Source organism: Sorex araneus, chromosome 2, assembly GCF_027595985.1.
Source record: "Sorex araneus isolate mSorAra2 chromosome 2, mSorAra2.pri, whole genome shotgun sequence".
Lineage (NCBI taxonomy): Eukaryota > Metazoa > Chordata > Mammalia > Eulipotyphla > Soricidae > Sorex > Sorex araneus.
Window position 1 is genome coordinate 5,135,182 of NC_073303.1, and position 64,504 is coordinate 5,199,685.

Sequence of the window (64,504 nt, forward strand, 5' to 3'; positions counted from 1 at the left end):
CTTTTCTTGGAGGGGGTGTTACACGCTGAGATGCACAGAGGTTACTCCTGGCTCTGCACTCAAAATCACTCCTGGATGTGCTCTGGGGACCATATGGATGATAGGAATCGAACCCGGGTCAGCCGCATGCAAGGCAAATGCCCTACCCACTGTGCTATCACTACAGGTTCTTCTAGAACTCTGGTTCTTGTATATGCAATGAAATACTGCTTTCTCTTTCTTTTATGTCCTTTGCATAGCTTACTTTAGAGCAATATTCCCTTTGTATAGTATAGACACAGGGAGACAGATAATGCTATGCTTTTGTAAATTGTGAATTAATTAACTCCCAGTAATGTTTACTCCTGGCTATCTGTCATATTTACTTGACTTAAGCCTCAGTTGTCCTTAGTTCTTAACACCTGGAAAGAAGGTTCCTGGGGCTGAAGCAACAGTACAGTTGGTAGGGTGTTTGCTGTGCACGCTCTGGACTTGAGTTCAATTCCGGCATGCCATATGGTCCCTTGAGCACCACCAGGAGTTATTCCTGAGTGCAGAGCCAGGAGCAACCTCTGACCATAGCTAGGTGTGCCCCAAAAAGCCAAAAAAAAAAAAGAAAAGCCCCCCCCAAAAAAATCCCTGAGGGATGGATTGGATGGACCCAGGGCAAGCTTTAAGCCACCCTGGCATCAAAAAGGGACAGGCCAAGTGCCATAGTCTTATGAGTTAAGAGCACAGATGTGGACAAACACTGTCATGACCCAAAAAGCAATGGACTGAATTAGGACCCTGATGGGGTTAGGAACGATTAATCTGGCCTAAGGACTATACTCTGGATATATAGCGAGATGACCCCATGTTCCCAGGAAAGCCATCCTTTAAGCTTAATATCTCTTAATATTTCCATACAAAATAACTAATATTAACTAAAAAGTAAATTAAGAGATGACTGTATAAGTGGATATGAACTAAGGAAAGGAGAAATATGCCCCTAGGTGGAATTCCACCCTTGGGCAGATCTTCTAGCAGGATGAGATCTTTGTCTTAGAAGAAGCTTCCCTGGAAGGAAGGATTTACATATGGGGATTGTGCGAGCTCACCTATGTGTAAATGCTACCTGAAACCTTGGATGTTTTGGCTCTTACCTAATGCTGGCAGACGGGAACTGGGGGCAGAGTTAAGACTGGCAGGGGGAGAGTGAAACTGGATGGACACAGTGAAACCAGGTGGAAAGAGTGAAACTGGATGGGAAGTGTGAGACTGGAATAAGGCATTGGTACATCTGGAATGGGACGAAGGTTGGAATAACAGCGACTGATCACCAACCACCCTGGTGGCCCTGTTCCCTCCTTCATGCATCCTGCCTGGGCAGCCACCTGAGGGGAGGAAGTGGCTCCTGACTACCAAACACACATGGCATGTGCTCACATTTTTAGAACACACAGTTGATGAAACCCTATTATATATGTGCAACCTGGAAAACTAAAGTAACCATACTTGGGGCTACAGAAAACAATTTGTGAATATTTTAATTATTATTCTATACAATCAGATGTGAAAATAATGCATATTTCTCTATGCTTAAGAAATCAACTGAAGTCTGTTTCCCAAATAATTTATGTAGTGATGATGGAAAACAGAACATTCACAGTTAATTTTCCTTATTTCACTGATTTTTGGACAACACCATATCCAGAATTGATGAGCTTGCTTTGATTGTAACACCACTAGTCATTCAGAGCTCCATAACTTTCTATCAATCCCCCTGGGATCCATTTCGACATGCAAAACTTTCCCTGAGAATGTCCCATACACCATTTGCTTTGCCTCTTCAGATGACTGGGTTACTCAGGATTTTCATAAGGAATAAATATTTAAATGACATATAATCTGGAAAGCCAGAGAGAAAGAGGATTTTATTTTATTAGTTTATTTTTTGGAGAACCAACGATTGTTGATAGTGTAGTCTCAGGCTTACAATGTTCCAGGTCCAATCTCTCAACCTGTGAAAAGTGCAACACTAAAATATTTGGTCATCTAGTAGAGGTTACCTGTGGAGGTATAGCCTGTAAGAGATAATTTTATTTTTCGATGAGTTGATATTCTGTTTAAATGTTTGATATTATGAAATGTGAGTACTTTGTCTTCTGAAGTACATTCTTGACTTTGTAGACTTAATATTAGACATTTATCCATATATTTAAATTTTTTAACTTTTTTCCCTTTCACAATGTGTTCTAATTTGTTTTATGTATATTATGATGTTACATGTGAATAGTGGTATTCTCTTTGCCTTCTTAACATTTTGATCTCAATGACTTATTTTTTTTGTCTAAATGTTGTGAAATGGATCTGAAAATATACTGATTGCAGACAAAGGAAACATTTTTGTTTTGTGCCTAATTTTAATCTTTCAATCTTTTGTAATTAACTATAATAAAAGAACATGGTATTAGAACAAAATTCATTAAATATCAATCAGATACATATATCCAATGCTGTCCAGCATATGGACCCCAAACACTCATCAATTATTCAAAAATGATAGCAAAAATAAGTAAAATAATCATAAATCAATGAACTACATCAAATTAAAAACGGTTTCAATGGCCAAAACACAGCACTGGTTAAAATTAAAAGACACCCTTTACTATATGAGAAAATATTTGCACAAATAATTCAGTTAAAGACTAATATCCATTGTGTTGTATTATGCTATCAAAATGCTAAAGATTAAAAGTAACAAAAATCTCATAAAAAAGGTGAAAAATATGAACAGACATTTCCCTGAAAACGTCATACAGATGACCCACAGACATGAAGAAGTGCTCATAGTCTTCTGATATCACGGAAATGCAAAAAAATTAAAAATAAATGACTAAATAAATAACAGTGAGATAACATGTCACCTGTGTGACAGTGCTATATATTTCAAAATTTTGGATTAACCGGTGTTGGAAAACAGGAACCCTCATTCACTGCTGCTTGGGTAGTTTCAGTGTCTATGGAAAGTATTATGAATATTTCTCAAAGGAGTAAATATAGACCTCCAATATGATTCAGCAATTCAGCTTCTCAACATCTACCCACCCCAACAACAAAAAACTCCCTATTAGCATAACAATGAAGCACAACTGTTTTATAGCAATGATTAGTGCAATAGCCAGGACTTAGAAACAACCCAAATGTCCAGTAACAGAAGAATGGATACAGAAGTTATTATATAGATAATGCAATACTGTGTAGATGTTAGAAAAAAATGAAATCACACAATTAGCTTCAATGCTGATATTATTGGAAAGTATATAAGAAATAAGTTAGAGGGTAAATGACAAAACAGATGATCTCACTTCTCTGTGGTATGCAGAAAGATAGGTCAAGATTGTAGAATAATATTGGGTGGGAAGGAACATAAGAAACACAAGGCCTTGATTTACAGAACTCAGATTATCAGGAAGTGGGGAAGAGATGGAGAAAAAAAAGGCAGATTACAGGTCACATAGGGACACTGGAGGATCTAGGATACTTCGATTTTGTACGTTGGTGAGGGGCAGTAAATTGGTACATAGTGCTTAAACTTTAATAGTACTATAACCATGTTACAAAATCTAAATATGAAATATAATAAAACCATAAAATATCCTTGTTTAATTGGCAAGAATTTATTCATATTTAATCTCATTTTTTAAAAGGAAAGTAAAAGCCTGACTATTGTCCCAAGATCCAATTATAAATTAAATTGTGATATAGTTAATAAAATTAATTAAAGAAATTAATTTGTCTTGTAGAATATTCTATAATCAAAACACAATCTATAACGTATTTATGATGTGATCAATAAGCACAAAGCTATGCTTCCAGTAACTACGTTTGATCATTAAAATCACTCCAAGAGAAAAAGTGTGTTACAAGAAAACCCAATAGAATTGCAAGTTTGGACCCCAGGGTGTTGCACAGAATTGCCAATACCCAGAGCACCCAGGGTCTCAGCTGCCGACAAAAGCACTTTCCACCTAACCCCAAATGGCCAAAAGACTCAAAGGGACGCGTGTTTGGCTTTCCACATACTGCATTTTATTGAAGGAACTGAGTGGCAGAGATAGGACTTTCAGCCAGGTGACAGCTTCTGGAACCGACAGGTTGTCCCTATGATGAGGTAAGACATTCCTAGCTGTGCTCTGGTGACTTTCCTTAGGTTGTAGACAGCAGGCTGTATTGTGAAATGGAACGCAAACAAGAGACAGATTTAAGGATATAAAAAGAGTCTTCTGTTTACTTGAGAATTTTAAGCAAAAATACATAAATATTTTAATTAAAATGGGAGGAGAAACTCCTTCCACTGCAGAAACATTTTGTGGAGTAAAATGATCACTTCCATCCTTATCAATAGGTGTTAATTCTACGGTGTGAGGGTGCAGTGTTTTTGGGTCCTCCATACCAGGGAGCAACTAAACCTTCCCCAAGAAGTGTTCATGGACCTCAGAATCAGCAATGCTTTTAGAGGAGGCATGTGGTACCCAGGATCTAATAATGACCTAATCTGGTCCTAATCTGGTCCATGAAGGACCTAACCAGGTCCATGAAGGCAAACTCTCAGCTCTATACCTACACAATATTTCCATGTGAATATTTGTGTTTTCATTGAGGAAGGGTAGAAACTACCGAAAATGTGTTCAGGCGACCCCTGGGTCAATCCCTTGATTTTCTGCTAAGCAAGCTGGCAGTTCAGAGCTCTGCCCAAGACTAAGGTGGCCCCAGGTTCCTGCCATGCTGAGGAGGAAGGGATTAGTATGCAGTGCTCAAGGACCTCCAGTGCTCACTAGTGATGCTCAGAAACTGCCTGATGCAAGGAATCAAACCATCTGGGGACAAGAGCATGCTTTGCATTCAGAATCCCACACTTTGAACTTTCACAGCTGATTCTGAGAAATCCAGAGACTGAACTGGGAATGGCCCCCAGCCTCACTGAGAGTGGTCTAAAACCAAACAAAAACAAAAACAAAAGTAGAAAACCATTATGGGTACTTGAAAGCATACACTTCACTGCTGTAATCTATAACTGACACTTTTATTCATTTTTTCTGTTTTTAATCAAAATAGAAATTTTAATATTAATAATCTTCATAGTCAGGGGCTGGAGTGATAGCACAGCGGGTAGAGTGTTTGACTTGCACGCGGCTAATCTGGGTTTGATTCCCAGCATCACATATGGTCCCCTGAGCACCGCCAGGGGTGATTCCTGAGTGCAGAGCCAGGAGTAACCTCTGTGCATTGCATAGTGTGACCCAAAAAACAAAAACAAATAAATAAATAATATTCATACTCAGTGTTCATTCCTCGCAAAGACAATGTAAATGTGTCAATTTCGTTATCACTACATAAAATGCCTATTTAGAATGAAGAAGTTTTTCACTACATATCCAGGTTCTTCATTGATGTTATTAAAAATGAATGTATTTGAGATTGTTTATTGTGTCTTACAGCCAGCTGCAGAAGTATGACAAATTTCACCAGGACTGGGTTTCTCCTCATGGGGTTTTCTGCCAATCCTGAGCTACAAATCTTCTATGCTTGTCTGTTCCTCGTTCTCTACTTGTTGGCTTTAGCTGGCAACATGCTCATCATCACCACCACGTCCCTGGATGACAGTCTCCAGTCCCCCATGTATTTCTTCCTGAAGCATCTCTCCCTTCTGGATCTCTGCTACATTTCTGTGACTGTGCCGAGATTCATTTACAACTCTTTCACGCACAGTGGGAATATTTCCCTCTGGGAATGCATCCTGCAGTGCTTTGCTTTGATTTCCTGTGGTTCCGCTGAGGTGTCCATGCTCACGGTGATGTCCTATGACCGCTATGTGGCCATCTGCCTTCCATTGCGCTATGATGACATCATGGATGTCAGAACCTGTGTCCATGGAGTCTCAGGTGTCTGGGTGAGTGGAGCCATCTCTGGAGTCATGCATACGGCAGCTACTTTCTCCATCCACTTCTGTGGTCCCCGTGTCATTCACCAGTTCTTCTGTGACATCCCCCAGCTCCTGAGACTCTCCTGCTCCATTGAGTATCTGGGTGAGGTCAGTGTCAGTGCTTTAGGGGCTTTTCTGGCACTGTTTTGTTTCCTGTTTATTGGGTTCTCCTACGTGCACATATTCTCTTCTGTGCTGAGGATGCCATCTGTGGAGGGCAGAGCCAAGGCCTTTTCCACCTGCCTCCCCCACCTCGCTGTCGTCATATTGTTTCTTTCTACATGTACCTTTGAATATTTCAAGCCTCATTCAGACTCTCCAACTGCTTCAGACATTTTTCTTACTATTCTGTACACAGTTGTTCCCCCAACGTTCAATCCAGTGATCTATAGCCTGCGAAATAAAGCTATCAAGTTGGCTATAAGCAAGGTTTTTCAAAGAAGAGCAGGATACCTCTTTTGTTGAGAGGTATTATTTCTATTCATTCTCGGTTGCGATACAAATTCAATATATACTGGGTTTTAATCTATCAAAAATTTAAATTGCAAATATTTTCTGATTTACTCAACTATTTTTTTGTGCTAGTTGAGTCATAAAATTACTTAGACCTAATACTACATATGTACTACTTAAAAATTATTTCTGTGAATATCTTAACTAAAATCTTAAGCCAGGTTGAAAAAAATGTCAGTTTCATAATGTTGAAGATGTCAACTTGATTTCTTTTCCTAATCATTTTGTGTGATGATGATGGAAATACCATATATATATATGATGAATTGCTCATTTGTTTATACCTAAGATACATTAGTGTCATTTGTCATGTCTATAAAATGACATACAATAATGTATGATGAAAGAATTAACAAACAACATGTCATAATTCTTAATATTTTTATCATTTGGAACTTCAGTTGTCTTCAATCAACAATGTTAGTCTCCAGTCAGATATGCTGCAGTCTTTGTGAAAGTTTCATTTTTCCACTTACTTGGCTTCTTCATATGAATGGATTAATTTGCAAGTCTGGTGGAAAATGTTAACACAACAATGTAATTTGTGAGAACCTCTATTATAAATGCTTATAAAAGTTTAAATGAATACATAATAATTAAGAGATATAAAATTATATAAACAGATATATTAATAGACATATATGCTGATAAAATGAAACGATAATTTTAATAACTAAATTACTATGGTGGGGTCTAGCAAGTTCACATATCAGTACCATACATTTCAACACTATTTTGACTTCCTAACTATAATAAATCAAAGCTATCTGCCTATCTAGGCAAATAAACCCTGATTGAAATTGAAAATTTAATTGCTTGATTCATTAGTGTTAAGAGAATGAAAGAAAAATAGTTGAACTTAGCGATTAAGTTTTCACATGCGGAAAAATGTAGTTATCCACAAAATGAGCAAATAAAGTTACAAAATAATCATGCAAAAGAGAATAAAGATCAGAAATAGTGTAAAAGGAGAGAGAAAAATATGCCCCTTCACAGGTAACAAAACATGTTTTATCTCATTTCTATGCTCTAAAGAATGGACGAGGCTGTTTATATTAAAATAAAAAATGGAAATAAATAACTTTAGGTACTTAGCAGGTTCATAAAATTAAAATTCAAAAGACTTAAAAATATAAAAAATATTGGCTTATGCCTTTAAAATAAATTCACAAGGAGAACATCTAAGAAAAAAATGTAAAATGATCAAAGGTAAAATTTTGACATTTGGAGTAGAAGATTGATTGTTCCTCAGTAAAGTAATTTTTCCATAGGTCTAAGAACAATGTAGTTCTCCCTTACTAGGACACAAAGACAACTGACTCAGTATCATTGCTTTTGTAATTTTGTTTGTAATTTTGTTTCTTCAGTGAAATTTTGAGACTTCTAGTCAGAAATCATACAGCAATATAGGCACGGGAGTTACTATTCTGGTCATTGGAACTGTTCATGCTGATGTCAAAATCTGCCAGTCCACTGCAGTTTAACAGCCCTTGTTTATTCTAGTATTCTGACTTTCCTAATTCTGCTCTTCTAGACTCTCTGGGCTACCCAGATTTTTCTACATACATGTAAGTTTTAGATACCTCCACTGGTGTTCCCAATGAACCCCCCCACTCCAGTCCTCACCCACCCCTGCCTGTCACTTGACAGGCACATTACAAAGTTTCAGGGGTTGTAGCTTAGATCTCATGTTCTCAGTTTTGTTGAGTCTGTGCCTTGGGCAAGTGACCATACCACTCCCTCATGTCACCTGATAACTGAAGCCCTGAGGCCTGTTCACCCATTAGTTCCATTTCTCTGCTTACGCCCTTGATTTATTTCCTTCTCTGTCCTTCTCCTCTCGAAACACTGGGGTGAATGATGCCTTAGGACCCCCTTTAGCTGCAGTACTTTTCCTCATTCTGTTTTCTGGATACCGTGGATAAGTGAGCCTCCCCTGTGTTTGTCTTCTGGCTTACTTCACTCAACATGATGAATTCCAGTTCAAACATGGGAAATTGAATGATTCCAACACTCCATGAAGCTGCATAGTATTCTACCACATCTTTATAATCCACTCACCTGTCTGTGGACACTAGGTTGATTCCATATCTTAGCTTTTGCACTGAGTGCAGCAATGACTAATGGTGTGTGTATGTCAGGATGGTCATTTTGGCAACTGACATTATGGAGAGACCAAATGAGAGCCCTGGGTTCACTGGTACCTCTAATATTAGAAACAGGAAGTAACTTCATGCTGATGCTGTTGTATTTACAGGACTTTGGGGTTGTAGACCAAAGGGAAACCAGGAGGGGTAGATTCAGGGGCAAAACTCTGAGGGTCCGGCCTTCCCTTTCAGTCCAGAGGCTGGAACTTCAGGCTTCGGGAGGGTAGAGAGCCCTCCCACAGTGCTCTCAGTGTCACAGAAGAACTGGTGAATGATGCGGGGACCACAGAAGTGGGTGGAGAAGGTAGCTGCCGTATGAATGACGCTTGTGAGTATCTAAACTTAAATCGTAGTACACAAAACCAGGTGTGAAAATAAAGTAAGTTTTGTAATGTTTAAGATGACAACTTGACTTCTCTTCCAAATCATTGTGTGATGATGGGTAATGTCATATATAGGATTAACTGCTCATCTGTTTATACCTAATATACATTGGTGCCATTGGTCAATTCTTTAAAATGACATACAAAAATGTATAATATAAGAATTGACAAAAAACGTTGTAATTCTTAGTATTTTTGACCATTCGGATCTTCAGCTGTCTTCAGTCAGCACTGCCAGTCTCCAGTCAGATATGCTGCAGTCTTTGTGAAAGTTTCATTTTTACACTCACTTACTCTTCAGATAAAATGGATTAATTTGCAAGTTTTGGGAAGAACTGTTTATATAACAATGTAATTCGTGAGAGCATCTGACATAACTGCATATAAGAGTTCAAATATACTGTATTTCATTATGTATAATGAATACATAATAATACTGTAGCACTGTCGTCCTATTGTTTATCGATTTGCTCTGTGTTTACCTTTATTTTCGGGGGGAGGGTTACAACCGGCGATGCACATGGGTTATTCCTGGCTCTGCACTCAGGAATCACTCCTGGAAGTGCTCAGGGGACCATATGGGATGCTAGGAATCAAACCCGGATCAGCCTCATGCAAGGAAAATGCTGTACACACTGTGATATCACTCCAGCCACTCTGTGTTTATCTTTAACTTCACCTTTGTGCCCAGCTTCCCCTATCTGTTAACCACTTATCTCAAAATTACACCCTGGAACTTGTAAAATCAGGTTCTTCTAGAACTCTGGGTCTTGTATATGCAATTGAAATATAGCTTTTCTCTTTCTTTTATGTCCTTTGCATAGTTTACTTTAGAGCTATATTTCCTTTCTATAGACACAGGAAGACAGCTAATGCTATGCCTTTGAAAACTGTGAATTAATTAACTCCCAGTAATGTTTACTCCTGGGTATCTGTCATATTTACTTGAGTTAAGTCTTAGTTGTCCTTAGTTTCTAGCACCTGAAAAGGAGGTACCTGGGGCTGGAGCAATAGTACAGCAGTAGGGCATTTGCCATGCACACAACCTACCCGAGTTTGATTCCCAGCATCCCATACGGGCCCTTGAGTATTGCCAGGAGTTATTCCTGAGTTCAGAGCCAGGAGAAACCTCTGAGCATAGCTAGGTGTGACCCTAAAAGCCAGGGAAAAAAAGGAGGGTCCTGATGGAAGGATTTAATGGACCTAGGGCAACTTATAAGCCACCCAGGTATCAAAAAGGGACAGGCAAGTACTCTAAAACTGCTGAGTTAAGAGCACAGATATAGACAAGCTCTGTCATGACCCAAAAAGAAATCAACTGAATAAGAGCCCTGCAGGGTGAGGAACGATTAATCTGGCCTAAGGACACTAGTCTGGAATATATAGCGAGATGACCCCAGATGTTCCCAGGAAAGCCACCCTTTAAGCCTAATATCTCTTAATGTTTCCATACAAAATGACTAATATTACTAAGAAGAAAATTTTAAATGACTGTTTAAGTGGATATAACTAAGGAAAGGAGAAATATGCCTCTAGGTGGAATTCTACCCTTGGGCAGATCTTCTAGCAAGATGAGATTTTTTTTACTTTTTAAAATTTTATTGAATCACAGTGACATACTTACAAGCTTTCATGTTTGTGTTACAATCTCACAATGATCAAACACCCATCCCTCCACCAGTGCACATTCCCTACCACCAATATACCAGGTACACCCCCCTTTCCCCACCCTCCTCTGCCTCTAAGGCAAACAATATTCCCCATACTCTCTCTCTCTCCTTTTGGGCATTATAGCTTGCAACACAGACACTGAGAGGTCATTATGTCTGGTCCATTATCTACTTTCGGCATGCATCTCCCATCCCAACTGGTTCCTTCAGGAATCATTTTCTAGTTATCCCTTCTCTATTCCATCTGCCTTCTCCCCTCCGTTCATGAAGCAGTGTTCCAGCTATGGGGTAATCCCCCTGGCCCTTGTATCTACTGTCCTTGGGTGTCAGCCTCATGTGATACTATCCAAACTCCACAAACGAGTGCAGTCTCTCTCTGTCTGTCCCTCTCTTTCTGACTCATTTCACTTAGCATGATACACTCCATATTTATCCATTTATAAGCCAATTTCATGACTTCATCTCTCCTAACAGCTGCATAGTATTCTACTGTGTAGATGTACCAAAGTTTCTTTAACCAGTCATCTGTTTTAGGGCATTCAGATGTGGGGAAAAAAAGGATGCTCCTTCACTTTTGGTGGGAATGGCAACTGGTCTAGCCTTTCTGGAAAACAATATGGACAGTCCTTCAAAAACTAGAAATTGAGCTTCCATATAACCCCGCAATACCACTTCTGGGAATATATACCGAGGATGCAAAAGAGCATAGTAAAAGGACATCTGTACCTATATATTCATTGCAGCACTGTTCACAATAGCCAAAATCTGCAAGATGAGATCTTTGTCTTAGAAGAAGCATCCCGTGAAGGAAGGATTTTACATATGTGGATTGTGTGAGCTCATCTATGTGTAACTGCTACTTGCAACCTTGAATGTTTTGGCTCTTACCTAATGCTGGCAGACAGGAACTGGGGGCGGAGTAAGACTGGAAGGGGGAGAGTGAAACTGGATGGACACAGTGAAACCAGAAGGAAAGAGTGAAACTGGATGGGAAGTGTGAGACTGCAACGAGAGGCATTGTACTTCTGGAATGGGGACAAAGGTTGGAATAAACAGCGACTCATCACCAACCAGCCTGGTGGCCCTGTTCCCTCCTTCATGCATCCAGCCGGGGTGGCCAGCCGAGGGGAGAAAGTGGCTCCTGACTACCAAAAACACGTGGCATGAGCCCACATTTTTAGAACACACAGTTGATGAAACCCTTTTATATATGTGCAACCTGGAAATCTAAAGTAACCATACTTGGGGCTACAGAAAACAATTTGTGAATATTTTAATTATTATTCTACAAAATCAATGTGAAAATAATGAATATTTCTCTATGCTTAAGAAATCAACTGAAGTCTGTTTCCCAAGTAATTTATGTACTGATGATGGAAAACAAATAGAACATTCATAGTTAATTTTCCTTATTTCACTGAAGTTTGGACACAAAATATCCAGAATTGATGAGCTCGCTTTGATTGTAACATCACTAGTCATTCAGAGCTCCATAACTTTCTATCAATCCCTCTGGGCTCCATTTCAACAGGCAAAACTTGCCCTGAGAATGTCCCATACACCATTTGCTTTGCCTCCTCAGATGACTGGGTTACTCAGGATATTCGTAAGGAATAAATATTTAAATAACAAAATAATCTGGAAAACCACAGAGTAACAGGATTTTATTTTATTAGTTTATTTTTTTGAGAACCATTATTTACAAATGTTTATAGTGTAGTCTCAGGCTTACAATGTTCCTGGTCCAATCTCTCCACCTGTAAAAAGTGTAGTACTGAAAAATTTTGCCTACTAGAAGAGGGCACGTGTGGAGGTATAGCATGAAAGAGAAAATTTGATCTTTGGATGATTAGATATTCTGTTTTAATTTTTTATAGTATGAAATGTTAGTACTTTGTCTTCTGAAATACATTCTCGACTTTGTAAACTTAATATTAGACATTTATCCATATATTTAAATTTTTTAACTTTTTCCCTTTCATGATGTGTTCCAATTTGTTTTATGTATACTATCATGTCATATGTGAATAGTGATATTCTCTTTGTCTTCTTACCATTTGGATCTCAATGACTTATATTTCTTGTCTAATTGTTGTGACAAGGATCTGAAAATATACTGATTGCAGACAAAGGAAACATTTTTGTTTGTGCCTGAATTTAATCTTTCAATCTTTTGAAATTTTTTAAAATGTATTTATTTTATTAACTCACCATGTGGAAAATTACAAAGTTTTTAGGCTTATGTCTCAGTTATACAATGCTAGAACACCCATCCCTTCACCAGAGCCCATATTCTACCACCAAGAACCCCAGTATACCTCCCACCCTCCCACCCCCCACCCCAGCCTGCATAGCTGATAAACTTCAATTCATTTTCTCTTTACCTTGATTACATCCCACATTTTAAAACAAAATTCACTATTGTTGTTGGAGTTTCCCCCAAAAGAAGAGCCCTGCTGGCAAGGGAGCATTTGATAATTGGTTTTCCATTGCTGAGAATGTAGAGATATGAAGACTCTTTAGATTTAGATTTAAGTTTTCTGTATTTTAGTATTTTAGTAATTAAGTCCAGGGAGATTTATATTAGAAATTGCATCATTTCCCTTCATGGGGCAGCATAGGGCTATGGCTTAGTTTACAGTCCAGAGACATTACTGGCATCGGTTGCAGGTACCAAAAGTAGTCTAGCTGGCCTACGGATCATGGTCGATCAGCAGCAGAGTGGCCGCACAATCATGTGACCACCCAGGTCGCATCTCTGCGGAGGTGCACAGGTATCACCCAGCCCAAGATTGCCACCTCAGTCTTTTGCAATTAAATATAATAAAAGAACATGGTATTAGAACAAAATTCATTAAATATGTATCAGATAAATATATCCAGAACTGTCCAGCATAGGGACCCCAAAAACTCATCAATTATTTGAAAATGATAGGAAAAGTAAGTAAAATAATCATACAAAAATGAACTACATCAAATTAAAACTGGTTTCTGTGGCCAAAAGAACCCATCACGGCTAAAATTAAAAGATACCCTATAAATATGAGAAAATATTTGCACAAATAATTCAGATAAAGGCTAATATCTATTATGTATCATGCTAGCAAAATGCTCAAGATTAAAAGTAACAAAAATCTCATTAAAAATGGTGGGGAAAATGAACAGGCACTTCACTGAAGACGTCATACAGATGACCCACAGACATGAAGAAGTGCTCATAGTCTTCTGATATCAGGGAAATTCAAAAAAATCAAAAATAAAAAAATACTTAACTGTGAGATAACATGTCACATGTGTGACAGTACTATATATTTCAAAATTTTGGAATAACCAGTGTTGTAAAACAGGAACCCTCATTTACTGCTGGTTGGAATTTTGTTAGTTTCAGTGTCTATGGAAAGTATTATGAACGTTTCTCAAAGAAGTAAACATAGACCTCCAATATGATTCAGCAGTTCAACTTCTCAACATCTACCCCACCCAACAACAATAATCGCATTCACATGATAATGAAGCACAGCTCTTTCATTGCAATGATTAGTGCAATAGCCAGGACTTAGAAACAACCCAAATGTCCAGTAACAGAAGAATGGATACAGAAGTTATTATATAGATAATGCAATACTGTGCAGATGTTAGAAAAAAATGAAATCACACACTTGGAAAGTATATAAGAGAAATAAGTTCGAGGGTAAATGACAAAACAGATGATCCCACTACTCTGTGGTATGCAGAAAGATAGGCCAAGATTGTAGACTAATATCGGATGGGAAGGAACATGAGAAACACAAGGCCTTGATTTACAGGACTCAGATTCCCAGGTAGTGGGGAAGAGATGGAGAAGGAAAAGGCAGATTACAGGTCACATAGGGACAATGGAGGATCTAGGACACTTTGATTGGATACTTTGGTGAGGGACAGTAAATTTGTACATAGTGCTTAAGATTTAATAGTACTATAACCATGTGACCAAATCCTTAATATAAAATGTTAAAATATAAAATAAAATATTCTTGTTTGATTGGCAAAAATTAGTTCACTATTATCTCAGTTTTTTAAGAAGGCAATTACAGGCCTGAGTATTGTCCCAAGAACCAATGATAAATTAAATTGTGATATAGTTAATAAAATTAATCAAAGAAATTAATTTGTCTTATAGAATATTCGATAATGAAAACACAATTTATAATGTATTTATGATGTGATTCAATAAACACAAACCTATGCTTCCAGTAACTACGTGTGATCATTAAAATCACTTCAAGATAAAAACTGTGTTACAAGAAAACCCAATAGAATTGCAAGTTTGGACCCCAGAGTGTTGCACAGAATTGCCAATACCCAGAGCACCCAGGATCTCTGCTGCCGACAAAGGCACTTTCCACCTAACCCCAAATGGCCAAAAGACGCAAAGGGACGCGTGTTTGACTTTCCAGACTACATTTTATTGAAAGGAACTGAGTGGCAGAGATAGGACTTTCAGCCAGGTGACAGCTTCTGAGACTGGCAGCTTGTCCCTATGATGAGGTAAGACATTTCTACCTGTGCATGGTGACTTTCCTTAGGTTGTAGACAGCAGGCTGTATTGTGAAATGGAATGCAAACAAAAGACAGGTTTTGAGGACATAAGAAGAGTCTTATGTATCCTTGAGAATTTAAGTAAAAATACATAAAGAAACATTATATTAATTAAAACTAGGAAAAGAAACTCCTTCCACTGCAGAAATATTTCTGGTGGCAAACATTCATTCCACCCTTATCATCGGTGTTAATTCTAGGGCATAGGGTGGAGTGTTATTGGATACTCTAATACTAGGGAGCAACTAAACCTCTCCCTAGAAGTGCTCATGGACCTCAGGACCAGCAATGCTTTTAGAGGAGGCATGTGATATCCAGGAACTAATAATGACCTAAACTGGTCCTAATCTGGTCCATGAAGGACCTAACCTGGTCCATGAAGGCAAACTCTCAGCTCTATACCTATACCGTATTTCGATGTGAATATTTGTGTTTTCATTGAGGAGGGGTAGAAACTACCAAATATGTGTTCAGGTGACCGCTGGGTCAATCCCTTGACATTCTGCTAAGCAAGCTGGCAGTTCAGAGCTCTGGCCCAAGAGTCAGGTGCCCCCAGCTTCCTGCCATTCTGAGGAGGAAGGGGTTAGTATGTAGTGCTCAAGGACCTCCAGGGATCTCTGGTGATGCTAAGAAACTCCCTGTTGCAAGGAATCAAATCAGCTGGGGGCAAGAGTATGCTTTGCATTCAGAATCCCACACCTTGTTTTATCACAGCTAATTCTCAGAAATCCTAAGAACTGAAATGGGAATGGCCCCCAGCCTCACTGAGAGTGGTCTAAAACCAAACAAAAACAAAAACAAAAGTATAAAACCATTATGGATACTTGAAAGCATACACTTCACTGCTATACTCTATAATTGACATTTTTATTCATTTTTTCTGTTATCAATTGAAATAGAAATTTTAACATTAATAATCTTCATAGTCAGTGTTCATTCCTTCACAAAGACATGTAAATTTGTTAGTATGGTTACCACTACATAACTTGCCTATTTAGAATGAAGTAGTTTTTCAATACATATTCAGCTTCTTCAATGATGTTATTTAAAGTGAATGTATTTAAGATTATCTATCGTGTCTTACAGTCAACAGCAAAAGTATGATGAATTTCACCAGGAGTGGGTTTCTCCTCATGGGGTTTTCTACCAAGCCTGAGCTAGAAATCTTCTATGCTTGTCTGTTCCTCGTTCTCTACATGTTGGCTTTATCTGGCAACATGCTCATCATCACCACCACGTCCCTGGATGACAGTCTCCAGTCCCCCATGTATTTCTTCCTGAAGCATCTCTCCTTTCTGGATCTCTGCTACATTTCCGTGACTGTGCCGAGATTCATTTACAACTCTTTCACGCACAGTGGGAATATTTCCCTCTGGGAATGCATCCTGCAGGTCTTTGCTTTCACCCTCTGTGCTGTTGCCGAGATGGCCATGCTCACGGTGATGTCCTATGACCGCTACGTGGCCATCTGCCTTCCCCTGCACTATGATGTCATCATGGATGTCAGAACCTGTGTCCATGGAGTCACCTGTGTCTGGGTCAGTGGGGCCGTGTCTGGAGTCATGAATACGGCAGCTACTTTCTCCATCCACTTCTGTGGTCCCCGTGTCATTCACCAGTTCTTCTGTGACATCCCCCAGCTCCTGAAACTCTCCTGCTCCAACGAGTATCTGGGTGAGGTCGGTGTCTCTGCCTTCGTGGCTTTCCTGTCACTCCTTTGTTTCCTGTTTATTGTGTTCTCCTACGTGCACATATTCTCCTCTGTGCTGAGGATGCCATCTGCGGAGGGCAGAGCCAAGGCCTTTTCCACCTGCCTCCCCCACCTCGCTGTCGTCATATTGTTTCTTTCTACATGTACCTTTGAGTATTTCAAGCCTCATTCTGGCTCTCCAACTCCTTTAGACATTTTTCTTACTATTCTTTATACAGTTATTCCCCCGACATTCAATCCAGTGATCTATAGCCTGCGAAATAATGCTATCAAGTTGGCTATAAGCAAGGTTTTTCAAAGAAAAGTAGCATACCTCTTTTGTTGAGACACTTAATTCTATTTCTTCTCAGTTGTGAGACAAATGCAAGATATACTGAGTTATAATCAAGCAAAAATTTAAATTGCAAATAGATTTTGATCTACGCAACTATTTATTTTTGCTACTTGAGTAATAAAATTACTTAGACCTAGAACTACATATGTACTACTTTAAAATTTCTTTTGTGAGTATCTTAACTTAAATCTTACTACACATGCCAGGTGTGAAAAAAATGTCAGTTTCATAATGTTTAAGATGTCAACTTGATTTCTTTTCCTAATCATTTTATGTGATGATGATGGAAATACCATATGTATAGGATAAATTGCTCATTTGTTTATACATTAGTGCCATTGGTCATTTCTTTAAAATGACATACAATATGTATAATATAAGAATTAACAAAAAACTTCATAATTCTTAGTATTTTTGGCAATTGAAACTTCACCTGTGTTCAGTCAGGACTGTCTGTCTCTAGTCAGATATACTGCAGTCTTTGTGAAAATTTTATTTTTCCACTCACTTTCCTCTTCAGATGAAATGGATTATTTTCAAGTTTGGGGAAGAAATGTTTATATAACAATGTAATTCATAAGAGCATCTGATATAACTGCCTATAAAATTTTCAAATATATTGTATTTCATTATGTAGAATAAATACATAATAATACTGTAGCATTGTCGTTCCATTGTTTATCGATTTTTTCTGTGTTTACCTTTTTTTGGAGGGGTATTGCACCCGGTGATGCACAGGGGTTACTCCTGGCTCTGCACTCAGGAATCACTCCTGGCGGTGCTCAGGGGACCATATGGGATGCTAGAAATCGAAGCCTGGTCAGCTGTATGCAAGGCAAATGCCCTACCCGCTGTGCTATCACTCCAGCCACTCTGTGTTTATCTTTAACTTCACCTTTGTGCCCGGCTTCCCCTATCTGTTAATCACTTATCTCAAAATTAGACCCTGGAACTTGTAAAATCAGGTTCTTATAGGACTCTGGATCTTGTATATGCAATTGAAATGTAGCTTTTCTCTTTCTTTTATATCCTTTGCATAGTTTACTTTAGAGAAATATTTCCTTTGTATAGACACAGGGAGACAGTCAATGTTATGCTTTTGTAAATTGTGAATTAATTAACTCCCATTAATATTTTCTCCTGGACATCTGTCATATTTACTCGACTTAAGCCTTAGTTTTCCTTATTTCCTAGCACCTGGAAAGGAGGTTCCTGGGGCTGGAGCAACAGTACAGCAGTAGGGCATTTGCTGTGCATGCGGGCTACCCGAGTTCGATTCCCAGCATCCCATATGGGCCCTTGAGCACCTCCAGGAGGTATTCGTGAGTTCAGAGCCAGGAGTATCCTCTGAGCATAGATAGGTGTGACCCTAAAAGCCAAAAAAATAAAAGGAGGGTCCTGATGTGTTGGGGACTGTTCAGGACCCTGAACAAAAGAGGGCCCTGCAACCTTTAGTCTGGACAAATCGGAAAATTCCATTACCACCGTTTGCATAACCTGAGGCACAGGTGCCCTTGTGACAAAGGAAATAGCTAACCTCTAGAAGTAAAAGTAGCCCACGGCAGTTAACCACGAGACCCCAAGGGCCCGCAGAGTAGAATACCTTCCTTTACACTAAAAGCCATACTTTAGCTTACGAAACCTTGTACATTCCTCCTGACAGATGTTCCTGCCAGATAAACTCTTGTTTTCCCCTCCCCACTATTTCTCAACGACTCTTACAGAATATTGTAGCCCACCAAAGAACACCCTGAACCTTTCCTTATTTGGTCTGAGAAGACACTTCCCTGATGATTGACAACTCATGTACCAACCCCCTGCTAAGAAAGGTATAAAACCAGCATGGCTGGTAATAAAGATGCTCTTGATCAGCATGTTTTGTCTTGAGCCTCTTTCATTCTAACCTCACCAGTTTTATTCTCAGGTCGGGACCGCTCACAGAACCTACGCAATTAGGAGCGCTTTCCACTGCTGTCTCTCCTCGGGCCGGAGATATTTCAGGGAAACGCGCACCGATGAAGGGATTGGATGAACCTAGGGCAACCTATAAGCCACCCAGGCATCAAAAAGGGACAGGCCAAGTGCCATAAAACTGATGAGTTAAGACCACAGATATAGACAAACTCTGTCATGACCCAAAAAGAAATCAACTGAATAAGTACCCTGCGGGGTTAAGAATGATTAATCTGGCCTAAGGTCTGTAGTCTGGAATACATAGTGAGATGATCCCACATGTTCCCAGGCAAGCCACCCTTAAAGTTTAATATCTCTGAATGTTTCCACACAAAATGACTAATATTACTAAGAAGCTAATTTAAGATGTCTGTTTAAGTGGATATGAACTGAGGAAAGGAGAAATATGCTTCTAGGTGGAATTCTACCATTGAGCAGATCTTCTAGCAAGATGAGATTTTTTTTAATTTTTAAAATTTTATTGAATCACAGTGAGATAGTTATAAGCTTTCATGTTTGGGTTACAATCTCACAATGATCAAATACCCATCCCTCCACCAGTGCACATTCTCCACCACCAATATACCGGGTATACACCCCATTTCCCACCCTTCCCTGCCTCTAAGGCAGACAATATTCCCCATACTCTCTTTCTACTTTTGGGCATTATGGCTTGCGACACAGATACTAAGAGGTCATTATGTTTGGTCCATTATCTACTTTCTGCATGCATCTCCCATCCCGACTGATTCCTTGAGGAATCATTTTCTAGTTATCCCTTCTCTATTCCATCTGCCTTCTCCCCTCTGCTCATGAAGCAGTCTTCCAGCTATGGGGCAATCCCCCTGGCCCTTGTATCTACTGTCCTTGGGTGTCAGCCTCATGTGATGCTATCCTATACTCCACAAAGGAGTGCAGTCCCTCTATGTCTGTCCCATTCTTTGTGACTCATTTAACTTAGCATGATACTCTCCATGTTTGTCCATTTATAAGCCAATTTCATGACTTCATCTCTCCTAACAGCTGCATAGTATTCCACTGTGTAGATGTACCAAGTTTCTTTAACCAGTCATCTGTTTTAGGGCATTCAGATGTGGGGAAAAAAGGACGCTCCTTCACTTTTGGTGGGAATGCCAACTGGTCTAGCCTTTCTGGAAAACAATATGGACAGTCCTTCAAAAACTAGAAATTGAGCTTCCATATGACCCCGCAACACCAATTCTGGGAATATATACCGAGGATGCAAAAGAGCACAGTAGAAGTGACATCTGTACCTATACATTCGTTGCAGCACTGTTCACAGTAGCCAAAATCTGCAAGATGAGATCTTTGTCTTAGAAGAAGCATCCCGTGAAGGAAGGATTTTACATATGTGGATTGTGCGAGCTCACCTATGTGTAAGAGCTACCCGAAACCTTGAATGTTTTGGCTCTTACCTAATGCTGGCAGACAGGAACTGGGGGCGGAGTAAGACTGGAAGGGGGAGAGTGAAACTGGATGGACACAGTGAAACCAGAAGGAAAGAGTGAAACTGGATGGGAAGTGTGAGACTGCAACGAGAGGCATTGTACTTCTGGATTGGGATGAAGGTTGGAATAAACAGCGACTCATCACCAACCACCCTGGTGGCCCTGTTCCCTCCTTCATGCATCCAGCCGGGGTGGCCGGCCGAGGGGAGAAAGTGGCTCCTGACTACCAAAAACACGTGGCATGAGCCCACATTTTTAGAACACACAGTTGATGAAACCCTTTTATATATGTGCAACCTGGAAAACTAAAGTAACCATACTTGGGGCTACAGAAAACAATTTGTGAATATTTTAATTATGATTCTACACAATCAGATGTGAAGATAATGCATATTTCTTTATGCTTAAGAAATCAACTGAAGTCTGTTTCCTAAGTAATTTATATAGTGATGTTGGAAAACAGTTAGATAGAACATTCATAGTTAATTTTCTTTCTTTCACTGAATTTTGGACAACACGATATCCAGAATTGATGAGCTCGCTTTGATTGTAACATCACTAGTCATTCAGAGCTCCATAACTTTCTATCAATCCCCCCGGACTCAATTTCAACAGGCAAAACTTGCCCTGAGAATATCCCATACACCATTTGCTTTGCCTCTTAAGATGACTGGGTTACTCAGGATATTTGTAAGGAATAAATATTTAAATAACAAATAATCTGGAAAGCCACAGAGAAACAGGATTTTATTTTATTAGTTTATTTTTTGGAGAACCATTATTTACACATGTTGATAGTGTAGTCTCAGGCTTACAATGTTCCCGGTCCATTCTCTCAACTGTAAAAATTGTAGCACTGAAAAATTTTGCCATCTAGAAGAGGGTACCTAGGATGTATAGCATATAAGAGAAAATTTGATTTTTGGATGATTAGATATTCTGTTTTAATTGTTTATATTATGAAATGTTTGGTACTTTGTCTTCTGAAATGCATTCTAGACTTTGTAAACTTAATATTAGACATTTATGGAGATATTAAAATTTTTTAACCTTTTTCCCTTTCATTATGTGTTCTAATTTGTTTTATATATATTATCATGTCATATGTGAATAGTGATATTCTCTTTGTCTTCTTACTATTTGGATCTCAATGACTTATTTTTCTTGCTTAATTGTTGTGACAAGGATTTGAGAGTATACTGATTACAGACAAAGGAAACATTTTTTTTTTTGGCCTGAATTTAATCTTTCAATCTTTTGCTATTTTTTAAAATGTATTTATTTTATTAACTCACCATTTGGAAAATTACAAAGTTTTTAGGCTTATGTCTCAGTTATACAATGCTAGAGAAACCTTCCCGCCACCAGAGCCGATATTCCACCACCAAGAACCCCAGTATACCTCCCACCCCCCGCCCCCCCAACCCCGCTTGCATAGCTGATAAATTTCAATTCATTTTCTCTTTACCTTGATTACATCCCATATTTCAAAACAAAATTCATTATTGTTGTTGAATTTTCCCCCAAAAGAAGAGGCATGCTAGCAAGGAAGCATTTGATAATTGGTTTTCCATTGCTGAGAATGAAGAGATATGAAGTCTCTTTAGGATTAGATTTAAGATTTCTGTATTTTAGTATTTTAGCAATTAAGTCCAGGGAGAATTATGTTAGAAATTGCATCATTTCCCTCCATCGGGCAGCATGGGGCTATGGATTAGTTTACAGTCTAGACATTACGGGAAGCGGTTGCGGGTACCAAAAGTAGTCTAGCTGGCCTCCGGATCATGGTTAATCAGCAGCAGAGCGGCCGCACAATCATGTGACCACCCAGGTCGCATCTCTGTGGAGGTGCACAGGTATCACCCCAGCCCAAGATTGCCACCTCAATCTTTTGCAATTAAATATAATAAAAGAACATGGTATTAGAACAAAATTCATTAAATATGTATCAGATAAATATGTCCAGACCTGTCCAGCATATGGACCCCAAAAACTCATCAATTATTTGAAAATGATAGGAAAAGTAAGTAAAATAATCATAAATAAATGAACTACATCAAATTAAAAACAGTTTCTGTGGCCAAAAATCCCAGCATGGCTAAAATTAAAGGATACCCTATACAATATGAGAAAATATTTGCACAAATAATTCAGATAAAGGCTAATATCTATTATGTATTATGCTAGCAAAATGCTCAAGATTAAAAGTAACAAAAATCTCATTAAAAATGGTGGGGAAAATGAATAAGCACTTCACTGAAGAGGTCATACAGATGACCCACAGACATGAAGAAGTGCTCATAGTCTTCTGATATCAGGGAAATGCAAAACAATCAAAAATAAATAAATAGATAACAGTGAGATAACATGTCACATGTGTGACACTGCTATATATTTCAAAATTTTGGAATAACCAGTGTTGTAAAACAGGAACCCTCATTCACTGCTGGTTGGAATGTTGTCAGTTTCAGTGTCTATGGAAAGTATTATAAATATTTCTCAAACAAGTAAACATAGACCTCCAATATGATTCAGCAGTTCAATTTCTCAATATCTACACCACCCAACAACAAAAAACCCATTAGCATAACAATTAAGCACAACTGTTTCATTGCAATGATTAGTGCAATAGCCAGGACTTAGAAACAACTCAAATGTTCAGTAACAGAAGAATGGATACAGAAGTTATTATATGGATAATGCAATACTGTGCAGATGTTAGAAAAAAAATGAAATCACACACTTGGCTTCAATGTTGGTGGGATTGGAAAGTATATAAGAGAAATAAGTTCGAGGGTAAATGACAAAACAGATGATCTCACTTCTCTGTGGTATGCAGAAAGAGAGGCCAAGATTGTAGACTAATATTGGATGGGAAGGAACATGAGAAACACAAGGCCCTGATTTACAGAACTCAGATTCCCAGGTAGTGTGGAAGAGATGGAGAAGGAGAAGGCAGATTACAGGTCACATAGGGACAATGGAGGGTCTAAGATACTTTGATTGGATACTTTGGTGAGGGACAGTAAATTTGTACATAATGCTTAAAATGTAATAGTACTATAACCATGTGACCAAATCCATAATATAAAATATTAAAATAAAACATAAAATATTCTTGTTTGATTGGAAAAATTAGTTCACTATTATCTCAGTTTTTTAAAAAAAGGCAAGTATAAGCCTGACTATTGTCCCAAGAACCAATTATAAATTAAATTGTGATATAGTTAATGAAATTAATTAAAGAAATTAATTTGTCTTATAGAATATTCGATAATCAAAACACAATTTATAATGTATTTATGATGTGATCAATAAACACAAAGCTATGCTTCCAGTAACTATGTGTGATCATTAAAATCACTTCAAGAGAAAAAGTGTGTTACAAGAAAACCCAATAGAATTGCGAGTTTGGACCCCAGAGTGTTGCACAGAATTGCCAATACCCAGAGCACCCAGGATCTCTGCTGCCGACAAAGGCACTTTCCACCTAACCCCAAATGGCCAAAAGACTCAAAGGGACGCGTGTTTGACTTTCCATAGACTACATTTTATTGAAGGAACTGAGAGGCAGAGATAGGACTTTCAGCCAGGTGACAGCTTCTGAGACTGGCAGCTTGTCTCTATGATGAGGTAAGACATTTCTAGCTGTGCATGGTGACTTTCCTTAGGTTGTAGACAGCAGGCTGTATTGTGAAATGGAATGCAAACAAAAGACAGATTTTGAGTACAATAAAAGTGTCTTATGTTTACTTGAGTATTTAAGTAAAAATACATAAATAAATATTATTTTAATTAAAATTAGGAAGAGAAACTCCTTCCACTGCAGAAAAATTTTGTGGAGGAAAACATTCACTTCCTTCCTTATCAATTGGTGTTAATTCTAGGGTGTGAGGGTACAGTGTTGCTGGGTACTCCAATACCAGGGAGCAAGTAAACGCCCCCCTGAAATGCTCATGGACCTCAGGACCAGCAATGCTTTTGGAGGAGGCATGTGGTACCCGGGTCCTATAAAAACCTAATCTGGTCCTAATCTGGTTCATGAAGGACCTAACCTGGTACATAAAGGCAAACTCTGAGCTCTATACCTACACCAATTTCCATGTGAATATTTCTGTTTTCATTGAGGAGGGGTAGAAACTCCCCAATAGGTGTTCAGGCGACCCCTGGGTGATTTTCTGCTAAGCAAGCTGGCAGTTCAGAGCTCGGCCCAAGATTCAGGTGCCCCCAGCTTCCTGCCATGCTATGGAGGAATAGATTAGTATGCAGTGTTCAAGGACCTCCAGGGCACACTGGTGATGCTCAGAAACTGCCTGATGCAAGGAATCAAATTATCAGGGGCAAGAGCATGCTTTGCATTCAGAATCCCGTGCTTTGAACTTTCACAGCTGATTCTCAGGAATCCCGAGACTGAACTGGGAATGGCCCCCAGCCTCACTGAGAGTGGTCTAAAACCAAACAAAAACAAAAGTATAAAACCTTTATGGGTTCTTGAAAGCATATACTTCACAGCGGTACTCTATAACTGACACTTTTATTCATTTTTTCTGTTTTCAATTGAAATAGAAATTTTAACTTTAATGATCTTCGTAGTCAGTGTTCATTCCTTCACAAAGACAATGTAAATTTGTCAGTATGGTTACCACTACGTAAAATGCATTTTTAGAATGAAGTTCTTCACTACATATTCAGGTTCTTCATTGATGTTATTTAAAGTGAATGTATTTAAGATTGTTTTTTGTGTCTGACAGCCAACTGCAGAAGTATGACAAATTTCACCATGAGTGGGTTTTTCCTCATGGGGTTTTCTACCAAGCCTGAGCTAGAAATCTTCTATGCTTGTCTGTTCCTCGTTCTCTACTTGTTGGCTTTAGCTGGCAACATGCTCATCATCACCACCACGTCCCTGGATGAGAGTCTCCAGTCCCCCATGTATTTCTTCCTGAAGCATCTCTCCTTTCTGGATCTCTGCTACATTTCTGTGACTGTGCCGAGATTCATTTACAACTCTTTCACGCACAGTGGGAATATTTCCCTCTGGGAATGCATCGTGCAGGTCTTTGCTTTCACCCTCTGTGCTGTTGCCGAGACGGCCATGCTCACAATGATGTCCTATGACCGCTATGTGGCCATCTGCCTTCCATTGCACTATGACGTCATCATGGATGTCAGAACCTGTGTCCATGGAGTGGCCGGTGTCTGGGTCAGTGGGACCATCTCTGGAGTCATGCATACGGCAGCTACTTTCTCCATCCACTTCTGTGGTCCCCGTGTCATTCACCAGTTCTTCTGTGACATCCCCCAGCTCCTGAGACTCTCCTGCTCCAATGAGTATCTGGGTGAGGTCGGTGTCACTGCCTTTGTGGCTTTCCTGGGACTCCTTTGTTTCCTGTTTATTGGGTTCTCCTACGTACACATATTCTCTTCAGTGCTGAGGATGCCATCTGCGGAGGGCAGAGCCAAGGCCTTTTCCACCTGCCTCCCCCACCTCGCTGTCGTCATATTGTTTCTTTCTACATGTGCCTTTGAGTATTTCAAGCCTCATTCTGGCTCTCCAACTGCTTCAGACATTTTTCTTACTATTCTTTACACAGTTGTTCCCCCAACATTCAATCCAATGATCTATAGTCTGCGAAATAAAGCTATCAAGTTGGCTATAAGTAAGGTTTTTCAAAGAAGAGTAGCATACCTCTTTTGTCGAGACACTTAATACTATTCATTCTCAGTTGTGAGACTAACTCCAAATATACTGTGTCTTAATCAATCAAAAATTAAAATTGCAAATCTTTCACAAAATATTTTGTGATTTACACAACTTTTTCTTTGTGCTGTTTGAGTAATAAAATTACTTAGATCTAGGACTACATATGTAATACTTAAAAGTTACTCTTGTGAATATCTTAACTTAAATCTTAGTACACAAAACCAGATGTGAAAATAATGTAAGTTTCACGATGTTTAATTTGTCAACTTGATTTCTTTTCCTAATCATTTATTGTGATGATGATGGAGAATACCATATATAGGATTAACTGCTCATTTGTTTATACCTAATATACATTAGTGCCATTGGTCATTTCCATAAAATGACACACTATAATGTAAAATATAAGAATTAACAAACAACATGTCATAATTCTTAGTATTTTTGGCCGTTCTTGACCTTCAGCTGCCTTAATTCAACACAGTCAGGCTCCAGTCAGATATACTGCAGTCTTTGCGAAAGTTTTATTTTTCCACTCACTTGCTTCTTCAGGTAAAATGGATTTATTTGCAGGTTTTGGGAGGAAAAATTTGCAACTGGTTTATATGACATTTGTAATATTAACAATTTTTAATAAAAACATTTGTAATAAAATTTATATGTAATTGGTGAGAGCATCTGATATAACTGCTTATAAAAGTTCAAACATTATGTATTTCATTATGTATAATGAATACATAATAATACTGGAGCACTGTCATCCCATTGTTTATCTATTTGCTCGAGCGGGTACCAGTAGTGTCTCCATTGTGAGACTTCTTGTTACTGTTTTTGGCATATCGAATATGCCACAGATAGCTTGCCAGGCTCTGCCGTGCAGGTTGGATACGCTCAGTAGCTTGCCGGGCTCTCCCAGAGGGCCAGAAGAATCAAACCGGCTCAAACGCCCTACCTGCTGTGCTATTGTTCCAGTATAATAATAAAGAGATTTAAAAAATAACATCAATATAGAGATATAGTAATATGTATACATGCTAATAAAGTGAAAGTATCATTTTAATGACTAAATTACTATGGTGGGTTCTAGCACTTCATATATTAGTAACATACATTTTAATACTATTTTTTCTTTCTAACTATAATAAATCAAAGCTATCTGCCTATCTAGACAAATACATTCTGATTGAAACTGAAAATATAATGGCTGGGTTCACCAGCATTAAGAGAATGGAAGAAAAATAGTTGAAATTAATGATTAAGTTTTTACATGGAAAAATATGGTTATCCACAAAATGAGCAAGTAAGGTGACAAAATAATCATGCAAAAGAGAATAAAAATCAGAAATTGTGTAAAGGGAGAGAGCAAAACATGCCCTTTCACAGATAACAAAGCATATATTTACCTCATTTCTATGCTCTGAAGAACAGACAACAGGCCATATATAATTAAAATAGAAAATGGAAATAAATAACTTTATGCACTTAACAGATACATACAATTAAAAAGCAACAGGCTTAAAAAACATAAATATTTCCTTATGCCTCTAAAATAAATTCACAACGAGAATATCTAAGAAAAATTCAAAATGATGAAGGAAAAAATTTGACATTTGGGTAGAAGATTCATTGTATCTCAGTAAAGTAATTTTTCCACAGATGTAATGACAATGTAGTTCAACCTTACAAAGACACGAAGACAAAGTGACCCAGTATCATTACTTATGTAACTTTATTTCTTTTCAGTGAACTTTAGGGACACCTTGTCAGAAATCAAACAGCAATATAGGTTTGGGAAGAACTAGTGTGTCAATTGAACAAATCCCTCTACTATATACTATATCACTATTTTCGTTTGGGGCCACTGCTGGCTGTGCCCAGGGGTCAGTCCTCGCAGTGGTCATATGTAGCGGACCATTTGTGCTCTTGGACACTGAGTGGTTGCACATAAGGTTAAAACGTTAACTTCTGTACTAGCTCCCCAGCCCGACCTTACTGTTTATCTTAATTTGTGAAATGACAATTCTGGTCTCTCTAATAACATAGCCAGTCCTTCAGACAGCTAACACTGCTATGAGATCATATATATTTAATAAATGAAATCATTTTGATGAATTAAACATTTTTATATTCCTTCTATTTGAATGTCTACCTCTGTCATGAGTTCAACAACCTTAAAATCTAAATGTTAATATCTCAATTCAAATATTCTCAGAGACGGATTTATTTCCTATTGTCTGATGCCACCAGAAACCTGTAGGTCTTTTTCATCATTTAACATAGGTTTACTGTCTAAATTCAAGGATACATAGGCATGCATCATTCTCAGTGGTATTTATTATAAACTAGCTGGAAGTAAATTTTTAAAAGAAAATGTTTACAAAGAGAGCATCTATATTATATCTCTGGCAAGTTTACTAACAAAATGACTCATACTTTGATATTATAACCCCTAATAAAGACATAACACATGACTTGGAGTAAATATAAGGTAATTATCCTAAATGATGACTATCTTTTGTTCAAAAAATTTTCCCTTTATTTAAATACTGATTTACAAAATTGTTCTTGATGCACTTGTTACAGGCCTTCAATATTCCAACACCAACCCCACTACCAGTGTGACCTTCCCCCTACCACAGTCCACCTCTTCCCAGCCACCCCCATGCATGCCCCCTTAAAAGCCACAACATAATTCATTTTATATTGCTTGGTACAAGTAATGGCAAATGGAATTATCAAAAAATACTTCAGTGAAAGAAAATTGTTATCTCTCATAATGAGGTCATTAAGTCAACAGACAGAAAACTGTCTGTTGCTAGTTGAGCCTTCTGTGTTAATGTTTTTGTTGTTGAGCTTAGTTGGCCTCTATGTTCCTTTTGCATCTACTGTGCTCCTTGTAGCATGTCAATGTTGTAGAAGTTGAAGAAGTTGTAAACCAAAAATATGGTCATGTGTTTCAGAAACTCCAAAACATTTAACTGAGCATCACATTTCCATGACATAGTTGTGAGATGTGGACATGACTGTCAGGCTCCCAGAATTACATGGTGCTGGGGAGGTTGTCTGCCCCACTCCTAGAATTCTAAGCCTGAAGATCGGTGTGCCAGGGATTCTCAGCAGTTTGGCATCTCGACAGAGACGAGGCAGTGGAGTTCTCCATTGGCAAGTGCAGCTGTTGGGCGTGGGCACAGCTGCCAGGGCTTCCACGGGGTGGAACTCAGCCTTGCGCTCCACCCAAGGGTGCCTCAGAGTGGGGAGACTAGTGACCCATGGTATACCACAGAATCATGCCTATTTGAGTTTATCAGCTTAACCATTTTTTGGTGTGCAGCCATTGACCAAATTCCCACATTCATTTTATATAAAAGCTAAGTCACTAACTTTGTGTGTGTATATAGGATGGAGCGATAGCACAGGTGGTAGGGCATTTGCCTTGCACGCGGCCGACCCAGGTTCGATTCCTCTACCTCTCTTCATAACTTACCAGACTCTATGATACTGGCAAGCTACCAAGAGTATCTCTCCCACATGGCAGAGCCTGGCAAGGTTCCCGTGGCATATTCAATATGCCAAAAACAGTAACAACAAGTCTCACAGTGGAGACGTTACTGGTGCCCACTGGAGCAAATCGATGAGCAACAGGATGATAGTGACAGTGACAGTGATATATACATATATACATATGTACATATATACATAGACATATATATGTGTGTGCAAACATACATGCTCCCATTTGGTCAAAGGGAAAAGAAAAAAAAGGAAAAGGGAAAAATAACCACAGACACAGGAGAGAATTCCGTCTTCTCCAGAGAGCGAGAAGAGAGCCCTACGGAGGAGAAGAAAGGGATTCCGCACCGAATGTAGCTGTGCGGGTGATTCCAAGATAGAATTTACAGGCTTTATTTTAAATAGTTATTAATTACTCCCCCATTCCGATTAAAACTATTGGGATATGGTGGTGTAATTCTGGGAAATATTCCTTTGGTACTTTCCCCTCTACATATAATAATATCACTAACTTGTCACACAAAATTTTGAATATTATCTATTTATTAAATCAATTAAGTCTCTATTGAATACTTGAATCTAAAATATAAATCATAATATTTTCCAGTAATTTTGTTTTAGAATCTTAAACCTCAAATAAGTGGGATCATTATATCAACACAATAAAAAAAAAAGCTTGTATATAATGGCAGGATTGGTCCCAGGTGTTTACAAAATTGGCCAAGAACACACAGACCCCAGGGGCTTTGCTGCTGCCAAAGGTTCTTTGGAGTCTAACCCCTAGTGGTCAAAGAAAGACTGAAATGGACTTCTTTTTTTTGCCCCACCAGACAGATTTTGTTCAGAGACTGATCGCGAAGGTCAATTGCTGACACTGACCATTTGTTCTTGTGTTGAAGGATGAAGTTCCTGAATGTGCTCTGGTGAGTTTTCTGAGATTCTAAAAAGCAAAATTCTAGAGATTGATACACTCTGATAAGTCACCAATACATACAATTTTAAAGGACATGTATGAATTCAGATCAATTTTATGGATATTAGGAATTTAGAAGGAAAATCTGTCAACTCCTGCCACTCCAGAAATATTTCCTGAAGTCACATTCTCCCCTCCCTGACAGTACCTTTCCTCGTATAACCACCATGGAGTAATCGGTCTGAATGTACGATAGAGTGACAATTAAAGTCTTTGCATTCGTAATATCGGTTCATTATTAGAAGGTTGACATACAAAATATATGAAATCATATCCATACCAATGATAACACAGGTAAATTGTTCAAGTATGGAAAAACACTTTTTAAAACTGAGAATATATCATATGTTTTGGAGAGAGGAAAATTATTACATCTTCTTTTGTTAATACTGTAAGCTTTTAAAAATTTATTTATATTTAAATTTACTTTATTCACACACTATCCGTGGCATACTCAATATGTCAAAAACAGTAACAAGTCTCACAGTAGAGACTTTACTGGTGCCCGCTTCGAGCAGATCAATGAACAACAGGACGACAGTGTTACTTGCAGTGCTACACACTATAGTTCACCAAATTGCTACTAGTATAGGCTTTTAACATCCATGAAACATCCTAGAAACATACCTGCCACCAGACAGTCTGCTTCACGGTTTATTCACAAGTTTAAAAAGACAAGAATTAAAAATGCAAGAACAAGTGAGAGACATTTTTCTTCATTTGTTGAACAGGACTTGCCAGCTTCCTAATTTCTTCATTTTATTAGGGAAATTATGATGGCGAAAGTAATCTAAGAAAATGCTGGAATGGACATTTGAAAGGGTTTAGATTGCTAAGACTATAGAAAAAGATATAGAACAGAATAACTCGTAGAAATTATTAATCATATAGAACATTTGTTATACTTTAAAATATCCATCTAAAACTATGACAGAAGTGTCACAATTTGATTACTATTTTGTCACAAGAAATCAATATGTTTGATACAACTTAAGCGTGAATTTAAGGAAGAAAAGCCAATATAAAATTCTGAAGCTACCTTGAAAGGACTAGAAGTATTGGGGGATTTTATTTAAGAATAAAAGTGATTATATTTAATCATCCTATTAAATGATATAACAAAGGACAGAACACATTACGTGATGTCTAAGGTGTTTCTCTACTTTTTTCTTGCTGTATCCTTGGTATCACACAGACACACACACATTCACACACACATACACACAGCAACAGGAGATTAAATAGTTGTTAGATAACTACTTATATGGCAATGCAACAAAGTTAATTTTAACACCCTAAAAATGGCTAAATATATAAATGTATACATATCTTATGAAATATTGCATAAGATATGTATACATTTATATTACATATGTACATATAAATATATATATACATATACATTACAAATGTTCTCAAGTGACAAAAAGACATATAAAGGAATGAAGGTAAAAATAAATTCTAGACATATTTATATTCATGTTTATGTTTTATTGATAATATGAATTAGCAAATAACCAAGCATAATTCTTTTTGTCCAAATGAGTAACATTTTCAATTATATAAATTCTTTGTGTCAGCTTCCATGTAAAAAAAAATAAGCAACATTTTCTGTAACACACAAACATGAAGTTCCTGAAGACTTCAGCTACTGACCTGGTGAGTTTCAGCTGGAAGAGAAAGTGTCTAAGGGAGTAAATTCATCTGTAAACCTAGAGCATCGCCCTTTAAGATTTTTTTAATTATATTTTAAGACTCTTATGGAGTATGTTCAATACACACAAATGCATATCATCCTAAACACAAACAGGCTCAAAGTGAGAGTAAATCAATTTGTGAATAGGTTTGACTAAATTTTTTCAGATGACTTCTAAACTATGTCATCTCCATCAAGAAAAGGCTTGAACAATTTTCTAGTACAATGATTTTAAACATGATATAGGGAGAAAAGTTTATCTGCTCCAAATCTCAATAAATTATTAGAGATTCATCTGTGGAATTAGTACTGAAAATTTGAAAAGAAGGATTCATTTTCTTAGGATGTTTTGTGGTCAATCTAATGAATTCTCAACAATAAACAACCATCTACTCTCTGTTCAGAAATAATTACTTGCTCTGTACCTTATATCTTCTTATTCCTTAGTCTTCTAATTTCATCGCTATGTATTTAAAATTTTTGATATCTTAAGTTATATATATTACTCGCTCGATGAGCAATAGGATGACAGTGACAGTGGTATATACTATATTCAATCTCAATAGTTTATTATATCATTTCTTAAAAAAAGTTTTTTGCATGTTAATTTTTTAATGCACTTTTAGGATTTATTCATGTTTTTTGCTTCTGTAATAACTCTAAATTAGCTTAGTTTTCCTCAGTTATGGTTTTTATTAGTTATATTTTAAAAATTACTTAGTGGATCAAGATAATAGTACAGTGAGTAAGGCTCTTGCCTTGCATCCAGTCAATCCCCAGATCCACATACGGTTCTCTAACAAATGAACAAAATTCCTACTGTTTTAAGTCTTCTGTTAAATAATTTGCTCTTGCCAGATGTACAAACAGAAAGATTATTAAAAAAGTCAAGGTAGCACAGACATTGTACTCAGAAATCTATAAGTTGTCCATGGCTAAGATGTATAGGTAACATCAATAAAAGTTCTAATGTTTCATAGTCCTGTCATAAAATTATATATTTTATAAATATAAATATAATATTTATATGGTATATAAATTTACATATTTTTAATTTCTAGGAGATGTATGCCTTTGAATTTGAGTTGATTTTAATGGACATTCTAAAACTTTTCATCTTGCTTTGCCAATATTTTTAAGTTAGAGAAATCATCAGAATCTCTGATGTCATTATCACTACACTCAACTGATCAGTCGCTCCATAATTTATAATGAGGAAATGTGATCCTGACGTCTCTTTACCACATTTTATTGAGTAGCATATACTGTACTTCACAACATTTTCTCTTGGAGAGTTCCTATCTTCCTCTGAGGCCAAGATCAGCTGAAAACTAAGAAGGACTATGGAGAATGTCACTGCCAGTGGGTTTCTTCTCATGGGCTTTTCTGCAAAGCCCGAGCTGGAAGTCTTCTATGCTTCTCTGTTCTTGGTCTTATACTTGTTGGCTTTAACTGGAAATATTCTCATAATCCTCTCGATTTCCATGGATCAGAGTCTCAAAAAGTCACCCATGTATTTTTTCCTGAAGCATCTCTCCTTTTTGGATCTCTGCTATATTTCTGTGACAGTCCCAAGATTCATTTGTAATTCTTTCATACATCGTGGAAATATTTCCCTCTGGGAATGCATGGCGCAATGTTTTACTCTCACTCTCTGTGCTATTGCAGAGATGGCCATGCTCACAGTGATGTCCTATGATCACTATGTGGCCATCTGCCTTCCCCTGCGCTATGATGTCATCATGAAGTCAGAACCTGTGTCCATGGGGTCACCAGTGTCTGGATCAGTGGAACCGTCTCTGGAGTCATGCATACGGCAGCTACTTTCTCCATCCACTTCTGTGGTCCCCGTGTCATTCATCAGTTCTTCTGTGATATCCCCCAGCTCCTGAAACTCTCCTGCTCTAATGACTACATCAGGGAGGTTGGGGTCTCAGTCTTCTTCACTCTGTTGTCATTTGGCTGTATCATCTTTATTGGTTGCTCCTACGTGCAAATTTTTTCTTCTGTGCTGAGGATGCCATCTGCAGAGGGCAGATCTAAGGCTTTTTCCACTTGCCTCCCCCACCTTGTTGTTGTCATCTTATTTGCTTCTACAGGTTTCTTTGAGTTTTTAAAACCTCATTCTGATAATCCAACTGCTCTCGACATTGTGCTCACTATTTTTTATACTATTGTGCCCCCAACATTCAATCCAATGATCTATAGCCTGAGAAATAAAGCAATGAAAACAGCTCTTAGAATGGTTTTTAAGAGAAGAAAAGCATACCTGTTTTTTTGACCTATGTCTATTTATTCTTGCATGTGAGGCAAGCCCAAAAATATATTGTGTAACATAGGACTCTGGACACTGCATTTAAGTATAGAACTGGTTATAGAGAAAATGGTATTGTGAGAAATATATTGCATGCATATAGCGTCTACAATAAAAATATTTTAAAATACCTCCTCAGACATTTATAGGTTTTGAATTTGTTTGTTTGGGGACCACACTCAGCTCTGCCCAGGGCTTATTCCTGGCTCTTGTTCAGGGATTATAGCTGGTGGTGCTTGGGAGACCATATGGGGTGCCAGGAATTGAGCTTGGGTTGACCATATGCAAAGGATGTGCCCCTCTCTGACTCCATATTTTTTCTATGACCTATTTTTTATGACTGTATCCCGTGCCTTGCTTTTGAGGTCACCGATTTAATTTTCTGCTTCTTTCATTCTGCCGGCTATTGGTCCTTTCACTATATTCTTTAGCTCCTTTGCTTCTCTTTGAATTCTCAGAAATTTTTATTAATACTTCTTTTGTTTATTGGATTTCTGTTTCAACTATTTCCTCAGTTCAGTAAACAGCAAGAAAATTGATGTAATCCTTGGGTTGCATCCAATGTTGTGATGTACTTGAAGATTTCCATCCCTGTACATTCAAGTAGATGCTCCCTCAACAGTTTTCTTTTAAAAATTATGACTAGTATTTTGTGGGCACTAAGAGTTAAGCTAACTCCCAGTGGTCTGGCCACCAACTCAATTCTTTTGTTTATAGTATCAGTCTAGTGTTTGACTTGTTGTCTCTGGCAGTCATATTTTTTTCTCACCAGAACTTGAGGGATGACACTAGGTCTCAAGCTCTAAGCCAGTAAGTTTAGGGTCTGACCAATGCTATAGTGGATCCTCAAAGTTTCACCTGGAGGAACTTGCAAGCTGAAGATGGACTTTTGGAGGGAAGGGGTTTGTATCACACACAGGGTGCTCCGGGCTTATTCCTGGCTGTGTTTAGAATGCATCTCTCCTCAGGCATTCCTACTGGCGGTACTTGTGGCATAATATGCAGTGCAAAGAATCAAAATGGGGTTGGCCGCATGCAGGACAAATGCATTGTCCCCTGTTCTATTTGTCTCTGGAGCTTGGCTTCAATATTATTGATGAGTCTAGTAAGCAGGGGGAGGTAGGAACCTGGGAGTGGGGAATGGTGTGTGTACGCAAAGGCCCTGATCCATATCTAACAGGTGAAAGGATGGACTGGCCCATGGCACAGGGTGTTGGAGTTGGAGAGTTGGGCAGGAAGTAGTGGATGCTGGTCGAAGGTTGATATTGCTGCAGTGATGTTTGAAAACATTAAAGAAGCACATTTAGTCTAATCAATATCTCTAAAGCCATTGTTGACCAGATACTAAAACGGATTGAGACAACACACAAAACACGTTTTAGGCCTTATCATTGAAAATATGACGCTTTTTTCTCAAAAATACATTAGTAAATCACACTCAGTATACAAAAGCAATTATAAAGCAAGACAAGTAGGATTTACTCCAAGGACAGAAGGATGGTTCAACATATGCAAAAATAGTAACGTACCGTATCAACAATAAGAATGATGTAAATCATATGATTGTATCAAGAGATAAAGAAATTGCTTTAAACAATATATGACCTCATTTTATAGTTTTTGAAAATATAAAAAAACTGGGTCATGTGAATTTTGATGCCTTGGCAAACTAGACAGTGTCCCTGAATTCTTGATCATCAATGGAGGTCGGAACTCCGGATTCCTTCTCTCACTTGAGTGAAATGTATACTCCAAGCATAGCTCTTTGGATTCCTCTTTGAGATACCTGAATAGCGTTCTTATCATGTTTGTATAGGGCCCTGGTCTCTGAGGTGTCTGTTCGTGTAGGAAGAACAGTGGAATCGAAAAGATGTGCCCAGAGCCGGAGGTTCTTCATCCTCTTAACCACTACCTCGATGCTCTTGAAGGAATTCCATGCTGCTCTCTTTCTCCTCGCAGTTCTGGTGCCAAGTCGTTCCTCATGTTGAGTTCTCGACCCAGGACACGTAATGCGATTCAGAAAAGGTTGCTGGACTAGAGCTCTTATCAACTGGATTCCACGGGACGTCAAAAGGCTGCATGGCTGTCCACCAACAAGATGGCAGGACTTCTTCGTCAAAACTCTGACTGAACAATTTGAGGCTCTTTCTGTTACTGGAGCGAGCAGATATCATTGGGCTACACTAGCATGCGACAGGGAAAATGGAGACGTTACTTGTGCCTGCTAGAGCAAATTGAAGATCAATGGGATAACAAGTGTTACAAGTGAAGTGATAAAAAAAAACTGATCAAATGTATGTAAGTCAGCATATTAAAAATCATATGCAACAAATGCTTAACTAACATTATATTCAATAATAAAAAGCTAAAACCTTTTCTATATCAGTCACAAAAAAAGATTCCAACCAGTATTACACAAAGTAACATTGCAAAGAAACTAAGCCAGAATTAAGCCATCAAAGAAATAGATGAGGTTCAAATTGGAAAAGAAGTTAAAAGAAGTTACAGTGCAATCACTGCAGGTAGCCTATAGTATTCATAGAGCTATAGACTAACAATAGTGAAACTACCTATTTTTTTTTTTTTTGCTTTTTGGGTTACACCTGGCGATGCACAGGGGTCACTCCTGGGTCTGCACTCAGGAATTACCCCTGGCGGTACTCAGGGGATCATATGGGATGCTGGGAATCGAACCCGGGTCGGCGGCGTGCAAGGCAAGCGCCCTACGCGCTGTGCTATCACTCCAGCCCCGAAACTACCTATTTTTTAATTCTCTTGTAGAGTTTGCCCTTTAATTTGACTTGATTAAAATGGAAATAATCTCGTCGAGGAGTGGTCTTACTCCTCTTTGTTGATTTGTTAATGTTCAACCCACCTTTGTGTTACTGCCCTATGTGATTGCTTTATAAACTAAGACTGTAACAGAAGTAGGTTGAAGACACAGAAGCGAGGCAGAAGAGGCAGAGGTAAGACAGAAGCAAGGAGAAGAGACAGAAGCGAAGAGAAGACGCAGAGGCGAGACAGAGGACACAGGAGAAGACACAGAAGTGGAGAGAGAGGACACAGAAGCAGAGAGAAGACACAGAAGCAGAGACAGAGAGATGTCGGAGGAGACCAGAGGAGAGACTATAGAGACAGAGACAGAGATAGAGAGACAGACAGAAGAGAGTACAGCGTCACACAAAGAAGCAGAGCACAAGAAAGAGCCAATCCGACCCAGTTCATACACAGCGGCTCGAGAGCACCGAAAGCGAGCAGAGAGAGAGAGAGAGAGAGAGAGAGAGAGAGCCGCCCTGACAACACCACATATATTATCGCCCTCTCCCACGCACGCGATTGCAATTTTTTACAGACACAATATTGACTGTAAGAAAATATTTCACACAATATTTTTATTCAGATAAAGGCAAAGATCCATTATATATAAGGCTATCAAAATGCTCAACAGTGAAAGTACCAAAATTCCTGTCCAAAATGGGGAAATAGGATAAACAGACACTTCCCTGAAGAATACATACAGATGACCCAAGGCCTGAAAAAGAGTTCATTGTCTTATGATGCCAGGGAAATGCTAGAAATAAAAATATTTTAAAAATGAGAGTGAGATGACATCAAAAGCAATGAGAGTGAAATATATAAAAAAGACTAAAATACCTAGTGCTGAGGTAAAGGAACCCTCATTCACTGTTGTTTGGAATGTTTCCTGTTTTAGTATCTATGAAAAGCATTTTGAATACTTCTCAAAAATGTATGAATAAATCCCCAATATGATCTAACAATTCAACTTCTGGACATCTATGCCCCAAACAAAGACATATTAACGTTAAAATTATGCACAGCTATGTTCATTGAAATGCTTAATATAATAGGCAGGATTTGGAAACAACCCAAATAAATATCCAGATGAATGGATACAGAAGTTAATATATAGATAATGCAATCCTGTGCAGTTATAAGAACTCGTGAAATCATAGAGTTGGCTGTAATGTCCAGGGTCGGAATGTATGTTATGTAAAATACAGAAGATAAGCCAAGTGTGTTGAATAATATTGGATAGGGTTGAACAATGACAAAGCTTGACCTTTCATTATAAAACTTAGCCTACCAGAAAATGGGGAGAAGAGTCAGAGAAGGAAAAGGAAGATGACAGGTTACAGAGAGAGAGTGGTGGAGAATCTTGAATACCTTGATTGGGTTCCTTGGTGGGGTGCAGTAAGTTTGCAATTTAATGCACTGAACATTAATACTATTATAACCATGTTACCTAATAACCTAAGTATAAAGTATAAAAATTAACAAAAACTGGGAGACTTCCTTGCTTAATTGGCAGTATACCATTCATACTTAGCCCTATTTAAGATAAAGGCAATTCCAAGCTTAGACATTCTCCTAAAGTCAAATTATAAATTAAATTATGATCCAGTCAACAAAATTAAAGAAAATAATTTGCCTTGTAGCACATTCTGCAATCAAAACACAACTTACAGTGCATTTATGATATGATTCTATGAACAGAAATAAAGCTATACTTCCAGTAGGTAGGTGTGATCATTAAAATCACTTCAAGAGAAAAAGTGTGTTGCAAGAAAACTTAATAGAATTGCAAGTTTGGACCCCAGGGTGTTGCACAGAATTGCCAATACACAGAGCACCCAGAATCGCTGATGCTGACAAAGGCACTTTCCACCTAATCCCAAATGGCCAAAGAATTGAAATAGACTCGTGTTTTCCCCTCTACAGACTCTGTTTTATTGAAAGGAACCAAAGGGCAGAGATGTGACTTTCATTTAAGTGTCGGCTCCGGAAACTGACAACTTGTCCCTATGATGAGGTAAGAAATTTCTAGCTGTGCTCTGGTGACTTTCCTCAGATTGTCGAAAACAGGCTCTGTTGTAAAAGGGAATAAAATAAAAGACAGACTTGGTGGGGGGCGCTAAAAACAATCATATCTTTACTTGAGAATTTTAAGCAAAAATACATAAGTTCACATTGTTAATTAAAAATGGGAAGAGAAACTCCTTCCACTGCAAAGACATTGAGTAGAGTAAAATGGTTACTTTCTTCCCTATCAATCCCTCTTAACAGGGCTGGGGTGTGGTGCTGCTGGGTCCTCCAGTGCCAGGGAGAAACTATGTCCCCCAGGGGTGCTCATGGACCTCAGCACAAGCAACACTTGGTGTGGGGGGGAGGTTGGGGGGAGCGAGGCGTGGTACCAGGGACCTAATAAGGATCTGGTACACAAAGGCAAGCTCTCAGTTCTGTACTATATGTTTGTTTCTATGTGAATATTTGTGTTTTCACTGAGGGAGTGCAGAAACTATCCAACACGTGTCCAGGCGACCTCTGGGCAAATCCCTTGATATTCTGCTAACCAGGCTGGCAGTCCAGAGCTCGGGCCCAAGAGTGAGGTGCCCCCAGGTTCCTGTCATGCTGCAGAAGCGCAGATCCAGTCTGGAAGTGCTCAAGAGCCTCCAGGGCTCATGGGCAATGCTCAGAAACTGGTGCAAGGGATCAAGTTTAGTTAGGGGCAAGAGTGTGCTTTGCATGCAGAAGCCTCAAGTTTTGCTCCTGCAGAGCTGGTTCTCAGAATACCCTGAGAAGAGAGCAGGAAATGCCCCCCCAGCATCACCGGGAGTGTCAAAAACCAAACAAAACCACAGCTTAAAACCAGTTGGGGTACTTGAAAAACATATGACCTAACCTTTGTACTCTGACCCTTTTATTATTTTTTTCTGCTTTAAACTGAAATGGAAATTTTAACATGCATGATCTTTATAGTGAATGTTCTATCGATCACGAAGACAGTGCAAATTTGTCACCATGGTTCACTGCATCATATACTATAAGGTATCACTGTACCACTGTCATCACTGTCATCCTGTTGGTCATCGACTTTCTCAAGTGGGCACCAGTGACGTCTCCATTTATCCTAACCCTGAGATTTTAGCAGCCTCTCTTCACTTGTTCCTCCCAGCAGTGCCATACTGGAGGCTCTTTCAGGGTAAGGGGAATGAGACCCATTATTGTTACTGTATTTGGTATATCGAATACACCATGGAGAGCTTGCCAGGCTCTGCCTTGTGGGCAGGATGCTCTCGCTACCTTGCCAGGTTCTCTGAAAGGGAGAACTAGGTTATAAGAGATCTTCCCAAGAGCATTTTTTAATAGTCTCTGGATATTGGCCATTGATGGGATTACTCGAAACTGGGGGCAGTTTGTGGATGTGGCTGCAATACTACTGGAAAATGGGGGACATGGGTGGAGGAGGCTTAGTCCCAATCTGAGAAGGCTTGGAGATCTCAGCCCTGGATCCCACACACCTGGATTCCTCTGCCGGTTGCTTCATGCATGAGGCTCATCTGAACATGTGGAGAGTGGACCTTGAGCATGGCTGTGGCTGGGTTCTGGAGGTCTTCAGCTGCCGGGGCTCTGCTCATGGGGAGGGAAATTTAACCCACCCTGCTCCGCGGAGCCCCAGTGAAGACAGCCAGGCTCAGGGGTCTGGCTAATATGACCATCCTAATACTTGGGTAGGATGGTCACCATGGTTACCACTATATAAAACATCACCACAATTACAATGAAGAAGCAATTCATGACATATTCAGGTTCTTCATTGATGTTATTAAAAATATGTATTTAAGATTGTCTATCTTGTCTTGCAGCCAACAGCAAAACTATGACAAATTTCACCATGAGTGGGTTTCTTCTCCTGGGGTTTTCTGCAAAACCTGAACTAGAAATCTTCTATGCTTCACTGTTCCTCGTTCTGTACTTGTTGGCTTTATCTAGCAACATGCTCATCATCACCACCACGTCCCTGGATGACAGTCTCCAGTCCCCCATGTATTTCTTCCTGAAGCATCTCTCCTTTCTGGATCTCTGCTATATTTCCGTGACTGTGCCGAGATTCATTTACAACTCTTTCATGCACAGTGGGAATATTTCCCTCTGGGAATGCATCGTGCAGTGCTTTGTGTTCACCCTCTGTGCTGTTGCCGAGATGGCCATGCTCACGGTGATGTCCTATGACCGCTATGTGGCCATCTGTCTTCCCCTGCACTATGATGTCATCATGAATGTCAGAACCTGTGTCCAAGGAGTTGCCGGAGTCTGGGTCAGTGGGACCATCTCTGGAGTCATGCATGTGGCAGCTACATTCTCCATCCACTTCTGTGGTCCTCGTGTTATTCACCAGTTCTTCTGTGACATCCCCCAGCTCCTGAAACTCTCCTGCTCCAATGAGTATCTGGGTGAGGTTGGTGTCATTGCCTTCCTGGCTGTGCCGGCATTTCTTTGTGTCATCTTTATTGGGTTCTCCTATGTGCACATATTTTCTTTTGTTCTGAGGATGCCATCTGCTGAGGGCAGAGCCAAGGCCTTTTCCACTTGCCTCCCCCACCTTGTTGTTGTCTTATTATTTATTTCTACTAGTGTTTTTGAATATTTGAAACCTCATTCTGACTCTCCAACTGCTTCAGACTTTGCTCTTACTATTCTTTACACAGTTGTCCCCCCAACATTCAATCCAATAATCTATAGTCTGCGAAATAAAGCTATCAAGTTGGCTATAAGTAAGGTTTTTCAAAGAAGAATAACATACCTCTTTTGTTGAGACACAATTCTATTCATTCTCAGTTGTAAGAACAATTCAAAATAGAGTGCATCTTAACTAATCAATAAATTAAAATTGTAATATTTTGTGATTTACACAAATTTTTTGTGCTACTTAAAAAATAAAATTACTTATACCTAGGACTACATATATCTACTTTTAAAATTACTCCTGTGAATATCTTAAATCTTACTACACACTATGTGCTGTAAAAATAATGTAAATTTTATGATGATTAAGATGTTCACTTGATTTCTTTTCCTAATCATTTTGTGTGATGATAGAAAATACCACATATAGGATTAAGTGCTTATTGTTCTATAAGCAATATACATTAGTGTCATTCCTCATTTCTACAAAAAAGCATACAATAATATTTTATGATCTAAGAATTGAGAAAAACATGCCCTAACTCTCAGTATTTTTGGTCATTCAGAGCTTCAGTAGTGTTTGACAAACACTGTCTGTTGCCAGTCAGATATGTTGAAGTGATTGCAGAAGTTTCATTTTTCCACTTATTTTGCCTCTTCAGATACAATGGATTAATTTACAACTCTTGGGAAAGAAATATTTATATAACAATTTAATCTGTGAGTAATAGAGGGTAATGTACACATATATACATACATATATATGTTTATAACACGATCACAAAATCCCACAATCGTCGATTTCTCAAGTGGGCTCAGTAACTCCTCCATTTGTACTTTTCCTGAGATCTTAGAAGTCTCTCTCAACTCAGCCCTCCCAGAGATGTCACACTGGAGGCTCTTTCAGGGTCAGGAGAATGAGATCCAGCTTGTTACTGGCTTTAGCTTATGAAAACATCATGGGAAGTTTGCAAGGCTGTCCCATGTGGACATGTGTATATATACACATATATACATATATATCTTGGAGAACCCGGCAAGCTACCAAGAGTATCCCGCCTGCAGGGGCAGAGCCTGGCAAGCTACCCATGGCTTATTCCATATGCCAAAAACGGTAATGATAGGTCTCATTCCCCTGCCCCTAAAAGAGCCTCCTTTCGTTGGGAAAGATAAGGAGAGGTTGCTAATATCTCAGGGCTGGGAGGAATCGAGACGTTACTGGTGCCTGCTCGAGTAAATTCATGAGCAATGGGATGACAGTGATTCCAGTGATACAGTGAATCTTTAAGTGCCTCTGATATGAATGCTTTTTAATGACAAATGAATACATAACAACATAGAAATATAAAATAACATCAACATAGAGATATATGGTAATAAAAAGAAAGGATAAGTAAATTACTATGGTGGGTTGTAGTAGTTCATCTATCAATTCCACGCATTTTAACACTATTATAACTTCCTATCTTTTAGTAAATCAAAACTATATGCTTATATATACAAATATACTGTGATCAACATTAAAATTTAACTGGATTTTTTAGCATATGAGAATGAAAGACTAATTGAACATATGATTACCTTTTTAAAATTTATTCTTTTATTGAATCATCATGTGGAAAGTTACAAAGCTTTCAGGTTTAAGTCCCAGTTATACAGTGCTCGAACACCCATCCCTTCACCAGTGCATATATTCCACCACCAAGAATCACAGTATACCTCCCCTCCACCCCCCACCTCCCCAGCCCCCACCGCCTGTGTAACTGATAAATTTCACTTTACTTTCACTTTACTTTGATTATATTCAATATTTCAACAAAAAAAACTCACTATTATTATTTGGAGTTTCTCCCCCCTAACGTCGGACCTGCTGAAAAGGAAGCATTTGATAATTTGTTTTCCATTGCTGAGAATGAAGAGATATGAACATAATGATTGCATTTTCATATGTAAAAATATTACTATTCACAAAATAAGCAAATAAACAAAAATGAAAAAGTAATCATGCAAAAGAGAATAAAAATCAGAAATTGTGTAATGGAAGAGAACAAAGTATGCCACTTAACAGGTGACAAATCATGCATTTATCTCATATCTGGGCTCTGAAGAATGGACATTGATAATTAAAATAGAAATAAATAATTTTAGGTACTTAATAGATTCATAAAATTAAAACACATCTGATTTAAATATATAAGAAATATTGAATTATGCTTATAAATTTACAAGGAGAATATCTAGGAAGAATGCAAAGTGATAGAAGGTAAAATTTTGACATTCAGAGTAAAAGCTTTATCGTTCTTTTGTGAATTCTATAACCCACAGTGAAGTAATTTTTTCCAAAGTGTAAGGTAGAATGTAGTTCATTTTATTCACAAAGACAACTAACTCAGCATCACTGGTTATGTAATTATTTTTCTTCAGCAAATTTTCGGGACACCTTGTCGGAAATCATACAGCAATCAATATAGATATGGGAGTTACTAGTTTGTTCAACAGAACTGCTCATGCTGATGTCTAACTCTGTCGATCCACTGCAGTTTAACAGTCCTTTATTCTAGTGGTCTAATTTTCCTAGTTCTGTTCTTCTAGAATCTTTGGGCTGTTCAGATTTTCCTATATCCATGTAAGCTTTAGATAACTTCACCACTGGTCCCATATTCCCTCCCTACCCCCACCCACCCCACCCTATCAACTTGATAGGCAAATTACAAAGTTTCAGTGGTTGTAGCTTAGATCTCATGTTTTCAGTTTTGTTGAATCTGAGTTTGGAGAGGGGCATATGGCTATACCATTCCCTCATATTTCTGGTATAACTGAAGCTCTGATGCCTGTTCACCCATTGCATCCTGTTCTCATCTAATCCTCTTGAATTCTTTTCTTCTCTGTCCTTCTCCTCTCCAAACACTAGGGACAAGGATGATCTAAGTGCACCGCTTTTTGCTGTAGTACTTTTCTTCATTCAGTATTCTTTATACCACAGACAAGTGAGATTGCTCCTGTGTTTGTCTTTCTTCTTCTGTCTTACTTCACTCAACATGAGATCTTCCAGTTCCAACCACAGAAAATTGCATGATTTCAACACTTCTTATAGCTGCATAGTATTCTACAACATCTTTCTAATCCATTCATCTGTCATTAGACACCTAGGTTGATTCCGTATCTTAGCCATTAGACTGAGTGCAGCAATGAATAATAGTGTGCATGTGTCAGAACGGTCCTTTTGGCAACCTAAACAGTCCATAAACATGGAATATTTTTCTAATTCCTAGTATTTTCTTCTGCTTCATTCAATGGTGACTTATAGTGGGTGATATAGAAGTCTTTCCTATATGTTGTTGATTTTTTCGGTCTCTATGTTTGGGCACTATGAAAAGAGGATATTTTATATAAAAATGCAAGCAACTTTTGAGTATTAGTTTTATCACCTGCAACAGTGCAGTGTTGGTTTATATTTTTATTAAGAGTTTTTAGTGGAGCTTTAGGGTTTTCTATGCCTACTAACAAGTCAGATGCAAAGAATGCTATTTAACTTTGTCTTTTTCAAATTTGGATTTCTTTGATTTCTTTTTTATGCCTTATTCATGCCATGGCCTTCTAAGATTACTGATCACAAATGAAGAAAGGGAACATTCTTGCTTTGTGCCTTGATCTTAGAAGGAAAGCTTTCCATCTTTTTCCATTAAATATGATTAAAAGATAAGGTATTAGAAAGGAATTCATAAAATACATATCAAGAAAAAAATAAATATAACACTCTAGGATATAAACCTTTAAAGTATATAATTCAACATCAGTGTCATAACTGATGTCAATAACTTGACAACAGTGGCAGGAATGAGAAAAAAAAACTGAAGAAATGGACTATATCCAAATCAAATTGTTTTACATGGCCAGGGAAACCCAGGATAATATTCAAAGACACCCTGCAGAATGTGAGAGAATGTGTGTATACAATAAAGAGATAAAGGCTAATATACAAAATATATAAATATCTCACAATGATCAACAATAGAAATCTCAATATCCCATCAAAACTGGGAGTAAAGATAAACACTTTCCTGAAGAAGACTTTTGAAAAAGTGTTCATCATCTACTATTATCATGGAAATGCAAAACAAAATAATAGTGAGATGACATCTAATATCAATGAGAATAGTCTGTCTATCTATCTATCTATCTATCTATCTATCTATCTATCTATCTATCTCTCTATCTATCTAGATATCCAGGTATATATAGAAAAATCCAGTGATTTGGGGGTATGTTAATTAACCTTCTTATACTGTTGGTGGGAATGTGGTTTGGTTCAGTCTCTATGGAAAACATTATGGGTATTTCTCAAAAATTAAGCGTAGATTGGAGGCTGGTCTCTCATTCTGGGTAACTCGGAAGGGACCACCAAGTAAAATGTGGTTGGAGGTCATGTGGGGGAAGGGTGAGGCGGGCAGAATACAGACTAGAGACTGAACACAATGGCCACTCAACACCTTTATTGCAAGCCACAACACCTAATCAGAGAGAGAGAACAAAAGGGAATTCCCTGCCATAGTGGCAGGGTGGGGTGGGTAGAGACGGGACTGGGGAGGGGGAAAGGGATGTTGGGTTTATGTGTGGTGGAGAATGGGCACTGGTGAAGGGATGGGTTATCGAACTTTGTATGGGGGAAGCATGAGCACAAAGATGTATGGATCTATAACTGTACCCTCACGATGACTCTCTAATTAGAAATAAACTAATAAAAAAAATTAAGTGTAAAACTATATAAGGACGCAGTGATTCAACTTTGGGCTTCTACGTACCAAACAAAAACAAAACACAAAAAAACCCCAAAACATTAATACGCAAAAACTATGCATATCTATGTTAATCACAATGCTTAGAACAAGAGCCCAGATGTGGAGACAATCCAAATCACCAATGAACTGATGAATAAATACAGAATTTATTCTAGATACACAATGCAATCATATGCAGCTTTAGGAATTGATGAAATCATGTAGTGGACTACAATGTCAATGAAACTGGGAGGTGTCATGTTAAATGAAATATGTCAGAGAGAAAAAGACTAATACCAGATGATCTTACTTATCTGTGATATATATATATATATAGAAAAATCAAGAGTATTAAACAGAACTGAAGAGTATTGATCAATTACAGAGCAAAATCAAGATCACAAAACAGTGGAGGAACAGATGAGCAGAAGATAGAGGCAGACCACAGGTGACAAGGGACAGTGGTGGAGAATCTTGGGGTGTAGTAACTTTGTTTATTGAAATTATAAATTTTAATACAATTAGCCACGTTACCAAAACAAAAAATATAAAACATTATTTTTTTAAAGAGTAGGATATTACTTTGCTTCATTGTAGCAAACATCTGGTATTTTACCTTTTTTTAAACAAAAGGTAATGACAAGTTTGGGTATTATACCAAAATCAAATTATAAGTTGAATGAATATCCAGTCAATACAGTTGATTAAAATAAGTCATTGGGCTTGATAGTCTGAAATTAAAACATGTTATTATGTTTTTATTATATGATTCAGTGAATGCAAATAAAGCTATACTTCCAGTAACTAGGTCATTAAAATACCTCCACAGAAAAATGCGTTGCAAAAAATCCCAATAGAATTGCAAATTTGGACCCCAGGGTAATACAGAGAATTGCCAATACCCAGAGATCCCAGAATCTCTACTGCTGCCAATGGGACTTAAAACCCCGAAGCCCAAATGGCCAAAAGACTGAAATGAACTCATGGTATACAGACCACAGACTGCATTTTATTTTATTTTATTGTGTTTTTATTATTTTTTTATTGAATCATCATGAGAGCAGTTACAAAGCTTTCAGATTTAAGTCTCAGTCATACAATGATCAAACACCCATCCCTTCACCAGTGCACATGTTCCACCATCAAGAACCCCAGTATACCCCCCTCCCAGTCCCCACCCTGCCTATGTGGCAGATGATTTTCAATTTACTCTGTCTTTACTTTGATTGCATTCAATTTTTGACAAAAAAACCCACTATTATTATTTGGAATTTTCTCCCAACAATCAGACCTGCCAAAAAAGGCATCATTAGATAATTTGTTTTCTATTGCTGATAATGAAGAGCATATGATGTCGCACCGCCGTGACAGTGGCTTCACGGTTTTGGAATTCTGATATTTCAGTGACTATGTCCAGAGGTATTTCTGCCAGCATCCGCTGCATTTTGAGATTGGCTTGTGTGCCTCTGGGATCATGGCCGTTCAGGAGCGGAGGAGCCAATCTTGGGCAGCCACTGGGGGAGTCTCATCTGAGCAGGGAGCAGGACCGGTTCCATCCCAGCCCCCACTCCCATCCACTTGCCCCATCACTGTAAGCTCCTACCTCTCTGTCCAATTGGCTCTGAAAGGTGGCAATCATCATGCTGCTGCAACGGTAAAAAGGCCGAGGGACAAAATCCCTTCTTCTCCTGGGCGGCCTGGGGCCGTAGCTTGTTCACAGTTCAGGAGCATTTCTGCCAGCAGCTGCTGAGTTCCGAGATTGGTTTGTGTGCCTCTGGGATCATGGACATTCAGGAGCGGAGGAACCGTTCCTGAGAGTTTTTTTGTATATCAGGAAAGTCACGCAGCCACATGAGTGGTGGTGCAGTTTGCAGAAATAGTCCTGGTCCCCACATACCGCAGCCATGTTTGTAGAGGCTCATGGTCTCCGGGATTCTATCTAGAGAAGGAGGGGAGACTGCACCTGCCCCATCTGGGGCACCCTCATGATATCGGCTTGGTTTGGGGCCCGGAGCATTCTCCAGCACTGGCCAGAATTCTTCCCTACACAGACTGCATTTTAGTCAAAGGAACTAAAACATTTTCCAGAAATGTCTCATACATTTCTGAAAATGTATTCCATTCCAGAAACATTTTCTGGAGTAAAATGGTCAATCACTTTGGATTCGGTACCTTTCACTCAAATACACACAGTTCCACACCCACACGCATGCTCAAACACCATCCCCCCAGCAATGCCCAAATGTGCTGAGACGTTAGCTGTGATTTGAGCTGCAACCACCTCTTCTCAGGCAATTTCCCTCCCCCAATCTCAGACTCAAACAGTCTTCCAGTTCGGCAGCAGACGTAACCATACACTCACAGTGAGAAAGAATTACTTGTTATTGGTCTTATTTCCTCATCAATTCCTAAACCAATTCCATTCTTATCTAACTACATATAGATATAGATATAATATAATATAGTCTTAAGTATAATCATAATACCATTTTAGAAAAAAAGATTCTGAATTCTATTTTTAGAACCTTCTAAAATCTTTCCGTATAAGTAATTTTTCACCAGTTTTAGGATTTCTCAATAAATTTTGCTAGTGAACTAATTTTAAGTGGACATAATATTGAGTGTTTTTTTTTTTGCTTTTTGGGTCACACCTAGTGATGAGCAGGGGTTACTCCTCTTTCATGCATTCAGAGATTACTCCTGGCAGTGCTCAGGAGACCATATGGGAACCTGAGAATTGAACCCGGATTGGACACATGCAAGGCAAAAGCCCTACCCACTGTACTATAGTTCCAGTCCCTCAAATAGTGATAATATTCTAGTGTACTGATTAATTTGAGCCTTAATTTGTTATTTAGATACAAACTTGATTTAACTACAGACTGTGTTCCAGAGAGCACACAACACAAACTTCACTATTTGTATGTATATTTGTATGTTTAGGTGACATTCTCAATAATTAATAATATTCAGTATATAAATTTGAGATAGATTATTATAAACTATTTTATATGTTGGGTGAAAATGATATTCCATAACATATATTATTCAAGTAAAAGCTTGATAAATTTATTTTTAGGTTTCTTTCAGTAATATTTATATCTTTTAACAATAAACTAGATGTTATTCCATGGTTTCAGACTGGAAAGTTAGGTTTTCAGGACAAGTACATGACGCTTTATGTTTACACAGTGATTGTGAGCATATCATCCTGCCTATAGAGGTGTTATCAATACACACTGTTTTGAAATTGTGTTTTCTGGGCCAAGAGAAACAGTGCAGCAGGCTGAGTACAGTATTTGCAGCAGGAAACTGGGGATCCCCCAAGCACTGCCGAGATCAACCTCCGAGCACAGAGTTATGAGTCATCCCCGAGCACTGCACACCTACCACAAAATAAAAGCGGAGAGCAAAAGAAGACATGCTTCTGGAGAAGAACATACACTGTTTATTTTTGTTTGATGAAAGTTTGATTGTGCGCTGGTTTATCCACTCTAGAAATTCAGGGCTAGAGTTTCACACCCGTTAGCCTCGCCTCCTGCCTTCTTTTTCTTTCTCTCAGGTAATCACAGTTGCCCAGAGTCCAAGGTTAGTTTTGCTGTTTGGTTCTTGTCTCTACCTAAGAGGAAAACCAACTGGTAATTTTCTTTCAGTCCAAGGAAAAGTATTGAGTGAGAAGCAAAATCATCGGGAGCTTCTGCCCTTTGGCATGACAGATATAGAAACCTGCCCGAATAGCCGCCGTGTGGCTGTAGTGATGTGTAACCAGGAAGGTTGAGGACCGTGAATAGCGTTTAGAAGCTTGTTTACCAGCAGGGTGTTGGCTGAATACCACCATAGCTGGAGAGGAGGGTTCTGAGCCCGCAGCCGTTCTCAGTGACGGCCACACACAGGGCCAGCTGCTCCATTCTAGGGCCTGAGAGTAAGGAGCACTGGGCCCTCCAGTGCCTCAGAGCATCAATACCCGCCAGGAGTGCTCAGGGACCTCAGGACCAGCCACGCTGTGAAGCAAGGCATGTAGTACCAGGGAACCAACTGGTGTCTGGTACATGCAAGGTAAGCTCTGAGCACTTTCTTTGCAGCTTTGTTTTTATGTGCACATGTGCACGCCTATATATTTGGCCCAGTGTGGCATGAAAGAAGCCGAGCATGCTCAGGGGACCCCCTGGGCCACTCCTGCGATATTCTGCTACCCAGGGTTGAAGTTCAGAGCTTGGGCCCAAGAGTGAGGGGCCCAGGTTCCTGCCGTGCTGCGGATGCGCGGATCCCATCTGGCAGTCTCGAGGGCCTCCATGACTCACTTGGAAATGCTCAGGAACTGCCTGTTGCAAGGGATCCAATCCAGGAGGAGGCGCTGTGGAACTTTGTCTTCAGGAATTCCACACTCTGCTCCGGCACAGCTGATCCTCAGATACACCCGGGAACAGAGCTGAGGGTGGTTCCCAGGATCACTGGGAGAAGCCTAAAGGCAAAAGCACCCAAAATTCCAACAATTACAAGTGAAAAAGACTGCTGATTACGGGAGTATATGAAAGTATTTTGCTTTGTGCCAGATTTTAGAAATAGTTCAATCTTTTGAATTGACTTCTATAAAAACATGGCACTAGACCAGAATTCATGAACTGTATCAGGTAAATATAGTCAGAGCTCTCCAGCACATGGACACAAAAGAATCTTCAATTACTTGATATGGTATCAAAAATATGTAAATAAATAAACTGCATCATATTAAAACTGATTTCTATGGCCAAAAAAACCTCCCACTGGCTAAAATTAAAAGATATTCTGTTGAATGTGAGAAAGTACTTCAGATGCAATACAATAATTCAGATAAAGGCTAATATCCATTATATATATGGCTCTCAAAATGCTCAACAGTAAAAGTATCAAAAGTAGGGAAAATGATAAACACACACTTTCCTGAACAATACATACAGATGGCCGACAGCTGTGAAAAACTGCTCATTGTCTTCTGATATCATGGAAATGCAATAAATAGATAAATATATATAAATAAGTTTAAAAGTCAGTGGTAACATCTCACCCATGTAGGAATGGCATATATCAAAAAAGACTGGAATAATCAGTGCAGTGAAAAAGGAACCCTAATTCACTGTTGTTTGGAATGCTGTCTGTTCTAGTTTCTGTTGAAAGCATTATGAATATTTCTCAAAAAAGCAGAAATAGACCTAAAATATGATCAGCAATTCAACATCTGAGCATCTAGCTTTTACAAACAAAGAAACATTAATGCAAAAACTAAACACAACTATGTGCATTGTGATGCTTAATTCAGTCGCCAGAACTTGGGATGCCCAATGACAGATGGATGGATACTGAAGTTATTATATCGATAATGAAATGCCGTGCAAATATTAGGATATATAGAATCACAGTTGGCTGCAATGTGGATGGAATTAGAAGGTATGTTAAGTGAAATAAGCCAGAGAGTAAATGGCAGATATTACGTATCTATGGTATACAAAAAGAGAAGCCAAGAATGTTGAATAATATTGGATAGGATCAAACAACGGGAAACCCTTGGCCGTGCATTACAAAATTCAGGTTACCAGAAAGTGGGGGAGAGGTGAGGAAGAAGGAAAAGGCAAACTGCAAGCTATATAGGGACAGTGGTGGAGGAGCTTGGATACTTTGCTTGGATATGTTGTAGGATGCAGTAACTTTGCACGTCAATGCTCTAAAATTTAGTACTACTATAATCATGTTACCAAATCTATAATATAAAATATTATTTTTAAAAAACTAGCACATTATTCTTGGGGCTGGAGCAATGGCACAGTGGGTAGGTCGTTTGCCTACCACATGGCCAACCTGGGTTCAATTCCCAGCATCCCATATGATCCTCTGAGCACCACCAGGAGTAATTCCTGAGTGTGGAGCCAAGAGTAACCCCTGTGCATTGCCAGGTGTGACCCAAAAAGCAATGAATAAATAAGTAAATAAAAATTAAAAAATAAAAATAAATAAAAAACAAGCATATTCTTTGCTGAATTGGCAGTAAATTATACATATTTACCCCATTTTTAAATAAAGCATTACAAGCTTCAGACTCCAAGAAGCTTGAGGCTTGTTACCTGGAGTGATATCATAGCAGGCAGGGCGTTTGCCTTGCACGTGGCCGACCCAGGTTCGATTACTTCGTCCCTCTTGGAGAGCCCGGCAAGCTACACCTGACATATTCGATATGCCAAAATCAGTAACAACAAGTCTCACAATGGAGATGTTACTGGTACCCATTTGAGCAAATCTATAAGCAATGGGATGACAGTGATATAGTTATTACAAGCTTGGGCATTATCTGAAAATAAAATTATAAATTAAATTGTGATCCAGTCAATAAAATTAAAGAAATTAATTTGTATTGTAGCATATTTTATAATCAAAAGACAATTTATAATGTATTATTTACATGATAGAATGAACACAAAGCTATAATTCAGTAACTAGGTGAAATAATTAAGTCATTTCAACAGAAAAATGCATAGCAAGAAAACGTAATACATTTGCAAGTTTGGACCCCAGGGTGCTGCACAGAATTGCCAATACCCAGAGCACCCAGGAACTCTGTTGCTGCCAATGGGACTTCACCCCAAACCCCAAATGGCCAAAAGGTTGAAATGGACGCATGTTTCGATCTCCACAGACTACATTTTATTGACGTGAACCGAGTGGCCGAGATATGCCTTTCATCTAAGTCTCGGTCTTTGAGACTGACTGCTTGTCCCTATGATGAGGTAAGAAATTTCTGAAATTTCTGGGTGTGCTCTGGTGAGTTCCCTTCAGTTCTAGGAAGACAGGCTAGATTGTCAAATGGAATGCAAACACATGACAGATTTTGAGAGCATAAAGAGAATCATATCTTTACTTGACATTTGTAAGCTAAAACGCATAAATTCACATTATTTTAATGAGGAAGAGAAGATGCATCAACCAGAAACATTTGTGAAATAAAATGATCACTTCCCTATCAATACCTTTTGATTCAATATTTTCCACTCAGATATACACACCAATGCACTCCCACTCACATAGTCTCACACCATCACCCCTAGAATGAACAAAAGTGCCACAAGGGTAGCTTTGATTCATCCTGGAGACCACTTCTTTGGGGATAATTTCTCACCACCAATCTAAGACAAACTAGCAGTTCAGCTGGAGACAAAATCATATGCTCACAGTGAGAAATGATTATTTGTTGTCTTAGTTCTTATACTATATGCCAATTCCATTCCTATCTAGTTACATATTTTGAGATCCTAAGTTATATAAGAATATATCCTAGCTCTAAGAATTATCACGATTTTATTTCAGATAAAGTGATTCAGAATTCTATTTTTAGAGCCTTCTGACTTTTTTTCCTATAAGTAATTTTTCATCATTTTTTGGATTTCTCAGTGGATTTTGCAGTGAAATCATATTAAATTAACATAATTTCCTTAAGTACTGATTAGTCTGGGCCTTAATTGAAGTGTTTATTTAGATACAAACTTGATTTAACTACAGGCTCCTTTCCATAGATCACACATAAATTTTACTGTACTATGAGTATGTGTTCAGGTGACTTTTATGAATTTATTGCGTTTACTATAGAAATTTGAAATAAATCTTTATAAACTATATCTTAGAGTATAGTGATATTTTACAACATATACATTATTCAAGTAAAAAGCAATTAAGTTATTTTTCAACTTATTTCAGCAATATTCTTATATTTTTAACAATTCACCTTGGACAGAGTGTTTTTTCAAACTTTCAGACTAGGAAATGTGGTTTTCAGGACACTTGACATGACGCTTTATGCTACCTACAGTGATTGTGAACAAATCATTGTGCCTGTATAGGTTCTATCAATACAAATTATTTTAAAACTGTTTTTGTGGGGCGAGAGAGACAGCTCAGCAGGCTGAGCACAGGCTTTGCAGCCGGAAACTGGGGCTCCTCCCAGCACTGCCGAGATCAACCTCTGAGCACAGAGTATTAAGTCGTCCCCGAGCACTGCTGACCTGCCACAAAAATAAAACAAATAACCAAAGCAGACAATCTTCTGGAGAAAAGCTGTTTACTTTTATCGGTTGACACTTTGGGTGTTTGCTGGTTCATTAACTCTAGAAACTCAGGGTTAGAGCTTCACACCCTTTAGCCTCGCCTGCTCCCTTCCTCCCCTGTCTCTCAGGCAATCCCAGAGTTTTCCCAGAGTCTAAGGTTGGTTTTGCTGATTGGGAGTTTGTTTCTACCCAGCAGTCAAGCCAGCTAGTAATTTTCTTTCACTTCAAGGGAAAAATATCAATTAAGAAGAAAAAGCATCAGGTTCCTTTGCCATCATGGCAGTGGCCAGGGTCTCCTCTGCAATATCTGGGTTCCTCCTGCTCTCTCTATACCAAATAAATATAGATAATCATATGCATATATATGCACATAAAAATAAAACTAGAAAGAAGAAAATATTTTTCTTCTTAATCAATATTTTGATTAAGGATCCAATATTTTTATCAAAATATCAAATATTTTGATTAAGCATCAGGACCTTTTGCCGTCGTGCATAACAAGATGATAAACCTCTGGCAATAGACCCTGTGTGGTTGTAGTGATGTGTGATTAGGAAGGTTGACGACAGAGAATAGAGCTTAGACGCTTATTTCAAAGAGCTGAATAACACTTTGGATGGAGAGAGCGGTTCCCAGCAGCTCTCAAGGGAACTGCAGCCATTCACAGTGACTCTCACACAACAGGGGCAGGCTGCTCCATTCTAGGGTCTGAGGGTAAGGTGCTTGTCGGCCATCTAGTGCCAGGGATTGCCTCTGCTGCCCAGAAATGCTCAGGATCTGAAGGAACAGAAATGTTTGTGGAGGAGCATGGATGGAGTGCCAGGGACATACCTTGTGTCTGCTACATGCAAGGCAAGTTGCTAGAACTCTCTTTGAAGTTTTACTTTTATGTGCATATATATGCATATGATTGTCTATATATAATATTTCATATAGAGAGGGCAGGAGGAACCCAAATGTTGCAGAGGAGAGCCCGACCACTGCCATTATATTCTACAAAGCACGCTTTAAGTTCAGAGCTAGAGTGAGGAAGAGGCGCCCCTAGCAACCTGTCAGGCTGGAGGTGACCAGATCCAGCTGGAAATGCTCCAGGACCTCCAAAGCTCACTGGCAGTGCTCAGAAACTGCATGGTACAAGGGATGAAACCCAGGAGGATACTCAGTGCGTGCTTTGCATGCAGGAACCCCACAGCCTGTACCTGCACAGCTCGTTCCCGGAAAGCCCTGAGAACAGAGCTGGGAATGACCCTCAGCATCACTAGGAGTGGCCTAAAAGCAATAATCCCAAAATTCCAAAATGAACAAGTGAAAGAAAAATAGGAAACTAAGTCAGGTTGTGGGAAAACATGTGACCTAACCACCTTTTATACTCTGTCCAGGTCCTGAACGTGGATACCGTCTAACCTATGTCCTAAGATCCTATACAGTTATCATTTGTTAGATTGAACTAGCAATGTGAAAATGCATAATTTTATATAAGCAATATCCATTCCTGTAAAATAGACAAAGGAACTCAATTGCATGAGACAGTTGTCACTATACAATACCTCTTCATGTCAATAAAGAAGTGTTGATTCTGACTTCTTGCCCATAATTCACGGTTTAGACTAATGTTACCAAAAAAATGTTTCTATTCAACAGATTCCATCTTGTCTTGGAGTCAACCAAAATAAAAAATCAAGGACTATGGATAATTTCACGGAGAGTGGGTTTCTTCTCATGGGTTTTTCAGATACGCCTGAGACAGAAATCTTCTATGCTTGTCTGTTCTTAGTTCTGTACGTGTTGGCGTTAGCTGGCAACGTGCTCATCATCACCACCACGTCCCTGGATGACAGTCTCCAGTCCCCCATGTATTTCTTCCTGAAGCATCTCTCCTTGCTGGATCTCTGCTACATTTCAGTGACTGTGCCGAGATTCATTTACAACTCTTTCACTCATAGTGGAAATATTTCCCTCTGGGAATGCATCATGCAGTGCTTTGCTTTGGTTACCTGTAGTTCTGCCGAGATGGCCATGCTCACGGTGATGTCCTATGATCGCTACGTGGCCATCTGCCTTCCCCTGCGCTATGAAATCATCATGGACATCAGAACCTGTGTCCATGGAGTCACGGGCGTCTGGGGCAGTGGGACCCTGTCTGGAGTCATGCATACGGCAGCTACTTTCTCCATCCACTTCTGTGGTCCCCGAATCATTCACCAGTTCTTCTGTGACATCCCCCAGCTCCTGAAACTCTCCTGCTCTACTGAGTTTATGAGTGAGTTAGATGTCACTCTCTTTACAACCTTGCTGGCACTTCTTTGTTTCCTGTTTATTGGGTTCTCCTACGTGCACATATTCTCTTCTGTGCTGAGGATGCCATCTGCGGAGGGCAGAGCCAAGGCCTTTTCCACTTGCCTCCCCCACCTCGTTGTTGTCATATTGTTCCTTTCTACAGGTACTTTCGAGTATTTCAAGCCTCATTCTAACTCTCCAAGTGCTTTGGACATGTTGCTCACTATTATGTATTCAGTAGTTCCCCCAGCATTGAATCCAGTGATCTATAGCCTAAGAAATAGAACCATCAAGTTAGCTCTGAGAAAGGTGTTTCAAAGAAGGAAGGAAGCACTTACTTCCATTCACTTACTATTGCGTGAAAAGTTCAACATATAAATGGTAATATTTATTCGAATTTATAAGCTAAACTTTGTGTGTGTGTTTGTCCACACCTGGTGGTACTCCTGGCCCTCTTCAGGGATAATTCTGGTGAGCTATGGGGGCTCTCTGGGTTGCTGGAAATCAAACCAAATCAGCAGTATGCAAGGCAAGTGCCCTATCTTCTGTACTCTAACTCTGACCCCAATAGAGTAAAATTTATTTAAGTGATGTTCTATGGTTGATGAAACCCTTTTATGTATGTGCTAGCTGGAAAACTAAAATAATCACCCTATGGGCTATAAATACAAGACGTGTGGATAAAATAATATTACCCTAAAAATCAAATGTGAAAATAATGCAAACTTCACTATGTTTAAGACTTTACTATGTTTAAGACTATGCTTATTTTTTCCTATTAATTTATATGGTAATTATGAAAAAGTTAGATATAACAATCACAGTTCATTTTTTGGTTACACTGGAGTTTGGACAATGCTTGATATCAAAAAATTGATGGGATAGCTCTGATTCTAATATTACTAGCCATTCAGAGCTCTCCGTAACTGTCTACCAATCCTCCTAGGTGCCAATCAGACATTGTTAAATGTTCCCTGAAAATGTCCCATGCCCCATTTGCTTTGTCATTTCAAATTAGTGGATTAGTATGCATTCATTTGTAAGGAATAAATGTTTAAATAATGAAATCTGGGAGAGCCACAGAAACATGGGCTTTTATTTTATATACATATATTTTTTAGGCACCATTATTTACAAAATTGTTGACAATCTAATCTCAGGCCTACAATGTTAGCTCCAATCCCACCAGCTATAAAAGCATAATGCTAAAAAATTCTATTTTAGGAAATGGCCTGTGCAGAGGTATGTATGTGAGGGATAATTTAATGTTTGGATATTTGACATTATTTTTAAGTTTTATTATACTATTAAATATCAATATTATGTCTTCTGAAATAAGTTCTTCATGTTGTAAGCTTAATATGATATTAGACTTTTATTCCACATATTTAAATTTTTTAAGTTTTTTTCCATTTTTATGATGTGTTTTAATTTACTCATGGCATATGTAAATAGTGATATTTCACTTTTTCTTTTTCTAATTTGCATCTCAGTGATTTGTTTTTCTTGCCTAGTATTGTGGCAATGATTTCTAAGTCTAAACTGGTTACATATGGATAAAGAAAACAGTTTTGCTTTGTACCTAAACTTACAATTATTTCAATCTTTTGCAATTGTAGCACTGTAGCACTGTCATTTCATTGTTCATTGATTTGCTCGAGTGGGCACCAGTAACATCTTCATTGCGAAACTTGTTGTTACTGTTTTTGGCATATCAAATACGCCCCGGGTAGCTTGCCAGGCTCTGCCATGTGGGAGGAATATTCTCTGTAGCTTGCCGGGCTCACTGACAGGGATGGAGGAATCGATCCCGGGTCGGCCGTGTGCAAGGAAAATGCCCTATTTGCTGTGCTATCACTCCAGTCTTTTTGCAATTAACTATGATAAAAGAATGTGGTATTAGACCAAAATATTTGAAATGTATACCAGGTAAACATAGCTAGAGCTCTTCAGGATATGGACCTGAAAATTCTTCAATTATTTGATAATGGTGGCAGAAAAAAGTAAAATCAAGTTGAAGATATGAACTACATCAAGTTATAAATGGTTTCTATGGCCAAAAACGACCCCCATGGGCTCAAATTAAGAAAAAACACCCAATTGAATGGGAGAAAATATTTGTACAGATAAAGGCTAATATCCACTTTATATGAGGCTATTAAGATGTTCAACAGTTAAAGTACCAAAAATCCCTTCAAAAATGGGGGGGGATGATAGAGACTTTTCCTGAAAAAGACATACAGATGACGCACAGACATGAAAAAGCTATTATCTTCTGGTATCAGGGAAATGCAAAACATTTTTTAAAAATTTAAATGACAGATGACATCTGAGAGCAGTGAGAATGTCATATAAGACTGGAATAACCAGTGCAGTGAAAAAAGGAACTCTCATTCCTTTTTCCTTTTCATTCCTGTTGGTTGGAATGTTGTCTGTTTATGTCTGTGGATAACATTATGGATATTTCTTAAAAACTTAAGAATATATCTAATATGATCCAACAATTTAACTTTTAGGCATCTACATCTCCACCCACAAAAAAATTAACATAAAAAATAAGCCCAACTATGCTCATTGCAATGCTTAGTACAATAGCCAGGACTTGGAAACAACCCAAATGTCCAGTGACAGATGAATGGATATAGAAGTTATCATATAGATAATGCAATAAGCTATAAGAACAGAAGAAATCATGCAGTTGGCTCCAATGACAACAGAATGGGAAGGTATATTAAGTCAATTAAGTCAAAGGGTAAATTGCAAATACCAGATGATCTCACTTATCTGTGATATTCAGAAAGATTAGTCAAGAACATCAAATAATATTGGATAGGATCAAAGAATGACAAAACACTGGCCTTACTTTACAAAAGTCAGATTATCAGAAAGTGGGGGAGTGATAGAGAAGGAATAGGCAGATACCAGTTCATATATGGACAATGGTGGAGAATCTTGGGAACTTTGCTTGGATATTTTGGTGAGGTGCAGTAACTTTGTACTGTTTTGGGCATATCAAATACGCCACAGTTCGCTTGTCATGCTGTGTCAGGTGGGTGGGATACTCTCAGTAACTTGCCGGGCTCTCTGAGAGGGGCGGAAGAATCGAACCTAAGTCAGCCGCATGCAAGGCAAAAGCCCTACCCATTGTGCTACCGCTCCAGTCCTGAAATGCACACACACAGCTCTCAAAATGTAAAATATTAAAATTTAAAAATGACTAGGATGCTTCTTTGGTTAATCGGCAGTAAGCTGTTCCTATTTACCACCTTTTAAAATAAATACAATTGCGCTGTGCCTTTGGCTGGACTCCAACAATTCAGGACAAAGTTTCTTGAGAAATTAAATGGGCAAAAGTTAGGTATGTGGGAGACAAGCCCATAAACCATCTCCGGCTCAGCTCTACAAGCTCATTTATCAGCCTTGCTTCAAAATCCCATCTATAAAACTGTTGGGGACGGGCCTGGGCACCCTCTGCCTCTGTCCCTGTAAACAGGGACTGGGTGAGGAGGGGGCCTAGGCACCACCTGCCTTAGTTCCTGTAAACAGGAATGAGTATGGAGAAACGTGGCATGAGGGCGAGTCATCCCCTGACAGCCGACCTTGACAGGCAGCCAAAGGGCCACCGTGCTCTGGCGACCAGCCTGGAAAGGGGGTCGAAGGGCCACCATGCTCCGGCAACCTGCATCGAGAGAAAAGTTGAAGGGCCACCATGCTCTGGCAGCTGGACTCGAGAGGAGGCTGAAGGGAGGATTGGCTCGTGTCTGCCATGCCCATGCTCAAGGCCACATCTGCTTTCCCGTATTTCTCAAGGCTGAGAGAAGGAACCGAAAAACAAGTAAGATTGGCAAAAATAAAGTTGCCTGCACCGCTTGATTAATAATGTTTATGCCACTTATGTAACCTGCTGATCGTTGCTAAACTAAGACTATATAAACCTGCTTGGATTTCAATAAACTTGCTGTATGCCGCATATTGCATGCAGTCCTCCCTAGCCCACTCAACTCTCATTCCCTCTCTCCGGCAGAGGTTCAAGTTGGCCGCTCGGGCCGCGGCATAAAACTTGAAAGGAATCAAAAGCTGCAGTTAAACTGGATCCTTGGATCAAGGTTGAACAGACCAGGATGAATCGGAAGCCCCTGGCAGCCATTTGCTCCCCCAATCTAAAATCGCCACCATACCCCAGCCAGATGTCCCTGTCTTAGAATGGACCTCACCAAGATACTAACCTGTTGAAAATTCGGATATGATGGTTCTCTGAACGTCTCCAGGCTTCTTCGGGGTGTGTATGGGCTACCTCCCTCCACTTCCCTGTACGTCCAGAAGCCTCGGCAGTCGTGTCCACACCTCAAAGCTGCCAACCAGTTAAAAAGCTACTCCAGCCTTTCCTCCTGATAAAAATACGAAATGCCCTGCACAAATACAATGACTTTTTGCTACTTGCATTACAAATCATAATCATTATTACTGTCATCCCATTCTTCCTCGATTTACTTGAACGGGTGCCAGTAACATCTCCATTTGTCCCAGCCCTGAGATTTTAGCAGCCTCTCCTTACTTGTCTTTCCCAATGATTGGAGGCTTCTTTCAGGGTCGGGGGAATGAGACTTATTATTGGTACTGTTTGGAGCATATTGAATAAGCCACAGGGGGGCTGCTAGGCTCTGCTGTTTATTTAAATCACATTAAAAAATTCTATTTGCTATACTTTAGCTTAAAATTTTTGTAAGCATGATGAGAGAAAATTGTCTATCTTTTCCTGGTGTTATTTCAATAATGACTTCATATGGTGAATTAGTATCTGTCTCATCACAATTTTTACTATCTTATAATCTGAAATATGTTCATCCTTAAAGGTCTAGTGAATATCCGCATCCAAAGTTCACTCTGGAATTTCTTTTGGGTGGCCGGCAGGCTATAACTAAAAGCTCAATCGTCAATAGATAACAGAGCTATTGCAATAATTCACTCGAGTGAACCTTGAAAATTCTGGGGTTTTCTGTTTTAAGTATTTTCTTTTCCTGTTTTGTACAGAGAGAGTACTGTTTGTTCTGTAAGGCGGGGATCGTGGGTATTCACGGAGAGGAAGTTCCCTCAATCTCCAACCTCATGAGATGGTGGAAGGGCACCACCAGGCGCACAGCCAGTGGCTTAATTTGAGTCAACATGGGAAATTTCACCCAGCCCGGACACAGACAGGATTGACAGAATAAAAATAATAAAACATATCTTTTGATTTTAAAATGACTGATTTTAGCACCCAGTGAGACTACAGACCCTCTATTCCCAGCATTAGACTGCACAGTTCCTCCCTGCAACGGCCACCTGTGCAAGACCTTTGCAAGCCCTCCAGCTTTCCAATCACATTCTTGTTCAATGAACTATCCCGCTGACATCAAATTGAAACTCAACGTGCAAATCTTTCCAACTCACTCATATTCAGTGACCCGATTCCCAAATCAAACCTCTGCGGTGAAAACCCCTGGAGCTGCGATTTAACTTTTGAAATCAAACATAAAACACCAGGGGAGAATCTGTCATGGAATATAGTTGAATGAGGTCGATAGTGGGGAATCCCGGGAGCATCTCGGGAATCCACAGACTCGCTTCTTGGGTTTTGAGTCTCCCACGCTCACGCTGCTGTTCACTCATCAACTGCCTGTCATGGAATGATCCTGCGCTTTTCGTTCTTGGCTTTGTCATCACTATGCCTTATCTGTCAGGCATGTAGAATATTCATGGGGTTCACAGCCCTCGGCCCCCATCTGTGCTTACTAAGCTGTCCTAGAGCCTCCAAGGAGGTTGTTCCCTTTCAGGAACAGCTGGGTACCCCTCTACCCTCTCTTTCATGCCTATTTTTGCCCTCAGATTATTAGCATATTTTGTCAGTATATTAACAATTTTTTTGGTTTGGTTTGGGGGCCTGGGAATTTTCAATATTTATTCCTGGCATTTCTCAGAGGTTACTTTTGGTGGTACTCAGGGATCAGCACCTGTCAGCTTCATGCAAGGCAAATGCCCTCCCTGCTGTTTTCTCTAATCAAGTAAGTCATATATTTCACCTCTCTGTTTGCATGGTGAATGCATGAGCCTGTCGAAAAGCTGATCTGAGATGAAGAGATACTACAGCAGGGAGGCTTGCTCGTGTCGGACTCAGGTTGAATCCCTCGCATCCCATATGTTCCCCAGGTATCACCAGGTCTGGTGAAAATCAAAACAAATCATAATGCATAAAGGAAAATGAGAGAGAAAGAAGAAAAGCACATGCCATAGAGTCAGGCTGGGGGCAGGGGTGCTGGGGGATGGGGAGAAGTGGGAAACAGGCATGTTTGGATGAAGTCAGCAATACTTCAGCTCTGCCTCTTCCATAGAGCATCACGACCTTCAGCAGCTTCTTCCTAGTCACCACTTGCTGCATAGTACATGTAGGAACATTCCCTCAGCCTCTATATGACCATGACTTTTCATAACGAACTTGGTCATATGACTACGTGTCTGTGTCCCATGTGAGATATACTGCACTTGCGAGTCTTGAGTGACCATCGTCCCTGACTCAAGAAACCGTCTTCACATTCCCCGGATTAGGGAGTTGACAGACAACTACACTTGCCCAACTTCTTATCTTAGACAAGTGTTTCAAAAAATTCTATTAAGCAGATTCCATCATGTCTTACAATCAACAGTACTCAGAATCCAAAGTCTCTGCATAGTTTCACCATGAGTGGGTTTCTTCTCCTTTTTGTTTTTCTGACAATCCTGAACTAAAAATCTTTTATTAGTCTTAGTATTCTTATTCTTCTTAGTCTTCTAATTATTGGCTTTGATTTTGCTTTCTGGGTCACACCCAGGAATGCACAGGGGTCACTCCTGGCTCATGCACTGAGGAATCACCCCTGGCAGTGCGCAGGGGACCATATGGGATGCTGGGATTTGAACCAGGGTCGGCCACGTGCAAGGCAAACACCCTACCCGCTGTGCTATCACTCCAGCCCCTCTAAT

At 38.9% G+C, this 64,504-nt stretch overlaps 5 protein-coding genes across 5 annotated transcripts; all 5 read left to right on the plus strand.

The window, feature by feature from the left end:
- The first annotated feature begins 5,641 nt into the window (after window positions 1–5,641).
- LOC129402358 (olfactory receptor 14A16-like) lies at window positions 5,642–6,412 on the plus strand. Its single transcript, XM_055128602.1, has 2 exons — window positions 5,642–6,055; window positions 6,251–6,412. Exons 1-2 carry the CDS (start codon window positions 5,642–5,644, stop codon window positions 6,410–6,412), a joined length of 576 nt encoding a protein of 191 aa, XP_054984577.1.
- Window positions 6,413–16,329: 9,917 nt separating this feature from the next.
- On the plus strand, window positions 16,330–17,274 carry LOC101556043 (olfactory receptor 14J1-like). The gene has a single exon (XM_004622054.2). The coding sequence runs from the start codon at window positions 16,339–16,341 to the stop codon at window positions 17,272–17,274; it is 936 nt and encodes a 311-aa protein (XP_004622111.1). The 5' UTR covers window positions 16,330–16,338.
- Window positions 17,275–25,470: 8,196 nt separating this feature from the next.
- On the plus strand, window positions 25,471–26,415 carry LOC101555776 (olfactory receptor 14J1-like). Its single transcript, XM_012935857.2, has one exon. The coding sequence runs from the start codon at window positions 25,471–25,473 to the stop codon at window positions 26,413–26,415; it is 945 nt and encodes a 314-aa protein (XP_012791311.2).
- Window positions 26,416–41,596: 15,181 nt separating this feature from the next.
- On the plus strand, window positions 41,597–50,943 carry LOC101555250 (olfactory receptor 14J1-like). The gene is made up of 4 exons (XM_004622052.3): window positions 41,597–42,465; window positions 46,455–46,484; window positions 48,570–48,819; window positions 50,728–50,943. Exons 1-4 carry the CDS (start codon window positions 41,597–41,599, stop codon window positions 50,941–50,943), a joined length of 1,365 nt encoding a protein of 454 aa, XP_004622109.3.
- A 5,974-nt stretch (window positions 50,944–56,917) lies between these two features.
- LOC101554984 (olfactory receptor 14J1-like) lies at window positions 56,918–57,886 on the plus strand. The gene has a single exon (XM_004622051.2). It carries the CDS (start codon window positions 56,918–56,920, stop codon window positions 57,884–57,886), a length of 969 nt encoding a protein of 322 aa, XP_004622108.1.
- The last annotated feature ends 6,618 nt before the right edge of the window (window positions 57,887–64,504 follow it).

Coding starts and splice junctions, on each gene's coding strand:
- LOC101555250 (XM_004622052.3), top strand. CDS start 41,597: ATGAGTGGGTTTCTTCTCCTGGGGTTTTCTGCAAAACCTGAACTAGAA. Junction 42,466..46,454: donor CTGCGAAATAAAGCTATCAA/GTTGGCTATAAG, acceptor ACTTTCCTGAAG/AAGACTTTTGAAAAAGTGTT. Junction 46,485..48,569: donor AAAAAGTGTTCATCATCTAC/TATTATCATGGA, acceptor CTGATATTTCAG/TGACTATGTCCAGAGGTATT.
- LOC101555776 (XM_012935857.2), top strand. CDS start 25,471: ATGACAAATTTCACCATGAGTGGGTTTTTCCTCATGGGGTTTTCTACC.
- LOC101554984 (XM_004622051.2), top strand. CDS start 56,918: ATGGATAATTTCACGGAGAGTGGGTTTCTTCTCATGGGTTTTTCAGAT.
- LOC101556043 (XM_004622054.2), top strand. CDS start 16,339: ATGATGAATTTCACCAGGAGTGGGTTTCTCCTCATGGGGTTTTCTACC.
- LOC129402358 (XM_055128602.1), top strand. CDS start 5,642: ATGTATTTCTTCCTGAAGCATCTCTCCCTTCTGGATCTCTGCTACATT. Junction 6,056..6,250: donor CCATTGAGTATCTGGGTGAG/GTCAGTGTCAGT, acceptor GAATATTTCAAG/CCTCATTCAGACTCTCCAAC.